Genomic DNA, 70,934 nt, shown 5'->3' with positions numbered 1-70,934 from the left:
ACCCTATAAGTGCCAATGTCGTATATATCAGACATGGCCTATGAAGGAGGGCGAAGCCCTCCTATAATGGCCAGTTTGAGTTAGAAATCATCATTTTTGGTCTAACTTGTAGCTTTGATGACGTCAGCAGAAATTAGTAAAAAATTAAAAATCTTATTTTTTGCTGACGTAATCAGAATTTCGAAAAAAGATTTCTTTTAAATTATTGACTTTATTGTTAGTATACATCTTTGGTGAAAGCTTGAAGACAATTGGATAAACAATCCTTGAGAAATTCAATCTTTAGTTTTGATAACGTCATCGATTTTGACGTAATAATCAGCGAAATAGAGCCGCACCAATGGCGTTTAAAAGAAAGAGGAGACTCCAACGCTATCCAACGAGCTATGAACAAGCTTCTAACTCCTTCTAGATCCGGAGATATAAGCCTTTAAAGTTTGAACTATCGATTTTCTTTAAAAATCTTACAAAAAAATGACCGTAGTACTTAAAAGGTTTCATTTTATATTGTTGTCAATTTTTTTTAATTTTTTCTTCACTTCTTTTCCAAGGTTTAGAAAAAGTCATTTCCGTGAACTTTTACATGACGTTCTCTTTTTAAGTCGAGCTACGGTGGGAAAAACAGTAGGGTGTGCTTTGTCCAAGACGGAAGACGTCATCCTCTTCAAGACAAGTCCGGAGAAATATGCGTACGGTGCTCTATTCACCTTACCGATCGGGAAACGTCGCCCGGTTCGGAATATTGTTGATCGGACCATACTGCTTTCTAAACGTCAAAACAAAGATGGCGGAAAAAATAGACAACAACTGTTGCTCTTTCGCTATTTTTTTTTTGGTTTTTATGCTTTCCTGAGTTGAATTGGATCATGATTTTTGTACGATTGTCACAAGGAATGGTCGATGATGAACTTTTCTTATTATTCCTTTCTGGATTTGATGTTTCGTTTACATTCCTCGGGTAAATTAATGTGTGTACAAATTTTCGTTAATTTTTCATCATCACCCCTCCTATCATAATAAATTATACCTTTAAAGAAGTGCGTTACGATGTAAAACATGAAAAGCGGTGTTACTTAAATTTAGGTTTTGCCAATTTTGCGAAAAACCGCAAAAACCAAAAAATGCTGACGTCAGCAAAACTTGTTTTTTAAATAACTCCAGTTTGGCTAATGGTAGAAACATGAAATTTGGACCAAAGTTGGACCCGAGGCTGTTGGTTTAGAATGAGAGATGCAATCTCTTGGTATTAGAAAAACAGGACATTTTGTCAACTTTCACAACAAATAAACTTCAATTTTGCCTGTATATTGACCTAAATTGTAACAAGGCAAGTGACTGTGAATAAATCTGACCATGTTATACCTGAGAAATTACATACTTGCGACATCAAAAAAGGTTGAACTCACTTTTTATGGTGGTAGTCTATGCATCCAGCAATGCAATGGTGAGATGGTTTGTGATGAGCTATATAATTTGAGCTTTGAGATAAAAATTTAAACATGGAGCAAAATTGACTGGTTAATGATTGAATTTTCCTTGGTGTTTTTATCTGTTTATCTACAACAATGAATTAACTGATTAGCGATAGTTCGTGAAAACTCTTTGTGGGGAAAATTCAGTTTCGGCATGAACTTTACAGAGAACTGTAATTTCAAACTTTTTAAGCTAATAACCGGAACAAAGGCCAATGAAGATGGCGCTCCAGAAAAAAGTTACATGGGGGATGGAGGACATTTTGTCGGGGGTAGCAAAAAATCATCAAAATTGCCTTGTCCGGGGGTAAATTTGCTTCCGGGGGTACTTGGGGGTTGGGTCCAGAACGTGGGGGTAAAACTATTTCCGGGGGCCAAAAGTCACCCTGTTCGGGGGGTAAATCACTAAAAATTGTTATATCCTCCGCCCCCCATGTACAATTTTTTTCCGGAAGAGCCCAATGTTACTGTAACTCATAAAATGTTTATTGTATTGAATATGGATGTAAACAATTGGAAATCACCTCACATATACAGTTAAAATTTGTCTTGAACTCTTGGAGATTTTCTTCCTCGTGGATTTAAAACGTGGAAAACTTTGGTTGTGGAGATTTTTTTCCCTGTGCGTTTTAAACATGGAAACTTTTGATGTGAATTTGGAGATTTTCTTATTTGCGTTTAAAACGTGGAAACTTTTGTTATAAATTTGGAGATTTCTTACACGTACATGTAAACGATGGAAAACTTTTGTCAGGCGAGACCAATTTGATTGGTTGTTTTAAGGGCCCGACCAACCCTGAAATTCCAAACATCGAAATAAAAATAAAATTGATTTTGGTAGTACATTTTTATTTTCATAGCTATACTGACTGCCAATTTTTCAAAATTTTGGTAGTTTTTCCAAGGTTTTGAGAATTTTATGTTAAATTTTTCATTTTATCTGTGAGTTCAACTTTTTGTGTCTTTTTAGTTTCTATTTCGTATTTTTGTCAAGATGTAGTAGTTTTTGCTGCCTTTTTAGGAAATTTGATAGGTGAAATTCTACTTTTATTTTTATTTCTTCGCCGACCAACTGACCCTCTTTTTTGTGTAGCTTGGCCCGTAAAACAACAAATTTTGGCCTGCCTTATGAATATATTTTCTTCGATGTGCGTTTAAAATGTGGAAAACTTTTGTCGTGAACTTGACATTTTCTTCCATACATGCTTTTAAAAAATGAAGAAAACTCTGGTGTCAATTGACAATTTTTTCAAGTGATTTCCTGGCATGACAGCTTTTTTTCTTTTTGACATTTTTTTGGAAATTATGATTGTTTACAAGTGTGTGACATTGTTTGCTTCAATCATAAAATGGCTTCTGTTAGGGGATTTCTTTCGGTATATACTAAAAGACGGATTGACGGATCAACGGATCGTCGGATTACTAAAAGACGGATCGCCGTATTTTGAATTACTAAACAAGGATCGTCATATTTCGGATTACTAAAACACGGATCGTCGTATTTCGGTTTACTAAAACACGGATCGTCGTATTTCGGATTACTAAAACACGGATCGTCGTATTTCAGATTACTAAAACACGGATCGTCGTATTTCGGATTACTAAAACACGGATCGTCCTCGTGTGAACACATTTCTTTTCTTGTTACCTTTTTATTCTTTGACATAATGCAATAAAGTCCAATAAAAAAAGAAGACTTTTTTTAATCATATGGTAGTTACAGCTTTAATTACATTCGATAATTTGGGGGTTGAATTATATCCATAATGCACAAATTTGATATTCTCAAAGGTAAAAAGAGTATAAAATTTCTTGCTTGACTTTGTTGTTACTTGATTCCTTTGAATGTTATCTAATAAAGGACGAAATAAAATAAAACATATAGTTATATCCCGGGGGGGGGCACCCACAGATATCTGTAAAGCCCGAAGGGCTAGATAGGCAACTTTAAGCTTTCTCCAGCAAAAAAAAGTCAATCAAAAATTTGACTTTTTAAATTTCGTGCCGATGGATAGGATCTAGCATTTTAATTGTTTTCGGAACGCGAGATCAAAAAAAGTAGGCGGCAAACCGGTGAAATTGCATATTTTAGTCACATGACTTTGGTAGGAAATCCTTCCAAACCTAGGCTTCACTTTTCGATAAAAGCCGCAAATCTAGCCCTTCGGGCTTTACAGATCTGTGGGGGCACCCAGGCAAAACGACCGACGGGTATGTGCGGACCCTAAGGGTGTGTTTTATCGAAATAACCAAAAATGCACTGTAGGAGGGTGTGTTTTTTTCTCAATGCACTTACAAATTTCAAGTTCTAATGCTCGTTCAGATTGAATTCTACTGTTTCTACTTCAAAATCGTCAAAGTACATTTCAATTGTTGACTTTTTTTGCCTGTGGCGCAAATCTTTCTTTTCGGAAAGTTCAAAAGGTTATTTTTCTGTTAATATGCCAATCAAGAGAGTCATTTTGAGTCAATTTAGAAGGGTTTTAGCTACTCTAAGAAGTTATATTTTCTAAAATTTTCCTAGTCGGACCCAACCATGGTGGGTTCTCCTGATTAATTCAAATGATATTGCACACTATTTCTATTTCAGACTATACTTTAGGCGTAGAAACTTTCGCGAGCAGAAACTTTCGCGATTTTCGCGAATTTTGGCCCTTTTCGCGAAAGTAAATGTCTTTAAAAATTCTAGGAAGGGCCATTCGCGAAAGTTTATGCTTGCGAAAAACACTTGACAAAATAGAAAATCTGCTAAACTTCAAACTTTGAATAAAATGTAACTTTTATGGCACTTTTTAGCCTGCTAAAATACTAATAAGTCAAAAGACAAATATTTCAAGCCAATCCAAGAAGTATTTGAACCTCTAAGCCATTTTTTCATGTGAAAATTCTCAATTTTACGTCTTGATTCGCGAAATTTATGCTAGCGAAAAATATTTTTCCGTTAAATTCGCGAAAGTAAATGTCGTGAATTTCGCGATTTTTCGTCCTCGCGAAAGTTTCTGCTCGCGAAAGTTTGTACGCCTAAAGTAGCTTTCTATTTTAAAAATACGACGATCCGTGTTTTGGTAATTTAAAATACGGCGATCCGTCTTTAGTAATCCGTCGATCCGTTGATCCGTCGATCCGTCGATCCGTCTTTTAGTACATGCCATTTCTTTCCTAGATTGACATTCTTTCAGATTATGAAAATGTTTTCCAGTATATATATAATAAACCAGCTGCGCTGGAAGGTCAGCCCAATAAGCTTAAAACGATAGAAGGAAGTACAATCAAGAAACCTAATTCGTTCTTAAAGTCAAAGAGGTTGAAAAGCTCATTTTGGCTGAAACTTCAGACGAAAAAATGTTTAACACAAAGTTGGATTTGTCCAAAGTGGACATGGGATAGATGATGTTGGAATTTCACCTGGGGGGTACTAGGTTTACGAGGTGACGATTGTCCGAGCCGAAAATCGACCCTTTGAGAGACAAAATTTTGATGATTTTAGGACCCTTTGAGAGACTTTCCTAAAATTTTGGTAGATTTTTTCCAAATTTCGGTTTAATTTTCACCAAATTTTGATCAAAATTTCTGGAAATCGTGTCCTTTTAAGAGAAAAATTTTCGATTTTCGTGAATTTGGGACCATTTAGAGACTAACTTATGAATTTGTAGCCCTCTGAGAGACTTTTGAGGCCTGAAAAAAGGCACCGCGGATGCTGGAAAAAAAATCGCGGAACCGATTTGAAGGGTCACCGGGGCTGACCAAATAATAATAAATAAAATATATTATAATATATAAAATATAAGCATAGGTTTGGCTACATGAAGAAATAATGTGAAGATTTTCTCTTTTTCTAAAAAGAACAATGTAAAGAATATATCTAAATAAATAAAAATGATGGGTTAGTTTTAAAAATGACAATATAAACAATCCATCCAAATAAAAATGATGGGCTAAGCGGTTTTTCTATATGCAATAAATCTACATAAGTACAAATCACAACAATGACTCCTTTATAACTACTTTAAACTGCATTCCATTAAACGAACCCTCCCCAATTTCTTGCTGGTTATCCCGTAAAATATATATAGGGAAAAGATTCCAGAAAAGTATCAAGAATCTTAATGCGGAAATGGGAATCTTATACAAAACAACGGTACTTGAGTTTTTAATGATTCAAAATGAAAACCCTGATTAGCAAAAGGTGTATCAAGATCGGTGAAGTTCGATATTGAAGCTTGTATAAAAACTGTCATCAAACTTATATAATCAAACTAATCAAAAAATTTTCTTACCAAATCAGGCATGGTAATCGAACAGCTACCGTTTGATTGCGTTGGATAGTTTGATTACAAAAAATGATTGCTGAATTTCAATTGACTTGATTTCTAGGCTAGGAAATATATGCAAATACTTGCTAAAACTAACCTGGTAACAGCTGTTCATAATTTTCTTACGCGCACGGTAAACCTCTAAAGGCGATTGAAAATTATACATCTGAGGAAATTAGTCCTCCCGCGGAAAATTTTACAACAAGAATCTTGTTGTGCGCCAGAAAGTCAAAAACTGATACGGCGCCCTATTCATAAACACAATCACGCAACTTTTTTGTCATCCCCAGTCCTTTTAGACGAACGAGGTCCTTACGATTTCGAGATTGCATATTCGTCAGATTGTATGTTTTCACCTATCCCTTTAGAGCTTCAGCGTGGTGGGCAGAAAACAATCACAATCTGATCTCAGGTTAGCTAAAACTGACTGTTTGTCACAACTGGTTAACATTTAACACATAACTATCTGGTGAAAAAAGGAAAAAAAAGATCGTAAAAGATCATACCTGTGCTGTTTGTAGTTTTGGTGAAGAAGAGTTGCTATATGAGTTGTTGTGGAAAATTAACTCTTTTTGTACTATTTACTGAGCATTATCAATTTATTGGTGCATTCACTAACTACACAAACATAAAATACTTAGTAGTAAACGAATAATAAACCTCTTTAAATACTCTACACAAGACCAGAAAGCATGATAAAAATTTATAAAAACAGCAGCAAGTTTCAAAAGCATGTGCAATCAAGCAGCCATTAAAAATGGGAATCCTTAAAAATGCTCACGATGAATGTTTACAAAGGCTTGGTTACACTTCTTACACTAGCGTATTTTAATTATTAAGAAAAGCGCTGTTTTTTATCTTTGTGAGTGAGTCCACCTTTAGAATATTGGCCGTAGTACGCCCGCAGCCAAACACCCACGCCATAATCCCCCAATGTACGGACTACTATAAATACGGGCTAGCTGTGTACGAAAAAAAAAGACGGCGAAAATTGTTACCATCTGCACAACCTCGTGAAGCTATGAAGCCACCTATGCTCGCTGTGCTCGCTCGGTGGCAAAGATTTTTTTCTTTTTTTTTTTTGTATTCTGTTGGAAATTATGAATTTTTTTCCGTTTTGAAAGTTTTTTACTTTTTGGCAATGCCATGTATTTCAAAAAATATGACTACAAAAGTTGCTTAGATTTTTACCTTTTTACCAATATTTTATATACGAAAGTATATGCAAAACATTTAATCTCCTTTTGAAAATATAAAATTTCCTTTGATTTTCTTACTGTAAATTGTCATTGTTTCATTTCAGATATTTGCCCTTTTCAGCTAATATTTCTGGCAATAAGTGCTTAAAATAATAATGGTATAATTATGCTCGGGCTTTTGATCTGTTCAACAACACTCTACTCGATGGGTGAGACGCCGGGTGACGGCTAGTATAATTACTAAAATCTAACTAAAGTCCACCTAACAAATATTAAAGGTTGTATAGCCAATTTGGTTACAGCATTGTTATTCTCAGTCGGGTTCAGCTTGGATATACTCCGTGATCCGTAGGTCATCTTTAAGAATAATGGCAATTACATAAATGGAATTTTGAAATTCTTAGGGACTTGTGATGCTTGATGTTATCTGAGATAAAGCACTTTAATCTTTTGAGGACATCAATAATTATTTCATCATTTGTAAAGGAAATGATTTTCCACTTGTTTTTTAATTTTTAGAATTAAATTTGTCAACTTTTATCACGTGCGAGTTTTATTTTTCACAGTAAAGTAATAAAAACTGATCTAGACGACAAATGACACAATCAGAAATTTCCAAATTGATTCTATAATTCTCATACACAAAAGAACATCAGCGTGGCAGATTCTACCCCCTCCCTGGGGCTAAAAGCCCAAATAAAAAACATTAAATATCTGTTCTTAACAAGGAGAGTTTTCTCAAAACAAATCAGCCTGGGCTGATGCATGTAAACAAGAAGCCCGTTGGGCGTGAAGGCCCAGCGAAAAGTAACGTGTTGAAAACGAGCGTGCAAAACAGCAAATGCATGACCCCGTTGACATGGATCAAAGTGAAGACAGGAAAAAAAAATTCAAAATCACCGCGGTACTTCTCATTGGTTAGACGCTTGAAATTTTATTGAATGGTCTCCTACCAACCGGGCCTATACAGGCGCAGGTTCAACTTTCCAATAAAATTCTAGCCTTTGTATCCAGACTCAAAATTTCAGAAAAAAAAATCTTATCTGGTGTAACTAAAAATGTCGGGTACAGTTTGTTTGATACTGCCTGTGAGTGAACCCTTGTTGACAGACTATCAAAACCCAGGGCAGACACACATAATTAACTTACCATATAACCTCTTTTACAAACTCAAAAAACTTTCAAAACTACTTTAAACTACATCAAAACATCAGCCACATCAGGCCACATTTTAAAAAGACTCTTTTCCATTTTGTTTAGAAATGAACCTGTGTTTTCATTTTCATTTGTTCATCTTTTTTCACAAGGTCAGCTTTTTCCATAAATTATGCGCGCCCATAGAAAAATATAAAAAATCCCCCGAATATTCTGCTTAGTGAGTGGGCGCTTTTTTAACGAATTAGGTGCACTCACACATATGCAGGGAGAAATATCCCTGCAGGCATGTTAGTTGGACCAGACCGTAAACAAGAAAAATGATCTTTAAAGAACTAGACGGTAAAATAGTTTTTACGGTCTGCATATACAAGCTAATAAAATTCATGTGGTTAATGTGAGTTAACAGTTAGTGCGAATCCAGAAATGACCATTTTCACTGTTCATGCCTTGCAACCATGATCAATCTAGTTTGAATTTGCCCATGAGCTGCATTTTAGTGCCATTAACAGATTCCAGAATCAGTTTATATACTTTGAATAATTACCATCAATTGCTCCAACTTGGGACTATCTGAAAAAACATGGGACGGCAATTCGGCCACCATTTCACCGAACTTCCAAAGTCATTTGATTTGAGTTAAGGAAAGGCGTATTTAAAAATGCACGATTTCTATTTCGATTTTACAGTATGTGAAAATACAGACCAGATATGCAACAGTCCCATGTTTCGACCAATCGTCCCAAGTTAGAGACGGTTGACGGTATGTGAGTCCAGTTTGAAAAATCAAGCCACCGCCTGTTTAATGTGACAGATCCAGAATTGACCATTTTATTTAATGTGTAGAATCATGAAAAAAGTCCCAATCTTGTTAAAGTTTACACATGAGCTGCATTTTAGTCTCCGCTAACAAATTCCAATAATCAGATTTGAAATAATTCTGTGTCGAGTTTGAAAAATCAAGCCACCGCACCAATCGTCAAACGAGACAGATTCAGAAATAACCATTTTCACGCGTAGCCTCATGGAAAAAGTACCAATCTTGTTCCAATTTACATATGAGCTCCATTTTAGTGTCCATTACCAAATTCCAGAATCAGTTTACTTTTAATAATCATGTGTCGAGTTTGAAAATTATACCACGTCCCACCAACCACTGTGCACTGACCGTTGTTAGCGACAGATCCAGAAGTGACTGTTTTCTTGTGTAGCATCAAGGAAAAAGTTCCAATCTTATTCAAATTTACACATGAGCTGCATTTCAGTTTATTTATTTCTATGTCAGAAGTCATTATTTCCTAAAAATAAAGTCTTTTCGAAAGCAATATAAACTAAAAATAAAAGTGATTTTTAAGGTAGAATTTTCACTCATAAAACTTTATGAAAACTTGAGCAAAGACTATAAGATATGGCAGAATGTTGAAAAAGGTTTATAAAAGGAAATCATTACAAAATATCTTTGGTTTGAAAGTCTCTTGACCACTAAAGCAAAGAAAATGTTCAAGAAAGTATGAATACACTATGAATCAACCTCCTCGCTTCGACCGCCATCTTGTTTTGTTTTGAAATTTGTTTTTGAAGGAGCGCGAAATGAGAAAATATATCTTTTATAGCCAGTATCCGACTTTAGCAACCTTTTCCCTCTCCAAACGGCAAAATTAAAAAGTGTGTTACTATAGTTTCAAGCGCCGTTTCTACCAAAACGGACGGACGGAAAGTTGCAAATGAAAGGCCCTATCGCTAGCGATGGGCCAAAAAAGTTGGGTTTGAAAGTTCTATTTTACTAAAATTAGTAAAAAATTCTGGAATTAAACTTTGTCTTAAAATATTTGAACTAGGAACTTCATTTCTGATATGGAGGTTCTTTGAAGCCTAATTGCACAATCATGGACAAAATATTTGAGACAGAGGGGATTTCCCTGCGAAATTTTAAACAGCACAAATAATTTTTAAACGCGTTAAACTACAGTTAAAAAGTAGAGTTTTAGCTCTGAATTTTAACATTAGACTTAAGACTTGCCACCTTAGGATCTCAGGATTTAAGCATTTTTTACTTCAACGCCCGGGAGGGGGAGGCACTCGGTTAAAAAAAAACGACCGTACGTTCGGCCCGAAATAGAACATTTGAAATCGGGTCCTAAGAGTAAAGAGAAAGTTTAGCCAATTTGAGCAAATTTGGCGAAAGATTGACCCTTACGGTGCATTTTCTTGAAAACGTTTTACCATTTCAAGTTAAAATATGGTCAGATAATTCAAATTTTACACCTTTAGAGTGCATTTTTTCTCATTTTTGGTCATTTCGATATTTACAGTGCACTTTGGGAAGCTTGAAAAAAGGACTATTAAGGGCCGCACGTACATTTATCTTGAGTACACCCCTCCCCGTCGACCGGCCATCTTGTAACCGGTCTATAATTATATAACGACAGACTGTAACTTGCGATGCGATAATTTGCGATAATTTTATGTGAAATATAATCATACAGTTGAAAAAGTTCCTTTGTACCAAAATAAGAATTTCGAGCATTAAAGGATGAAAAGCTATTTTTCTTCTTGGATTTCAATTTGGAAAATCACTATTCGCAAAACTTATAGCAAAAAAAAAAATTAGTGAATTAGTTCAAATTTTATTCAAATTTTTACCTTTTTTGCCTTCGCTGTAATTATATTGAGACAGACTTGACAATCATTCAAGTCAATGATTACGAATTTTTTCTCCTTAAAACACCCCCTTCTCATAGACCCGGTAAGATTTTTTCAGCCATCGGGGATAAAATTAACGGACTGAAACCCAATGGGGATTGATATTTCTATTTTTTCTATGGCTTGGGATTTCAATTATTTTGTTTTCATGTCAAGAAATTCAGTGGGGATGGGAAAATTAGCATAATATTTTGCAGTGAGGATTGGTTTATTTGATTATTTTCAGTGGGGACAAAAAAATGAAGGATAATTTTCCACCGAGGACAATATTTTCGCCAATTTTTCCAGTGGGAATGGGTCGTAGTAAGTCTGTGAGAGGGGGGTGTATTTGAAAGTAATGGATTGGTTGAAGATTGATAAAATATTGAAAGCTATTTTAGACGACGGGTCATTTTATCATATTATCAAAGATAATATTTCGAGAAAAAGTCGTCGATTGAAGTTATTTTCGTCGTCCAATAAGTTTTTATACCAGGTTGATTAAAAACAGCAAGGTTATGGCGGATTAAACAAACCCCTTGCATAAATTTAATCAGTAAGTCTATTGTAATCAACCATTTGATGACATAAACCAGGCATAATAGTGTTGTCAAATTTAAGCCATGTGCGTCGGTCAATCAATCGTCTATTCTCAACGCATGTTCTATTGTAAGTGTTTCCTTTCCATCATTAGTGTTTCGTTCATTGCATTGTATTTTTCTTCAACCAAGCCTGAAGGGTTCCATAATTTTGAGAAAGCCAATAAATGTTTCCCTTGATCTTTTCAATGCCTTGGAGACGTGCATTAGCACCGGTTCCGGCATCCGGATATCTTCTCCACATTTCCTCCGCCTAATGGTAAGAAAGTGAAAATCCTTAAACATTCTTGTTTCGAATTTATGTTCTAAATACGGCACGAAAATCCAAAATCACCCCAAACGATATACGAGCCATTTAAATGCGTTAACACCTTTGAACAGCATCTTTGAAACATTTTTCAAGTCAAATGTATTGTTTTTTCATGCAATATACAAAATTGAACATCTTTTCAACGGAACAAGGTAGAACTTCTAAAATTCAGATTTGGGTAAGCACCAAAATTTAATATCTTTATAGAAAACTACTAACGTCATCAAGGAACACATGAAAGCATGAAAACACCTTCGCATGATAATACATACACAAAGTAATTTTACCAAGTTTCGAGATATTTTGGTCCAAATATTCTTATACTTTATAATAAACTTACCATTTCCAGATCATATTGAGTGGTGAATTGACTGGTTAGTCTCGAAGTTATGTACGCGACGTGAAAATTGTTTTCTTTAGCTCTATGAAAATATAAAAACACAAATAGTTATTCCAATTCAATTTTCATGTGAAATGTCAAAATGCTTAGGGACACGAGAAGTTTTTTTTCAATGCAACATGCTCCATCCCACCAACACTAAAAAAAAAGTGCATGTCCCATGGTTTTTTTTGTTTTGTTTCATGAGACAAAAAGTGAGGCAAATGCCCAAAAGACACGCTAATTTTGTCCATGGGACAATGGAGCAAAATTGATTCGAATCAATTAAATAAATGACAGAGGTTATACTAACATTTCCATGATTTTGTTCCAGTTTTCATTAGCAAAGTTCCATGCCAGATATTTTCCAATAGGATTCGAACTTGCTATTCGACCGATGACGTAAACGGTATCTTGAGTTTTTACTACGTCTGGATCGATTGAATATCGGAGCCATCTGTAAGAACAATTAAGAAATGTAATGTTTTGAAATGAGAGTCTCTTTCACGTTTTCGACATTTTCTCTGCACACCCATGTTAAAATATCTAGTTGAAGACTGTTGAAGAGAATAATCTGATGGATTGAGCATTCAAAAAATAAAAGCGAAGAAAAAAATAAACAATACTCTTATGGACCTACCTGGCTGATCGACATAAAACATTAACTCAAAATAAAAAAGCAATCAAGAAAAACTAATGAGAAAATCCCGAAAAAACACTTTTCCCAGGCCAGAACTTTCTTAACTAAAAACTCGTTACGTTACTATTTTGGTTCATTGAGCAACAAATCATGAAAATCAGGAAAAAGAAATAACAAAATCTCGAGTAAATCACGAAAAAGAAAGCTTTTTTCAGGACATTTCTGGGTCAAGAGACCTGAAACATTTTCAAAAATCGGGCTTTGCACATTTTGGGTAATACAACTTTGCATGTTTGTGCAGAAAATCTAAAAGATTATGAGCCAAGAAAGGGCTCTCTCTGCGAAACTAATAAAATGACAATTAAGAAATATGGTTTACAGTATATGGCCCCCAAAACGGAAACGGCCCAAAAACGGAGGACATCATTAAAATGAGGATTCTTACTTGTAGATTTATCAGAATTAAACGATTTTTGTTAATTTCGCCTTAGCGAAAGTATTACAATCAGCATTCTGCGGCGGCGGCGTTGCGGAAAAAAAATTAGAAAACGAAAGTACTCGATACGGTGGACAAACTCACTAAATTTAATTTACAAATTACACACTCGTATATCCACGGATGATTTTCGCGGGTTTTCTTTGGATTACGTCATATATCTTTGTGTCTTTAGTCTTTTTCTTTATTTTCTTATAATGCATATACTTTATAAGAATCAAATCAATAACTCTTGATATAGACGGTGATATACCTTTCGGTAATTAGTTCTTACAAAGTAAACAAGGGATGGCGCACAATATGAGCATATTTATTTTTGTTATAAGCGTATACTTTATAAGAATCAAATCAATAATTCTTGATAGACGGTGATATACCTTTCGGTAATTAGTTCTTACAAAGTAAACAAGGGATGGCGCACAATATGAGCATATTTATTTTTTCTTTATCGATTTGGAGTCTCGTTGTTCTTGTAAAATTGTTTCATCAAGGCTCAATATAAAGTGGATTTCAGATCAGCTTCCATCTCTACTTCTCGTCAAGTCGTCTTATTTATTTTGAAAGAATGATGGTTATACTTAAAAATGAACATGTTTTTGATGGTTTGAGACAGATTCAAAATAACATATTTGCGTCTGAAGGAAATATTTCAACACCAAAATTAGATAAAAATTGCATATAACTCACTCTAGCTACTTGGTCAATATCCAGTATTTTGGATATTGAAAATAAGTTATTAAAATGGGGTATAGGAAACTTTCTACACCTTAATGCCGTTCAGAAAATGCAGATACATCTATGACTTTAGACGATGGGTAAAAGATATAGCATCTTAAAGGTCAACCAGTATTTTGAATCAATCAGTAATTTTAGAATCAGCATTGATAAAACCGAAAATTCTAAAAATGAGAAACAGTCAAAAATCTTGGAATTCCATTCCTATCAGCTTGAAATAATAGTTTATAACAAAAAATTAATATTACATATAAATTTTTTTCGCTGAATCAGCAAAAACGGCAAATTCTGTCATTTTTTTTTGCAAAATGTAGGAGAAAAATAACTTTAAAGCTTAATATTTTCAGTTTCAGTTAAGCTGTTTTCTAAAATTTTCACAGCATATTCCATACATGAATGGAACTATATTGAAAAGAATTAAGACGTTGTTAAATCAAAATTGTTATTTTGAAAATTTCTAAATTTTCAGTTTAGACTTTGCATCATCGAAAATCTTGAAATATTTTATAAAAATCATAAATTTTACATGCACCGGGTCGTAAATTTAATGGAAAACACAAATATGTTCATAGTTTCTCCCTCTTTTACCACTGCGCTTAATAATTTGATTTTAACTACACCTGCGCTTTGGGGGCCCAAAACCTGCGTTTTGACAACCAGGGGTAGAATGTAAAAATTTTATCAAACTAATTTATGTCCAAAACCCTCTAAATCACATTTCCAAACTATGGTCAAAATTTTGTATTCATATCTTAAAGATATCTCGAGAAATCGCTAAAATTACAAACCTCCGCTTTAGGGGCCCTTAGAAAAAGGCTACCTATCTTTAAGCGATTGAAAATTACTGTTGAAATTGAAAATTTTGTAAAAGAACTTCCGGGAAATAAAGAAGAGATGTTAAAATTTTTCATGCAGCAAAAGTTTTTGTAAAACCTATTTTCCTCTAGATTTGAGAGAAGTTTTAAATTTCATCGACGTTTTGGGGGCCACATACTGTAGTGGTGTTTAGAAAACCGAAAGAAAAGAGGGCGGTAAATCTCATTTTTATGAATACCTATTCAAAATCCATGGTTGTCGCGTTGCACTCAAAGCACTTTGAAGTTTTGACCTCGTTGAAGGGTTAGTTTCGTTTCGGAATTGGTCGTAGACGTATTGCCATTCTTTGTCACCCCCGTAAGCCACACCGTAAGTAAGAACTGTGCTTCGGAGATTTGTCGGGATTCTAAAGGTGCAAAAGTAATTAACAGAATTTCTTCACATATATAGGGATGTAGAAGTTGGTTGTACCGTCAACTGCTCCAACTTGGGACGAGTTTACGCAACACGGGATATCTGGCCTGTATTTTCACTTACTGTTAAATCTCTCTGACAACAAATTTGTTTTGATAACTCCACCAAGTTTATCAATCATACTTTCTGTCATAACATGTCACGATAACTTTCAATGATAGCGCGCCCTTTTTAACTTTTGTTTTCATTCAAAAAATGACTGGACGCGGAATGGAGAATTAGAGAACGCCTGCCGTCTAACCGCCTACCGCCCAGTTGGATTAACGGATAGCAAGTGTGTAACTTGCCGCACGAGTGACGTCAACCACTCTATCGTTTTGTCACTAATTTGGTCTCCTTCGTTCCGGACACTCGCGCGTGTTCCACTACGGATTTTTTTTCATATTTCGATTTAAAAGCCTACTCGATGCGAAATAGAAATCATGTATTTTTTAACACGCGGTCCATTAAACTCAAATCAAATGACTTTGGAGCAGTTGACGGTGTGTACTGTACTAGATATGCGAAAAAAAAACATTTAAACTTTTTAAACGACTTCTAATTCTTGCTTTTTATTTTTGATTTTAGACGTGAAGATAACCAAATGGGCTGTTCCATACAGGAGGTGTACGAACCTTTTCAAGTCAAAACAAATTTCTTGGAATGGTATGGATACCCCCTGGAAAATAGCAAAATTTGCTAATTATCAACTAATACTAATATCAGTCGTTTACCCCCTGGCAGTTTAAGAATAGCTTTTTACCCCCTGGAAACATGAAGCACCTTAGACCTCCTGGAAATGCTTCTCACTCTACCTCCTGGAAATGTTCGTCCACCCCCCCCCCCTCTGTATGGTTATAAGATGGAATGACCCAATTCATCGAAGTATGTATATTTTCAAAATAAGAAATTATACCATTGTTGGATCCTTTTATCTCAAACAAGTGATACTTTTATGGACCTACCTGGTTATGCATTAAACACATATATATATAATTGATATCTACGTGAGCATGACCGTTAAACAATCATTAAGAAGACAAATAGTGACGATCTATTAAAATTAGTTGTTTGTTTCTTATAAAAAAACATCTATCTCATCAAAAAACTGAGTAATTTGGCTAAGAACATTGATGTATGCTTATTAATAGTGAATCTTATAGATAAAGATGCGTTTTTTGAGCTGAAAAATTATTTTTTTACAGATATCTGCTTGAGTCATCTTTTACCTATTTTCATGCAAAAAAGCAGAAAAAACAATATATGATCCAATATTTCACAAATTCCCAAAAACCCTTTTTTTTTGCCGTTTTTTGGCCCAAATTTGCCCAAAAACATTTTTTTTCAAAAATCGGGCTCCGTCACATTCGAGGGTTTATAGTTATGCATCTTTGTGCAAAAAATCATAAAGAATGAAAGAGCCAATCTCAAGAAAAGCTAATACCTAAGTAATTGATAATGTGCTTATAAAAAAATATCGAATCTGGCCAGTTTTTCTATAAAAACACGCCAAGCAACCAAAATTTCATGTCTAAACACACATATTTTCAAAAGTAAGCCCTCGTGAGCATAATTTGACTAGGAACATTGATGTTTGCTTATCAATAGTGATTCTTATAGATAAACATGCGTTTTTTGAGCCAACAAATTTTTTTTGCAAAAGTCTGCTTGAGCCCTCTTTTACCTATGATGGTACCCTACTTTCATTAAAAAAATCAGATCCAAAACCCGTTTTTTAGCCGTTTTTTGGCCCAAATTTGCCGAAATTTTTTTTCTGTTGAAAATTGGGCTCTGTCACATTTTGCCCACCACCATTTTGCACCTTTGTACCAAATATCAAAAGATTCCTATGATTCAATCCTGAGAAAAGTTGGTAACAGACGAACGAACGGACGAACGGACGAACGAACACAGGTTAATTTATAGGACCTCCACCCCACCGGGGTAGGTCCAAAAAGTTTATAGGAATCATGAAATTTATTATTAGTATTAGTATTATTACTAACATCGTGTTAACTTACTTGGTTCCATTTTCCATCCACTGTTTGAACATCTCTTGAATAGCAAGGATGGCTTTTTCATCACCTGCTTTAGCTGCAGTGCTTAGGTAACCTGCATTCGACATCCTAAAATTAGAGCAAAACCATTACGCGGTTTTTTGTCAGGATCTAAACATCCTTTGAGTCATGTAAATCTTTGAAAGTCACTTATTCACATTCTTAAGTAGTGTCGAGATAATTCACGTCGCATTGATAACAGGAAGAGTAAAGTAGTGCAGAATGTGGGATGGCTTTTTTGTAATACAAATTCTTAGCAACGTAAATAGCTCTGAGATATCATCGAGCACTTTTGGATAAGTCCATTTTGCCCATTCTTGGCCATTTTTAGCCTTCTTTGAAAGACTGTAACTTTTGTTCCGAGAAAGCTTTGAAAGACCTGAAAACGTATTTGAAATCGACGAAGTTCCAAGTTTCAGAAAAGTGTAAATTCAAAAATTTCGGTACTGTAGAAAAAATATTCGTCATCTTCATCTTCCGTCTTCATTTTCGAAATTTTTGAAAGATTTTAAATCTGCTCAAAGTTATCTTTTCAATGAGGCATTACTTTTAATTATATCTTTTATGCTCCAAGAGCAATGTATCAAAATGTGCAGACTGTCTACTTTTTGGAACAGACTTTACCTTGCTTGCTAGTACATGCTTTTTATTATAAGAATACACTTTACAAGAATGTTTATGATGAAAATGGCCAAAAGATTAGGAATATCGTAAGAATATTGCCATCATGAAAACTTTCATTTTTTTTTTATGCTTTTATAATTCTCGGATCAGGTCCAGTTAGAGTGGTATAGGCCACAAGGTGAACAGCTCTTGGGTGGGGTCTGGACCACAAGATAAACAGCTCTTGGGTGGGATCTAGGTCACAAGATGAAACAGCTCTGAGGTGGGGTCTAGGCCACAAGATGAAACAGCTCTTGGGAAGGGTCTAGGTCACAAGCTGAACAGCTCTTGCGTGGGGTCTAGGTCACAAACTGAACAGCTCTTGTGTGGGGTCTCTGGGCCACAAGATGAACAGCTCTTGGGGGGGGTCTAGGCCACAAGATGAACAGCTCTTGGGTGGGGTCTGGGCCTAAAGCTGAACACCTCTTGGGTGGGGTCTGGGCCACAAGATGAACAGCTCTTGGGTGGGGTCTAGGCCCCAAGATGAACAGCTCTTTGATGAGGTCTAGGCCACAAGATGAACAGCCCTTGGGTGGGGTCTAGGCCACATGTGGAACAGCTCTCGGGTTGGGACTAGGCAACCAACTGAACAGCGAAAGGGCGAGTATTTGGCTACGAGCTGAACAACTAAGAAAGGTGGTCTGCATTTTGTTCAATTAAATGTTCGGCCGCCAACTGAACAGCGAAGAATACTGTTCAGTTCGTAGCCAGCGACCTAATCCTAATTTTCTATTTCATTAACTTCTTACTTTACATAGCTGTTTAATAGAGGCCCCCCCCAGCGGTTTGCGTGATGGCGTGATCAGGCTTTTTTTTTGGCGTGATGGCGTGATCTATGATTTCAAAATGCGTGATGGCGTGATAGGTGGTCTCTGCGTGATGCGTGATAGGGCAAAAATTTGGGCGTGATCGCGTGATTGAGTGTCTTATTTTCGTGATACGTGATGACAAGAATTCATCACACCCCTGTTTTAGATTCAACGAATATAGGAAAATACAACATACAGACTACAAAATAATAAGAATATATAAGTATAATATATAATATAAGAACTCCCTTCACCCCAGTGTTTATTTTCATCAATAATTTATCGACCGCGGAGCGGTGTATTCAGAGACGTTTTGTATGGTGAAAAATCTCGCATATTTGCGCGCGGTAATCCGTTCTCTAAAGTCACGGAAAGCTGACGAAATCAACAATCTCGTTTCTCTATCTTTGAAGTCTCTGAATAACACTCGCTCGGAAAAAGTAATTATCTTCCTTAGATTTCTGTATTTGCAAAGTATTACGGAGATAAAACAGTTTTAAAGGAAAAAGTACAATATACTCCATAGTTTTTCGACCCGACTGTTACAAACAGCATGAAAACAGTGTTTTTTAGGGCTCAAATTCGTGACATTTTCAGATCGCGAATCACTTCGATTTATATAATTCTTAAAAAACTTGGAAAACCGTCTGGTTAAAACTAACTGTAGTCAAACCAAACTTTCTATAAGATTTAAGGATTTTTCGATGTACTGTTCATAATGGTAAATGGTGTACAAATTCATAAATTTCATAAGATTTGACCGCGGTCGCCTCAGTGTGTTACACTGTGACCTAGTATCTCTTATCGATCGCCTGAGGGCGATTTTAACAGTGTAGATATACAAGTCAAATCTCGTTTTTGAAATCGAAAGTAAATGTTTGACTCGCTTACCTTTATAAACTCAATAGTTTCCTTACATTTTGTCTGAATAGGAGAGATTTTAAATTTTTTTCAGGCTATATCCCATCCCCTTCCTCAAAGTGTAACTTTTTTCTCTAGGGTCTACGCTTTACTTTTGCTTTGATCATGTGTTATGTACTGACTAATAATGGCAAAAGTTGCAGATCAAATAAAATGTATAACAGCCTTAAGTAGTCTATTGTATTCATCACTTTTGTATTGTTTATGACGTCATTCCCCTATCATTTCAATGTTCGTCTCATTTATCCATGTTCATTATGCCACATTATGCTTAGAGCTGTTAAATTGATTTACTTCGTTAAGCGAGACAATAATTTCACAGCTGTTTTAAAACGCATGCGTAAACATTTTGTTTTTTACTACAACGATTTTGATAGTGAAATAAGTGTCCTGAATTGAAATTGCATGGCCGTAGTAACAAAAAAACGATAAAGTAGGTTTTAAAGTGGTAAGGTTCACTCGACCATTTTACTCGACTTTATAATATCATTGAATTAAATATAATATATTTATAATATCATTAAAATTAAATAATTGAATTAAAATTTGAATTAAAGATGGCGGACCGCGGAGGTGGCGCGAATAGCGAAATCACTGAAAATGCCACTGAAGAAACTGAAAAATCTGAAAACATCATTGAAATCATCATCAAAGAAATCAGCGAAAACGAAGATCCATGCTCAATCTTTCAAGAGAATTTACAAACTTTGTACCGAGCTTCAAAACAAGACTTGATCAGCCTACTCAAACAATTGAATTCAAAAACTGCCCACAAGCTGAAAGAACAGCTCTTCTGTCGCTTTGTGGAAAACTTTGCAAAAGACACATTATCAGAAAATGGCTTCCATCTGCCAGAAACCGATCTCAACGCCCACATGAAATCACGTAAAAACCATACACTCCTATGTAACGACATCTTCAACTTAGGACGCTGCATCTACGAAGATATCATCACCACCAGATTCGCTTCAGAAATTTTGAAACCACAATACATCAAGTATCCAGCAATCATTGATTCCCACAGCTCACAGATCCTTGACAAGCTACAAAGTATAATTGAATCAAACGAAAACCTTCGCAAAGATAACAAAAAGTTAACAGAGTGTATAACAAAGCTCGAACAAAAATCAATCGAAACCAACAATTTAGTTAACCAACTTGAACAAGAGATTATTAGACTGTCAACAAAAATTGGAGCAAACCGGCAATCTACTCCAGTCTTCATCCCCAACAATCCACAGAACCGACAGACTTCAATTCCCAAACCAAAACTCTCCAACAAGAATGACCCTCCGATACACCAAAGACCAACACTGGATCAACCCCGCACCCCAAAAACATACTCTCAAATCCTTTTGGAACTACCAGAAGACCCTTCGATTCTTGGGTCTCCAAAGGAGCCAAAATTACCGCCACCACCACCTCCACCACGTAAAAATGTTATTATATTTGGAGGAAAAAAACCCTTATCCTCAATTCCCAACCAAACACCAGTCATTGGTAACCCTAAACCATTTTCTTTATTTATCGGAGGATTCCATCCACAACTACAAATTACAGACATTCAGGAAACAATCGAAAAGGATGTAGGAATTAAAGTAATTAAAATCGAACTCAATAAAGAAAACCAGTACAATAAGTCGGTCAAAGTGGACATCAACGTCAGAGACAAAAAGAAAGCTTTAGAGGAGAAAACCTGGTTTGAAGGTCTTATTGTTAAGCCATATCGTCACAGGAGAACACCCAGACACATGGACAACCACCCAGAACGACAATATCAGCAATCAGAGGATAATCATCATAAACGAACAAATCATTACAACCAGCAAACCAGATTGAGGCGAAACACTCACGATGTAAACCATTGGGACTCACTTAATGATGGAAGGTGGTAGAAAGGATACAACCACTACAGACAAAATTAAATTTATAGCTTTAAACTGTAGTGGATATAAAGCTAACAGTGCATACGTTGACTCTCTAACAAATACATATGATTGTCTCTTCCTGAATGAACTCTGGATAACAAAAACAGAAGAGCACCTCTTAAATCATTACAAAAACAAATTTAAAACAATATTTCAACCAGCGAAGAAAAGTAACACTGGTCGTCCGTCTGGTGGAACTGTTCTTCTACTGAGAAAACAAGCATTCCACAACACAGTCACCATCATACAAGAAGATTTCCTAACCTCTGTCAAAGCTTTCATCAACAACACGCAAATTCTTATCTCCGGAGTATATCTTCAATCAACCTCTTCGAACACAGAATATACAGATATCTACAGATCCCAATTAGCCACACTCACCGGTATTACCGAACAATTTTCAGAATCATGTGAAACAATCATCCTCGGTGACTTTCAATCATATCCAAAAGTACAAAAAACAACAAGATTTGCTCAGCAAAATAGACTCTCTAAATACCTCATTGAATTTATAGAAGATAATGAACTAAATCCAATAGACATAACTAAAGGCGAAGGTCCAACCTACACGTATCATCACATATCGCTACCAAACAGATCTTACATTGACCATATCCTAACCTCGAACGAGCTTACGTCGAATGCATATGAAACCAAAGTGTTAGAACCCTCAGCATCCAACACCAGTGATCACCTACCGGTAACCACAACTCTCAATATTCAGTGTTCAGTTCCTGCACAACAATCAACAAACCCAAACGAATCAAACCAACAATTTCAACTACCCAATTATATATGGCACAATAATCACTTCATTTCTATATACCAAAATAAAGTTACCACCGCTATTCAACAACTAGAAGCTACAAATGACGTTGAAACAGACTTAACAAACTTAAATGAACTCCTCTTACAGTGCTCCTCTGACAGCTATGCCAACCTGAAAAACAATAAGTTTCATTTCCAACCAAAGAAATGGTGGAACAAAGACCTTGCCGAGGCAAAAAACAAATTGAATCAAATGTTCAATCCATGGAGAGATCAAGGATTCCCCCGCTCGCAGGACAATGTGACATACCAGAGATACATCTTCGCCAGAAAAAGATTTCGGAATATGGTAAAGCGCGCAAAAAATCAAGCCAACGTTGACCATTTCATAAATGTAGACAATCTTAAAAACCTGGATCCAAGATCTTACTGGAAGAGCATCAAAGTAAATAAAGCTTCAACACAAAAACTATTCACTATCAACGGAAAGACCACAAGCTCAGAAATCACAACAGAATTCCACAATCACTTTGAAAATCTTTTGAACACACCACGAACTCAAAATATCGATAACACAAAATCGAGAACCAGACTCCAGGAACTACTAACTACCTTAGAAAGATCTACTTCCACTGACTTTTACATCTCGGAATGTGACGTTAAACAAGCTATACTTTCTCTATCAAAAAATAAAACTCGGGATCCTTTCAATCTTAGAGCTGAACACTACATCCATGCTTCAAATGACGTGTTTATCCAACATATTACAGAATTAATCAATAAACTCTTTCAAACTTCCACAATTCCATCGGCGCTGTGTACATCCCTAATCATCCCTCTTGTCAAAAACCACAAAAAACCTCTTTCAGATCCCAACAACTACCGTGGCATTAGCATCATCCCAATTATAACTAAGATTGCTGAACTAGTCATAATAAAGAAATGTCCAAACATAAAGAACAATAATCCATCTCAGTTCGGCTTCGTTAACGGGTCTTCAACAATCCACGCAGAAATCCTCATCCAAGATACGATCCATTATTACAATAAGAATGATTCTCCTGTGTACGTTTGTAGTCTCGATGCAGAGAAAGCTTTTGACTGTTGCAATTGGCAGGTGTTATTTGAAAAGTTATCAGTCAGAGAAGACATCCCAAATGAAATCCTCAAATTTTTGATAAAACTCTACTTGAACAGTGAATCAGCAATCATGTACAACGGTCATAAAACAAAATCTTTCAATCTCAGTCAAGGAGTTAGGCAGGGCTCACTACTCTCCCCCTACCTGTATAACTTTTACACAGAAGATCTGCTTGCAAAGATCAAAGATTTAAAAATTGGAGCAACCTTGGGAAATGGACTGAATACTTCAATAATTGCATATGCTGATGACCTAATTCTGCTCAGCCCAACGCTAAGATCCCTTCAAGTTATGATAGACAAATGCATTGAGTACGGCCAGGAACATGGGCTCAAATTCAACCATTCGAAAACACAATTCTGCATTTCAGGAAAGTGTCAACTACCTAAACCCACCTTAACTATGTACAACACACAAATCCTTCCGAAACAACAACTCGAACACTTGGGTTTTAAATGGAAAACCGAAAGAAATATCCTCAAACTTAACCATCACAAAGATGTACGTTTATCTGAACTTTGGGCCGTTACTTCCTCCTTGATCTCAGCAGGAATCAGAAACACTCACCCAAACACCATAGTACATGTCTTCAACACCGTTGTTATACCAAAGCTGCTCTACGGATTAGAAATCGTTAAACTGTCCAACTCCGACATCGCACAACTAGAAGCCCAAGCTAGGTCAAGCCTCAAAGCACTTATGGGAGTCTCCAAGCACAGTCGAAATCTTATCAGTCAGATCTACAAAATACCAGACACTTCAGCGTTAATCGAGAAACGTGCAATGCTACTACCACATCAACTACTCAAATGCAACATGTTACGAAACTATCTTCTACACCTAGCAACCCTGGATAGCGCTCAAAGATCCTACTCTTCAATCGATACAGTCTTTCAATTGTATGCTCAAAATGACTTGTCCATTGTCTCTACCCTAATAGGAAACAAACCAAATATACAGTTTATGAAGCTACCTGAAGACTCAGAAAACCTTGAAATCACCAGCTGCAAAACTCACTTAGAAAACTGGCACGTATACGAACATAGAGTTGCATTCAAGGCCCTCCTAGAGGCAAAAATTCAAAGATGAATCTAGTTTATTTTATGATATATTGGTCTACTGAATAATATAATTATACAATGTTAGGTTTTATATCACTTAAGGTCACTACATACTCCTTGTGAGCTTTCACTCCCAACTAATCCATTTGCATTTTCCATAGCTCCAGGACAGGATTCTTCAGGACCTCTATCGTCCTGTTTCTGCCTGTTTTGTCCTATGTTTACATTTTCGGGGAATCTCCTGCTGAATATTAGTATCTCAATCGGTTAGGTTCTACTTTGTTTTTGTTTATCAAGAGGGAGATTCCTACAGTCCGGACGGAACGTAATCTCGGGAGAAACAACCCTCACCTGCGGATAGGCCCCGCAACGGAGTGTTGTTTCTTCCCAGAGCCCGCTTTTCGCCCTTAGTGGTCTACTGATCACTATTCTGTTTGCACGCACTTTAAAAAAACGAAAACTTATTTTTTTTTCTAGATATATTTAGGATTTTTGTCTTCTTTTTTTTTAAATGTAAATATTTACCTTCAGAGACTTATTATATATACTGATATATACCAGATTATTGGTGGCAAAAGAGAACAAGAAAAAAATATCGTCTAGCTGCTCTAATCTTGCCATAATTTATCAGAGACATACCCGCATCGCAGGGTGTAAAGTAATAAACCTTGCCTTCTACGACTAAACAAATAAAAGGACAAAGTGAAAATTAATTTCTTAGTGAACACTACAGAAGGTTCTTTCTCCGATGATTTTGTCGGAAATAAGCGATCGCCAACAGTGTGTTTGAAACACGCTGACCTAGTTTATTTATTACAGTGACCAATTCATGTCACTGCCGCCACAACTTACCCACTGTGGGAGAGTGTCTCGAGAATTCTTCTTTTCTCGCGCTTTTTTGAACACACAAATTTTTTTTTTGAAAAAGACAAGTGTATGTGGATGTGTGTATGTTTTGAGGAAATATGGAAGCTGAAATTACTGTAGTCAGTTTTTTTTATAACAATGGCTCGTCTAAATTAGAATATGTCAAAAAGGAGACAAGCCATATGCTGGTCCCGACAACAGAGAATACCACCTTGAATCAACTGAAAAAAATTGCAATGTAAGTAAAACATAGCTTTATTTTTACTGAGCTTCTACTCTAGTTTGGTTTAGAAAAGTTGAGCCTTGCCGAGGTATCTCTTTCGTACCATCTTACTGGTAGTTAAATCATTGAAAAGTGGGTTAGGAACGCTCTTAAACTGAAAGATAACATTGGATTGAGGTAGCATCATTTTAGTAGAGCTGGTTAAAGTTAAAAGCAAAATATCACTCCAACACACGGAATGTCGGCCAATCGTACACTTTTCGTGTGCTTTTCGCAAAAAATAAGTGTTTGGTGCATGTTAAAGTCTTGAAGGAAACCTTATTAAACTTTAAAAGACATGAAATTAAAAGAGAGGTCATCTAAGATCATGTATAAAGCTCATACTTGAAAACGTTTGTGTACTTGTATATACTTGAAAACGTTTTTAAGTTAAGAAAACTAAGAAAAGCTAAGAAAACCGCTTCCGATTTATATTGACTATACCAAACTTTTTTCTGTTTTTTTTACGCGTAAAGATAGTACGAAACACATATGGAGTACGTACGTATCTGAGGTATTTTTCTGAAAGTCTCTGAATGCTTAAGCTAACTAAACTAGTACCACCAAACAATTTTTTTTGTTTATTGGGATAAAAAATGAATACGTGGGTGGATTTTCTTCATTTCCTCAATACAATGACATCTTTCATTTTTTAAATACCCTCTTTATTCGCATACCTATGACATGTTACTTTGTACTTTGTACTGGCGAAATACAACACATACACTTCTCTAATCAAATAAGACCGACACACAGCAAGATATTCTAAAATGTAAAAAGCCGCCCTTAGAATATTATCATTTCCAAATTTTCAGCGAACAAGTCGGAATAAAGAATATGTCACTCGAACTTGGGTGGTCAGACTTCGATTTTCATTTATCCAGATGTAAAAAGGACAAATCAAGCACTGTTAATTTTGCGATGGGTACAGATCTTCAAGTAAAGTTGGAACTTCCTCGGATCATAAATGGAGATGACAGGCTACATGGTAAATCTTTGACCTGATTTAATATAAAAATATATTTTCACATTTATTCCTATTTTGACTGATTGTGAAGGCTATTTTTTTTAATTAATCTTTTCTGATTCTGAAAAAGAATTAAGAAATGTTTGATCCAAGTGAGAGAAAGTAACAAGCTGCGCGAAAGATGAGCGATTTAAGGGGTGCAGGAGTCCTTTAGACTCCTGATTTAGATTTATTCAATTCTTTTACCACCCCCCTTAACCATGAAATCTTCCCCTCCAGAAGTCTTACTCTTTATTTTTAGCTAAAATATATCCTATCGAGTTGAGATTCCAGACCAACGCACCAAAGATTATTATCGAGGTCAAAGAAGGAACGAAAAATGAGCCTGAGTCAACCAACCTCAAAGAAACTGAGTCCGTTGAAGATATTGACTTGGTCTTTTTAAGAGAAGGTAGATATTATTTTTACAAAATCTCTTTCCAATCAATAATTTTTTCTGTTCTCATTCTTTATGAATCAATCCCCGTTGGAATTCTTTACATTAAATCTTTATGCCCAAAGAACGATCTATTTTGGTGTTCTATACCTTTCTTCAAAATCATTTACTACCCCTTCTAAAAGTAACCCTCCATTTTAATTCATCCAGAATTGACCAAGCTTTCTGCTAGTACACTGGAACCATCTGCTGAAGGAAGAGTCATAACTTTGAAAGGAAAGAAGAGAATTTGGCCATGGATTGTAACTTGTGGTATCTGCAACAAAGAATTAATGTTAAGGTTTGATGCGAAGTCTCAAGGAAGGATTGAATACTTCAAAAAAAGTAATTTTCTTTTCTTTAATACAGTACGTCCCTCAAAAGTTAGTACTCTCTGTTTTGAAAGCATCATATAGCCTATGGCAGGAAAACAGATTTTAACTTTTTAATGATCACTTATAAAAATAAGCCCATTTCCTTATTCTCGATTTTCCTTCGCATTTGGAATCTTTCAATGAATTTATATATTTTTGTAAAACCTGATAAGTGATCTACCTCGTAGTGTAAAAGTTTTCGAATTTGGTCGGAAATTCATAAATCTATACGGCTTTATAGACGGTACTAAATCTTGAAGGACAAACTGTTTTCAGAATGAATAACCTTGATTGAACGCTCCTGAGTTGAGGCCTTGTTTCGAAAAATGCTTAAGAGTGAAACATCAGTCATCCTTGAGAAAAAATATTATGAGTTTTGGAACCTAATAGATAAATTAGACAATTCTAATTTTAAAAAATAAAGTTGTCTTTGACACCCCATTGAAATTGTCGTCAATTTTGCAAGACTATAGTTTATTTCTACGTTTGTAGTTCTCGTAATTCCTAGATTTTTTGAACAGGAATTGAAAGAATTCTTTAGGAATTGCCCAATGGCTACTGAACTGCAGCTTTTCTAATTGAAGATTTTGATTACTTTCTATTTTTTATTCATAGAACATTATGACGATTGTCTGAAACGCAAAAACTCAAAACAAGTAGAAAGAAAACGTTACTCGTCGGTGAAGGATTTGTTTTTGAAAAGTCGAGCAAAGAAGCCAAGAATCGATTCAGACATTGAAGGAAGCAGCGATGACGATGTTCAAATAATTACAAAGTAAATGAAAGATATTTTCTGAATAGTTTTTTAAATATACATAGTCATAGATCATAGATATTTCGAAAGATTTTCTAAAGAGGCTTTGAAAACGCAAAATTTCATTTCTCTGATTCCAAAAAATTCCCATAATACAAGTGATACTTCAAAAAGATTCAGCATTGAATTTAGCGATCGGGATTTTTTCACTTTTCAGATTTTTCCTCTAACTCTCTTTTGATAAAAGCCTCTGAACTAAATTGAATGAGTTTAACCCACAATTTATAGTAGGCTGCGGCAATTAAAAATAAATTTCAAGGCTCGTGCAAGTAAAATCACGATCGATGTCACTTTATTTAATACCACTCACAATTTTGGTACCTGGGATGATAAAGAAGATCCCTCTTGTGTTCTATATGAAGTATCTGTGCATTACCTCATCAAAATCCTTACGTCAGTAATGCTTTATCTATAGGTCGTACGACTCTGATTTGGAAAATTCAGACTCTTCCGTCTACGAGACTGATGATGAACCATTATCATGCCTTGAGCAGTCTAATACTTTCAGTGATTGCGAACAAGTTATTGATTCTGACGTAGAAATGGTTGATGATATGAACGAATTTGATAAAGATTCAAGATTTCTATCCTTATCAGATGTTGAAGCAGATCCAGTTTGTAGACGGCTCGACAGTTTAATCAGAACTGGACATATTCAAAAGGATCGTATTTTCTACAAGTTCTTAGATGACATGACACAAATACATCACGATTCCAAGCACCCTTATAACAAAGATGTCATTGAGTTTTTCGCCTCAATTGTTCATCACGGTGGGGAAGCTACTTACAACATTGTTCGGGGACCAATGGGCTTTGGAAATAATGAGAATAGCGTGAAAGAGACTCGGATGAATTTTGGAGGACCTGGTATCGAGACATTGACGTAAGGCTTGTTTATCCGAATGTAGGTATCACTCTTGACAAAGTGTTGTTTGCTAGGAGGGAGATTTGCTAATTTTGAATTAGAGTAAACTAAATACAATGGGATCAGATTGCGGATGCAACTTGTGAATCATAAAATTCATATCCTAACTCGGCTTTTTTGCAACTTTGTCGAATTCATGTCAAGATATGAATATTAATCAAGTTTACTTTGTGAAAAATCTTTTCTTCTTTTAATCTTAAAACTATACAACCACACCGCCCAGCTGGCACGACAGCTTAAAAACGCCCATCTAACGTACTTTACATCCGTAGAACGTTCGATAAATGTTGAAACAATGCCCTGTGCCAGCAGGCGGAGTTGTTTCTGGGGATAAATCTTTAATTGTAATATTTATTTTGCATTTTCAGAAAACAGAAAGCTGCATACACAACCGCATCCGGCGTTATCAAGTACCTATCGCTTCTTCTTTACCGACTCTTGAAAAATGAAAGTGAAAATGCAACTTTCATGAAAAACAGCAAAGTCGAGATCTTTCCAGTTGCTTTTTCGAATGATGGAACCGCATTAAAGCCGGCAATTCAGTTTGATGAAGATAGAAACCTGAACGTGGGTCTAGAAATGAACGATCTGACATACGAATATTGTCAATCCAATCAATACATTGACAAACATATTTTAGTGGAAAGCATTGTATGCGAGGCTGTTGTGTCATCTGTTACTAGTTTAGATAACGAGATTTCTTTACCTGTTGCAGCAAAGTACAGTTCAAAAAATGGAAAATCGGGAGAAAACATCAAAAAAACATTCACAGAACAGATAAGAATGATCCAGATGTGTGAATACTGTTCCCGGATTGCCGAGGATCGTGATTTGGTTATTCCACAGGAGAAAGTCTGCTTGTGTGACAGTTACTGTGATGAATGCTATAAACACGGTGTTGTTTGTGGTGAATGTACAGATGATGGTCAGACGGATGTCAATCCATCTCTCCGTGCATGCAAGAACTGTCTGAAGATCGGGATAAAATGTGTTCGAAGAGTAGTGCTGGTTTTGACTGTTGATTGTGAGTCTGGAAATAAACTGTGTCTCAAGCAATTCCAAGAGGAGCTTGTTAGCAAAACAATCAATCCCCATCTTTCCATGCTTTCAATTATACCTGATCCCCCTCATGTACTCAAGACATGTAAGGCTAGCTTTGCAAATTGGTACCTTCAGCTCAATAATGAACGGAGATGTCTTTCATTTTTTTATACACTGAGGAACCGAGCTGATCCAGAAATTACCCGAACCGTTCAATCTTATCTTAAAGACAACGACTACGTACGCAATAGAGACCGTCAAAATCCATCGGCTGCCTTGGCACTTTGTAATCCAGAATTGTTATCCTACATAGAAAGCTTAGGTATGTCGATTGTTTTTATCTACTGCATTTTTTCGAAACTCTAAACTGAACTTTACAGTAGGAAGTTAACATCAATTACAGTCTTAATTTAAGCTATCGACTTTCTGCGAATTACATACAGTATTATCAGAACCAAACAACTGGTAATAAATACACAAATCATATGATATGCATTCACTTCAACGTCTTCTGACCACTGAGCTTTATCTAGACCCTAGAGGCAGTTTATCAACGCCAGCCAACAAAAATCTTTGATCGGAGTTTTTTTGAAAGTGGTACCCTAATGTTAGCACTACTCAATAGCGGTGTAAATGCATCGAGATCGCTAAATCTACTTTTCCTTGAATACTTGTGTTGATGTAGCGCCGTTTGACGTTAATTTTTACCACTGCAATTGCTACTTTGCGGGGTACCACTTTAAAAAAAACTCCGATCAAAGATGGCGGATATAGCTTTGTCCATGGTTTATAAAGGTCAGTGCTTCTGATCCATTAGCTGATTGGTTGGTTGCAAGTGACGTATTGATTGATTTTACGTCACTTACAACCAATCACTTTGTTGGGTCCACGATACCATGTCACAAGACATTGCAATGATACATATCATGAATAGGAAGTAAGACGTGTATTTAACAAGTAAGCATTCGTTCTTGAATACCTTCAGGCTTCGTGACTCACACCATTGTACCCGAAACAATACGCTATGCCCCAACAAATGGCAAAGGGAGCTACCCGAATCTTACGTCTGTGGCAGTGGGGACCCACGGGACATTGCTTTATCTTTGTACCAACGAGAAAGGTTCCACAATTTACAAAGCTAAATTGCACAACCCTATCAAAGATATCCTCAAGGTAGCTGATGACTGCGAAGGAGATAGAATTTGCTATCAAAACGGATTGGTTTACTGTTACGGTGGTACCACGATTTCATTCTTTCCTGTCGATAAAGCATTCGCCCCAAAATATTCCGTCAAGCAATTGAAGACCAAGAAAGCTGCAGTCGAAAAACTTGCTAAACTTAATCTTTCTCAAAATGGTACGCTGGTTCAATGCAAAGAACGACTAGCAAAACACCAGAAGAAAATTTTGAAAAAGTATCATGATCACAAAGAAAATGTTGTTATGTTTTATGAGAGTGAAAAGCTGCTCAAATGTCAACCAGAAGCAATGGCTAAAGTTGGTCAGGATGGTATTTATGTTGCGTTTAGTGACAGAAAAGTGATTGCCTTTTGTCAAATCAGGCTCAATTCTGTTGGAATCGAGGCGCACTGCGACATCACAATACCGTATCAGAGCGAATGGACAAATGTCAGAGAAATCGAAGTTATGGATAAAAGTTTAATCGTCTCGCATATTGGAATCAAGGGGGTCTCGTTGATCGATCGTGAAACAAGCGTTATTCAACTGATTTTAGATGACCAAAGTCCTAAATGCATTGTGTCTTACCAAGATGGCTTTTTGTTCCCATCAAAGAATAGTGTGTATTTATGGAGAGACAATGACCTTGACATCTTTGCAGGGAAACAAGGTGAAAAAGGGAGCAGGGACGGAACAACATCCTACTGTCGATTTTACCAAGTTACTGGAATTGCAGTTGAATTCAACAATGTGATCTATTGTGCAGATGCAGATGTTGGCTCGATCAAGATGATCTCCACCATGAAGGAAACTGGGAAATTCTTAAGAGGGTTAAAATGTGTCGCTGATGCATTTTCCATTCATGAAAAACACCAAAACTACACACTTAGGTCTTTGGGACAAGCAGTTTCTTTAGTGTCGAGCTTCAACAAAGTGATTTCAGCAAATATTGATTCAATTAGGTATGCGATCAACCATCAGAAAAGTTTGAATGGACCAGAGGGAAGTGTTTCAGCTGCCACCACCGAATCGATAAAGATCCTACTTTGGGGACTCGAAAACCTAAAGGAAAACATCGATACTTATGGTTATGAGAAAACAAATCTTTTGAGTTGTATGACCCTCGCAGTGGAGAACCTGCATTCCGCTGTAAATAAAAAGCACGGAACACAAACCATGACACAATACGCACAATCGTTTGGCTCTTCAATCAAAGAATCGGTCAAAGCCATTGCAAATTGGAGTGCGCATTACTTTACCAGTAGAGAGAGATGGTATCCTGTCCCTGAAACTGCAGTTCGTTTGGAGGACTTAAAATTTCCAAAGCGACAGCAGAAGAAGAAAGCTAGTCTAAGCCCTGAACAGAAAAGAGAAATGCGAGAGTGGGCTTCCATCAATGGAGCTGTTGTTCGACAACGAAGCTGCAGACAAGAAACTACTATGGCCCGAGCAGGAACTCTCCCCCAAAATGCTTATTATGAGGAACTCAGACCTATCGAAACAAACAAGAAACCAAATAATCAATCTGAACCGAGCAATGACGACGGCCAAAATTATGAACACATCATCGGAGACGAACACATTGACGGTGGTGACGAAAAAAACGACGGCACTGGAAATAATGATGAAGTTCTTGAATACGAAAGTTGCCCCGAGGAAGAAGTGAACATTGATGGTGCAACAACTTTTCTACTCGGACGATCTTCCAGATATGGGAGAAGCATTACCTTTAACAGAAAATATATTTCCTGAAATTTGTAAAATATTATAGTTACAACAGTTATGTTATGTCCTTGTCACTATCACTTTATATTTTAGTATTACCTATAATTGTGCGTAGTACTTGGCTCTTGAGTTCTTGTTGCTGATATAATTTATGGTAGTAAAGTTTTAAAATCGTTTCAAAATTCAATCTAGTCCTAAGAGAACCTCATTTCATTTACAGCAACTGTTTTAACCTCGAAATAGTCACACAATGTTTATGTTGTCATACGCAAACAGAAATCTTTCGGCGTGATGCGTGATAAGGGAATTTTTTCGGCGTGATGGCGTGATGAGAGAATTTTTTCAGCGTGATGGCGTGATTAGAATTATTTTTTGGCGTGATGGCGTGATCAGGGACTCCGCTGGGGGGGGCCTCTTTAATACATCGTATTAATTCTTTTGTTTTTCATGCATAAGAAGGTCTATCTTCTATTTTTACATTACTTTTCGATGATTAAAGACTAAATATGACTGGTAAAATTTAACCTTAAGAATATGCTAAGAATATTATATGATGATTTCGACCAAAAACTTAAGAATATCCATGATGAAATGGATTCACACCATTCTTATAAAAAAAGCATGTATTTCACTACATCATTGTCAAATTTTCTAGATATTTCCCTGATGGTGGGGATTATTATTTCTCATGTTATAATTGTATATATCTGAAGAAGCTATAAAAGTTGAACATCACGGAACGCATGTAACCTTTTTTTTGCCGCTATTGGAGAAAGAGTGCCCATTAGAATACTCTAGCATATTCTAGCTACAGTTGAAAAGAAAAAAATTGAGATTCTTTGCATACTTACAGATTTGGAAATCTTTTCATTTTATTAGCAATGAACATCTGAAAATTCAAAAGAGAAGACTTATCAATGGAGGTCTTTATTGAAGGAAGTGTTTTCATTGGCCTTTTTTACACCCCTGTCTCTGTGCCCCAGTGGGTGTTGATTACCCAGTGGTGTGAGAATCAAAAAACCTGAAATTCATTGGGGTGAAAAATATTCTTTCAAATATTGAGTGGGGTGGCGAAAATTTACTTGACATTCACTGGGGTGAGAAATTATTTTTTGCAGGAGCTAAATTTTGGTTAGCCTGTGTGTTAGACTGTAGACCGCTTAATTTTATCGTGTTTTAACGATAGAAGGTGCTGGCTAACTTTTGGTTTAGTGCTAGTAAAAATCTGCTTCTTACATGCTACTAAATATAACTAGAAATATCATCTTGATCAGGTGGATCTACTCTTACACTGTAACAGGAAATGTAATGAGGTCTGGTGGAAGGGGGCTATAGAGGAACTCTGGAACCTAGTAATGTTTAGTCAACATGATTTAAGTATAGGTCTTTCTTTCAGTATTTACGCAAGTGAGAAAGCCTCTCGAAAATCTTTCAGGCTATAACCTAGCTTTAAAGAAAGAAAGGTACAAGTACAACTGTGGTTTGCGCTGACAGAGAAATTTTTGATTTTCAACCTCTCTCGTTTGGCATTTTCTACGCTTTAAAATGACTATGACATATAAGTCGAACATTTGATGGCGAGCGAGCGAAGTGAGCAGATTTTTTTGGCTTTTTCGGATATTTCACCTTTAAAGAAGGGGAAGGAGAAAATTCTAGTGGAGTGATTTTTTGAAAGAAAAGTTCTACTGGGGTACGTTAAAATAAGGGCATTTCGAGTGGGGTATGTGTAAACTTTTTATCATTTTCAATGGGGTGTTCTTTTTACTACAACATTCCAGTGGGGTGAGTGATTTGTCCAGTGGGGCTGAAAAATGAGCCATTTTTGGAAAAAAATTTCACTGGGGTAGCCAGTGGGGTGGATCCCACTGGGTCACAGAGGCATGGGTGTTTTTCTGCTTTTTTACCAGTGCTTTTCGTCCTACGTTTTATGAGATCAATTGAATTGACGTGGTAACCAGTTATTCTATTATAAATCAAACAATGAAAAAGAAATGCTCCCTTTCAAATGGTAAAATAAAAATAATTAGTGACGTCATCGCTGACAGGCTACACCTAAATCGTTGTCTGAAATTTTTCATAATTACCCTTAACATGGTGTATGCATCTGTAGAGCTGAGAATATTATCGAGGAAGGCCAGATTATCCAATGTCGTTGACCACACTAGACTATCGGTGTCCTTCTCGGTGAAAGTTAGCATATCCAATGCAATGGCATAGCTTGTTTGCCCAGCTCTATAAATTGGCAAAGATACTTTAATAGGATAAATTTCTGCGGGGATTAAATTTCGCGGATTTCGCAGATTTGGGTGTCATCCGCGAAAATTAAGTCCAAACGGAAGTTTGGAAAGGTTTTTTCGGTGAGATTTTACTAAACAAAAAACTTCAACAACCAGTATGTGTAATTTTTTTTATTGTCATTTCTATTTGTCATTTGCTTTCCAAATAACCATTTTCTACCCTTTTTTTAAGAATGAAAGCGATTTTTTTTTCAAAAATCAACTTTGTGAAAATTGCAAAATATTGCTTCAGATAATTTTCTTGAAACATATTAAAATTGTATGATTTTCCTTCCCTACAAGAAATTCTATCGGTCAATTTCCCTTGAAAAGTACAAGAATTGCTTTAGGTTATTTCCCTGGTCAAATATAAGAAATATGGTTTATATAAATTTCCTTGGAAAATGCAACAAATTGTTCACGGAAATTTTCCTTGGGAAATACAGGAAAATGTTTTGATTAATAGTTCATTCGATATAAAATAAAATATGATTTTTCATTTTCCTTGGAAATGTGGAGGGCTTTACATAAGAGAGGATATCCTGGGGTTTAGGAAATAGACTGATCAAAACAAAATAAAGTTTCTTATTTTTCATGAATTTCATGCTGAAATGTTCTCAGAATTAGCCTCCGTCTCAGAACGCGGTCAGAAAATTTTGCGGATAATTTCACAGCGAAAATGCATCCAGTGAAATGTGAGTAATGTATCATGATTCAAGTCGACTGACATAATTATACACATAATACATGTTACAAGTTCTGCCTACGGATTCTCAAGCTCAGCTATTATAAAACTATTACATGTTAGTAGCCGACCCGACTGACCAATGTTATGTAGCAGGCTGAAACATGAGTTTCTACTGGAAAGATGCAGTTTGTTTTCAAGTTAAATCTTCAAAATAAAGCAAACTGTGTGGGTTTCTTTACTTCCAAACAACCTACCAATAGTTTTGGAACACTCCATAATAAAGGAAGATGGCTCTTCTTGTGGATTGGCTTTCTGATACCCCATATAAACACGATGTGACATGAAAGTGAAGAGACATGATTTGTTGGTTTTTGTTTGATTTGTTGACTCATATATCTCATGGCAAATGGGATAGCAAATGACTTTTCATGTATTGCTTGGCTCTACATATGATAGCTCTATCTTTGAACACCTCCCAGAATGTTGAAAAAAGCAGCATTTTACGAGATAAGTTTCAATTATAATTTTCATGGAAATTTTTAATCGCCAGATTTGGCTTAGCGTCAGTTTTGTTTGGTTGATGTTTGGTATTGTGATCATTAAAAGCAATGAAATGCCACACAGTCACTCTACACATGATGCCTCCAGCCATGATTGGTATCAGAATGTTGGAAAAAAACATTTTACGAGAAATTGTTGATAGAAATTATATTGACTTATTTTTACAATTTTGGCGGTATGGGTTTAGTTGGTTGATAATGTTTACGCTGTGGGATGGTTTTCAAAAAACTGTTATATTGATTGTTGTTTGTTGGAATTGATTACCAAAAAAAAGAGAACCTTTTTTGATAAATACTTTATTTTTTTCATGAATCGAAAAAACCGTGTGGATAGTATGTCTTGTAGTAACACCAATGCAGTGTCTGTTTTCAAATTTTGAAAGCTTTATACCTACTGAATCTGTGAATTGAAGCTCTGACTAGCTCTAAGTTTAAAACTTTGAGCCATGTTTTTTTCTTTGTTGCTATTAAAGATAGATTTTTAAATTGTCGTAATGTAAATTTATGGTAAAGTTTTAGTTTTTGAGTTTAGTTCATCAGTAGTACATACAGTAGTATTTTTTCAGTAATCCTTTCTTCTAAATATAGTAACATTTAACCAGACTCGCTGCCCTCATTATATTCAAATTTGTATTTTTTTAGGACTGATAAGTACATATTTTTAAACACCAAAACAAAGCAAACAACATAACAGTTCTTTCTGGACAAATATATATGTATACTTTATTGTGTGCTTTGAGTTCTATTTTAATCAACCCTCTCAACTGCTGACCTTTCAACTATGATTTAGGATAGACCTTTTTTCAAAGAGGCCACCCTATTGAATAATTATGTAGTCCAGCAGAAAAACAATGATAAAACCATGCAAAATTATTACAATATGCATGATACAGTAATTATGCATGGCTCTATTATTGTTTTTATGGCTGGACTACATAATTATTCAACAGGACGTCATCTTTGAAAAAAGGTCTATTATAGAATGGGCTTCCATAGTACCATTTTCTCTAAGTATTTTGTGCAAATTTTCAACAAAGAAGTAGACTTCTTGACTGTCCTTGTCCCTTATGTTAAAGTTGTTCTGATGGAGGACATTGCTATTTTTGGTAGCCTTCACATATCAATAAGGAGCTTTGGTGTAAATGTTTTTTCTGATGAAATCATACTAATCTGAAACTATTAGGCCTTTATGAACTTTCTAGAACAATAATCTTGCTCTAATCTTGAGAAACACTGGAAAAATAGGTTAGCATTCCCTGCCATAATTTCACAGATTTCCTCTGCTTTCTGCTTGAAAACGCTGTCGCATAGCCGAAAACGAAAGTGAAACTGTGAAAACGTCCGCAAATTCGGGCCCAGTCCTCTTCCGAGACGGAGGCTAATGATTTCAACATGCTTACATTATTCCCGCATAAACAATAGAGAGGTGACGTAAAAACTTGGTGGCCACTCACTAAAAATAACTAGGTCACAGTGTGGATCTAAACCACACTGAAACGACCGCCTTCCATCACGCATCACGCTCGCGAAAGAGCGCGCGCACATTATTAACGCCTACATGTCATCTCCAGTACATTTTAGATTATTCATTGAAAACAGATTACAATATAGTCATTTTTCATGTCTCGATTATTCAATTCCGAATCAAAGACATTCAGGGAAAAAAAGAGAAACACCTGGGCAATCTAGTTAAAAAAACCGAAAGTAAATGGCAGACAAAGTAACGAGCCAAGGCAAAACGAGATTAGCGTACCACTATGAAAGAAACCGCCTCCGGCGGTCGAATATGACAATTTTCCTATCGAAAGGTGGACCGAGTTTAAAAAACACCTTCAAATCAGCCAGTAGAGGAATTAAGCTTTGGTTCGAGTGTCCAAATATGTTGCATCTAGGCTAAGAAAAATAAGAAAGCAAAAGCATAGTGTCGAAAGAGGATTTTGACTTCTAAAAAACCTCTCGATCAATTTCTTTGGAAAAATTGGAAATACAATAGACAAGTAATACACAAATAATGTCTCTCTACAAAAACCTAAAACCATCAATTCAACCATTATTGACGACCATACACTACAGACATAAATGGAGCAAACACTTTCACATATGCACATATATCCAAAAGAAAAGAAGAAAAAAAATAAATCCGGGGTCTTGTACTAATATTTTAAGCTCAATATGCCAGAGCCTTGAATATAGTAAAACCTCTAATTAACGGACACTCTAAAAGGCGGACACCTCTGATTAGCGGACAATTTCATTTTTCCCGGCCGTTTCCTAGTCAAATCCTCATAAAAAAGTTTCTAAAGGGCGGACACTCAATTAGCGGACCCTCTGATTAGCGGACAAATTTTTTCACACGAAATGGCCAAAACCCCTGTTTTAGCTCTCCAATTAGCGGACATTGAAAATCAAACGGGTCACAGACGTCCAAAATTGAAAAAAGAAATTTAGATATTTTTATTTCAAGCACTTATTAGTCTTATTATTCAAATAATTTCTACAAATTCCCAGTTTTCCTTTGACCCGCTCAACGAATTTAGGTGGGCCAAAGAAATCATAAATCACTGGTACTTCAAGTCCGTACCCACCACCTCGATTTAACCTCTTGCCAGTCACTCGAGCTCTTCTATGGCCTAGTGTCTGCAGATAAGTACTTTAGACCCTATAGGTCATATGCTTTTTTATGCTAAATTTTCTAAAAAGTCAAAATTTATGTTGAGTGTGACACCTGAATAACGCAAGTGTTATTTTTTTGCTTTTGATAAAGAAATATTTTCATTGTCTTGGGAAAACGAGAAGTTTTCGACCAAAGCCTACATAATTTTATCGAGTTTGCTTGCAACTACAAGCTAATAGTATACACTTTTAAATACCATTTGGTGAGAACTTTTGCTATAAAAAGAGATAATAAACTCACGAGTTCCCGTTTCTGAAGCAAAACACCCTACTCCTAAAGCAGCTTGCACGACTTCTAAGACAGCAAGAGAAATTGACACTTTCCCGCTGAAATATTGATAAAAAGCAACACGCTGTACTCCTAAAGCAGCTTGCACGACTTCTAAGACAGCAAGAGAAATTGACACTTTCCCGCTGAAATATTGAGAAAAAGCAACACGCTGTACTCATAAAGCAGCTTGCACGACTTCTAAGACAGCAAGAGAAATTGACACTTTCCCGCTGAAATATTGAGAAAAAGCAACACGCTGTACTCCTAAAGCAGCTTGCACGACTTCTAAGACAGCAAGAGAAATTGACACTTTCCCGCTGAAATATTGATAAAAAGCAACACTCTGTACTCCTAAAGCAGCTTGCAAGACTTCTAAGACAGCAAGAGAAATTGACACTTTCCCGCTGAAATATTGAGAAAAAGCAACACGCTGTACTCCTAAAGCATCGTGTACTAATCCTGAGGCAGCAAAAGTCACTTCTATAAAGCCACGGGCTCCTGAAAGAGTAAGCTCTACTGCTAAAGCAGCACAGGCTATTCCTAGAATAACACGGTGTGTGTCTGAAACAGCCTTATCGCTGGTACGACTTTGAGAGTCACTTTATCCAAAGAATTCACTGAGTGCCAAACTTATCATTCTTCATAGACAGGTCAGTAACGGGTTTTTTCGTACTTTTGAAGGAAAATGATCCCGCTATTCTTTGTACTTTTGAAGGAGTATGACACTGGTCTTTATTTATTTTTGAAGGAAATTAGGATTGATATTCTTTGTACCTTTGAAGGAAAATGAGACTGGTATGGTATTCTTTGTACTTTTCAAGGAAAATGAGAACTAGTATTCTTTGTACTTTTAAAGGAAGATGAAATAGATATTCCTCGTACTTTTGAAGGACGTTGAAACTGTAATCTTTGCGCTATTGAAGAAAAATGAGACTGATAATCTTTGTACTTTCGAAGGAAAATGAGAACTAGTATTTTGCAGTTTAAAAGGAAGTTGAAAGGAGCGCTGTAAACCTTGCTGGAAGGTAGTTACGAAAATAAGACGGAGTTAGGTTGTTTATAATTATACAGAACAATATTATTCTTCTATCGGCCAAATAAAAGCCAACAACCTTGCTAATGTGAATGCATCGTCTATAAAACCAGCTCGATCGATGGGTTCGAAAATCTAAAGAAGCAAAAACAAAGGTTTCAAGTTTCTCTGTTCTAGCCCTTATTATGTGCTCTCCCAGGTAGGGTCACAAAAAAACAGATCATTCCAAAAACTCAAGAGAAAGTTGAAAGATTCGAAATTAAGGCTTACTTCTTGACAAAATTTGGCAAAAAAGTTATTCCCACGTGGATGCGATTCGAATTCTACGGCATATAATCCACCCCCCCCCCCCCCCCGTAGCCGAGGGGCTAAAAAACTGTAGTTTTCAATCACCACAGGTGAAAGTTGCTGTGAATGCCAAACGAAATCGACCTACAGAATAATTCTCGTTCAGTTGTTGTTGAATTTTTTTCCAGCCATTCTCATCATAATTAACACGATAAAATCCACGATGATTAAAATTTCCCACTATCCATTGCGCGTTCGAAGTGATGCTTTCTAGAATAGAACACTAACCTTTGCATATCCCTGGACCAAGTTTCTCAATCCTGGCAAAGCAAAATCTTTGATCGGAGTTTTTTGGAAAGTGGTACCCTAATGGCGGCACTACTCGATAACGGTGTAAATGCATCGAGAGCGCTAGGTCTACTTTCCATTGAATATTTTTGATGAGAATGTAGCGCTGTTAGATGTTAATTTTTAAGCAATGGCTTCATCTCGGGTACCAATTCCAAAAGAACTTTTCAAGATAATAAGCGTTCAAACTTTTGAAAATCAATCACTCACAGGAGGTAATTTTTTACACCGTACTAAAAGAAGATTCGAATTCTACTACATTAGAGAACCAACAAATTATTTAAACAAGTACATAGCGATGCAAAAACTCTACTAGATAGAAATAGAGCCGAATAAGGAGAGGAGAGTCCTTAATAAATAGTTGTGTTAAAAATTGGTGTATATAGAATAAATTAGAAGAGCAACGGGATTTTCAGATTTTCCAAAGATTTTTCAAGATACAGTAAACAAACTAAATCATTCAAATTCCAGTTATTCGAAACGATTTGTAATCCCCTTGGGGCCAATAATAAGCCAAATAACCCTTATAGGGAGATCGTCGAGTGAGAACATTGATTTTCTGCTATTAAAACATTTTCTTTTACAAAATTACACTCTTCAAGCAAGTTCAATATTATCCTTCGATTCGTATAATTGAAGCAAACAGGGGATCCTTAATCCCTCATCATCTCCAAATAAGTCTAAGTTCACAAAGTAAAAATACTTAGTGTTTTTACGCTAAAATGAATACCTCAATCACTTCAGATGAGTCTATCCCATTATACTATCCCCCTTAGAGCTTCTAATAACCGAGAGTCTGCTGGAAATACTTACCTTTTTCATCGGAAATAATTTTGGTTAGTCTACCAGTAAGATTGTTACTCAGTGCATACATAAAAGGGATTTTCCATTGATAGCTGAAACAAAAAGAATTTTGAACCCTTAGTAGGATCATTTGTCATATAAGCAACCTAAGAAAGTTTTACATGAGTATACATATGTGCATTAAAAAATCATACTGCCTTGATGTGTACTTATGTTACATGTCTTAAGATTGTTAGTCTATGACAGAGAAAGCATCAAGTGTTCTACGTACTTAAAGGGTGACTTTCTAGTCACGTTTGCTTGAGGATCGACCAAGAAATGCTTTTGCGTCAAATCAAAACCGTCAGTTGTTTTTGTAATTGTGATGACAGGGAAGCCCATTTGTCGTGTCCAGGTCTCCATGATGGATGTGATATTTCTTCCTGTTACCTAAGGTGAGACAAAAAATATATTTTTGCCTCCAGGAATTCATAGCCATTTCCCAGACTTTATTTCCAGAGGGGAAAAGATTAAGTAATTTACTTATCATAAAATAAAACGATTACACCTAAATGTCTCGTGTTCTAGCCCAATTTCCAAAACTTTTGAATTGACTATGGGTTTTCCTGGTGCTTCTGGGACCCAATAAAAAACTCTGTGCCAAATTTCAGCCACATGTTATATTTTTCAAGGCGCTAACTCTTGGAGACTATTAGATTTAACCGTATGTATTAACTATGTTACCTGGTCAAAAGCTTTCCATAAATCTCCGACAGTTGCACCTTTATATTGGTTGGTTGTTAAATATTCCTAAAGGGAGTAAAATGAAGCGATAACAGATGCCATGAAGGAAAGCCAGCAAAACAGAGCAAAGTATTAGAAAAATTAAGCATAGTTTTACCTTCAATCCAGCTTTGAACAAGTCTACCCCAAGATAGTAATCCAACATTTGAAAAAGTGCAGCCCCCTGAAAACGTAAAACATTCAAATGATAAAGGGATATTTGATATATTGATCAACTTGATCTTATATCCTATCCTTCAAACCTTCAACTTTCAAAATTCAGAGCCTAGAGGGTATATAAGTAAATGTTTGACCACAGTCAAAGACTCGAGTAAAAGATTGTGTAAGATTTATACCTTGTTGTATGTGATGGAATCGAAAATTTCTTTGATTTGTCGTGGATGAGTAACATCCTGCGATATGGGGTGTGAAGAAGCATAGGAATCTAACGTCATTCCTGTACTCCAGTCACCTACCAGATAGTTGTTTTTCTGAAATAAAATTTCGAAGTTTCATTTTCGAAAAATCTAAATCAGATAAAGATTAACACCTAGAAATGCTAGAGATTGTAATGCTCTTATTTTCAATGATATCTCAAAACACAATAAGCCAACTATTTTGAGGAACACTTTACTCCGGGGGTGGGGGTGTAGCGTCTCTAAGCGTGGCAGAAACGTCAAAAATGGACAAAATTGAAATCGAAATTTAGTCTCTCTAAGGTTCGATTTTCGAGCTTTGCCTCGGATATACCCGTCCTCTCGCAAACTTAGTAACCCCTCCTCCCCCAACTTTACGGAAATTCAAGGAAATAAATAACTTGTTACTATGGGCCCGTTTGTTTAAAAGTCGATTAGATTAAATCCCGTTTACTGCTAAAATTGCGATTACATTTCGATTCGTTAATCCCGGGGATTAACTTCCGTTGAGTTGTTCGAACGTTAGATTAACTAATCGTGTTTTTTTGGCATATTTACGGCATTTTGGCCGGAAATCTTTTTCTCAAAAATCAGGCTCCATCAAATTTTAGGTATTGCCATTTTGCATCAGTGTGCAAAATTTCATAAAAAATATAATATACATCTCGGGAAATTCAAGAGAAACCATTTTTCCGGCGATTCTCGGCTGTTCCGGTGATTTAGAAGTTAGAAATTTCTGGCTTTAAACTCTTGGTTCTGGCCGGAAAAAAACTGGCCAAAGACAACCGGTATTTTCGGTCAGAGCTGGTAACAGACGGCCGGACGAACGGACAACGGTAGGTCCAAAAATCAATTTAAAAAATAACACACGGCCGCTCTAGTTTACTTTAAGTGGCCATGACCAACATAGTTATTTGAAACAGACTGAATCATCCTGTAAAATATTCAATTGAAAATAATACCACTATCTGAATGACTTACGACATTCCATTCGGGGTGAACATGATGGATGGCATAGTTTTCCATGTAGCTGGCCAACCCTTCTTGAACCCATAAATCGTTCCACCATTTGCACGTCACCAAATTACCGAACCACTATAAAGTGAAGACGCAATCAAGCATAAACGTGTATGTAAAAGCCATAATGTCATTGGGCTTTTCCAGAAAAAAACCGTGCACCCCCTGTTGAGGAGGTCCAACCTTTTGTGACCTACCCCCTTGGAATTCCAGGCAATTTTAGGATCATACCCCTCTGTAATTCCGAATTTTTACAAATTTTCAATCATTACCCCCTTGGAATTCCGCTTATTTTTGACGGATTTTAGTCTTCCCTTATGGAATTCCACTGTATTTCAAATCTTACCCCCTTGGAACGGAAATGGACCTCCTCAACAGGGGGTGCACGATTTTTTTCTGGAAAAGCCAATTAGATGTTGCAGTTTTAGAGAGTGGTATTTGTTGAAGGGACTTTATCAAAATTTTGAAATTTCTGTTTTCAGCTCTACCTTTGTTTTCAAAAAGAGCAAAAATAGTACTGCAATGCTTTTGCCAACAGTACCGATTCTCTTAAGATGCACTAAACTTTGGGAGCTAGCTTACTCGAATCTTGTATAACCTTTAAAAAAAGAAATAATGAAATATAAAGATGCAGTTATCAAATGATGAAGTAAAAAGGCACTAAGTATATGAGGACAGTGATATTTTAGAGATATTGGAGAGGAAAGAACTGAGGTTACCAGATGTGCGCATTCATGGGCGATAATGCCGGCCGAAGATCGTTTGTTTCCTTCCGATGAAACACCAGGCGTGTACAAGAGACGTGACTCTCTGTATGTGATGATGCCCCAATGCTCTGTCGCACCTGACCCGTAATCAGGTATCGCAAACATGTCTATAAGTATATGAAGAAACGTCGTCAAACCTTTTACAAGCTTATTTTTGTCAAATTTTGGCTTTCTTCCACCAACATTTCGGTCAACTTTTTTTTTCTCTCTCTTTTGAACCATGAAGAACAACTTGTTTTCTCAACTTTAAACAAGATGATACAATACCCCTACCCATGATATCGATATTCTGGTCTCTTTGGTCTCCAAGGGTCACAACCAGTCTCCATAGTCTCTTAATATAAGTTATAGCACGTAATAGCTAATACGCTATTATAAGGTATTTCTATTACAATATCCCTACCCATAATATCAATGTTCTGGTCTCCTTGGTCTCTAAGGATGTTGTAGATTTGGTAGAGATTAACCATATTTATTCGTTATATTTTTGGCATAAAGCGTTTGGCATAGTTTCGTATAACGATGGTAAAAAGATTTGTAATCACTTTTTTGCCTTATGGGTTATCAAGGGACTAGCAGTGATAACACGACATACCTAATTTTGGCATTGGATAATCAACGCCCAGAAAATCTTCCATAAAAGCCATCATCTTGATGCTAACATTGTAGGCATACTCCGTTGAACTAACCAGTTTTGGCTGACTCCAAATTGTGATCTGAATACAAAAAAAAAAGGAAATAACAATGCAATCGACAAAATATGGTATTCACCTTACTCTTTACTTCTTACTTCTTTACTGCTTCTTCTTCAGCTCGTGTTCACAGGTGCCAACATTGAGTGGTTAGGGCGAAGGGAAACCATATCCTTCTTTTTCTTTTTCTTCAAGACCTCTTCGTAGAACTCGTCTGCTGACTGACCATCAAGCACATGGACTTCTAGTGTTTTGATTTGTCGGCCTCTCTTTTTGTTAGTGTTGTCGTTAAAAAGCAGTCTTTTGACGATGCTGGTGTTCTTTTGTCCTGCAATATGGCCAAGTTTTTCTACTGTCGTTTGACGTATTGAAGGATATCTTCAGTCTCACAGACGCGTAAAACATCTTCACTTGACATCACCAAGTGGAAAGTTTGTTCATTGTTTTCATCGATCCTTCTTTCATAGCCGCATCTTACCATCTTACGAAGCATATTAATGTAGGTGGATCGGAATCGCTGTTGTTATTATTGTTGTTGAGTTATATTCCACGTTTAACAGGATTATGTCAACCGACTGCGCATCATTACTGTATTTATGAGATATACCCTTTTTTTAAGAATATCTTTCGATTGTGTAGTTTTTTACTCGTTTAATTGTACTTGTTTTGAGCAACAACAATTCTTAAGGTCAATCTCTACATTGTTGAAGTTTGATTGAAGTGCATTTTCGATGAATTAAGCATTAAGCGTGACGATAGATTGGGGATACTCATCTTGGTTTTGGGACTTGAAATTTATTATCATCGTTTGGGTTTTCTTGGCGTTTATTTGGAGATGAAAACGAACAAATTTTTCATTGAGGATTTGCGATCCTTTTTCTTAGTCTGAAATACTTTTGAATGCAAGTTATAAGTAGTCGGCGTAACCAGCCCAGTCAACAGTATGTTCACCGTAATAGCTTCAACTCTTTCATCTCTAGTTGTAGAGATGGCACGAATTTTGTATTTCAGTTTAAGAAATTTAACATTGTTCTCTTCAAGGTTTTACATAAACACACGCATAGCATAATCCATGTACAGGTTGTAAAGTGGTGGAGATTCTGGTCCCCCTTGTTGAACGCCAAGCTCGTAAAAATCATCTGGAGTCGGTGCTAATGATGTTAATGTTTTATGATACAATGATTCGAGTAGATTTATTATGGTAGGCTTAGTCTAGCAAGCTAGACGACTAATTCAGACATAGTAGAAATAAAGCAAAAAGTAATGGAGGGAACAAACTTTAGTCGCCTAGAAACCAAGCCAAAAGTTGTATATTGATATTGGTTTGCTATTGTTGATGAAAAAGAAATCTATGGGACTTGTTCGGAAAAAATGCTTTGTTTTGATTTCGTAAATCGATTTGATAAAAGGAGAAATCAGAACACACAACCGTCGTGTTCAGACCTGAAAGTTTAAGTTTGGTTTAAGTAGTACTTTGTTGATATGGGAATTCAATTATAATCACTTTTCTTTTGTCATCATCGATTGGTGATCTCGAGGAATCTCCTTTCCTAACTTGAAATCATGTCATCTTCTCTCTTGAGATACTTTGAAACAAAAAAGATTTCAGGGAATCCCTCTGCAAAAAAACTAATTCGTGTTCGTTGAAGCCATTACTGCTAGAGATGCTCCGAGCGTCTCTAAGTCATAAATTTCACGTTCTTTATTCTTCATTTACAAAAGGAGCATGCTTTTCACTTGCGAATTCTGATTTCGTCTATTCAGAAAACTGTAACAAAATCGTAAAAGCTTTTTTTTTAAACCAGAGGGTGATTCCTTTTTAAACTTTGGTTTAACTAATGAGAAGCGTGCCGTTAAATACAAAAGGAATATAAAAGAAACATGTAGACCTAATTGCTTTAAACCTTGGTCTGAACACGACCAACAATTTTTCTCTCGAAAAATTATTCTCGATTTTTATAAAACTAACTCGAAACAAAAGAAAAGTGTTAATATTGCAATTAAAATTTTTTCCCGCTCAAAAGTAATTGTCTTGAAAAAAAAATGCGTATGGATTTGGGTGTTAAAAAGTTTGTTTTGTTTTGAGAGTTGTTATTGCTAGATCAAGAAGTAATGTAAAAACCCTTTGTTTTCTCTCTACGCAAGTTTCTGCGTAGCAAGCCATGATTCTATAAGACAAGAACACCGGATTCTTCCAGTCGTTTTTACAAACTAAATTCCTTAACAGTAATCGTATTATCATATAACGATTATACTACTGTATTACACGCATTAGTAGGGTAGGCTCGACTTGCTCGGGATATCTCTGGTAGATGGATTCGAAGAGCCAATTTCGCACAACGTGGTCGAACACGGAGCTCAAATGAACGAATAGGAGATAGAGTTACTTTTGTGTTCTGTCCGAAGTCTTTTTGTCACATATATGCCGTCTGCGGTTTCTCTGCCCCGTCTAAATCCTTACTGCTGGTCGAGATGTTGTTTGTAATACCAGTCTTTAAGTCTATTCAAGATTATTATCATCGTCATAATTTTACAAAGACTTGATCCTACTTGTAAACCTCTGTACGATGTATTTTGCACTTCCTTTAGCTACTCTTTTCCATAAGGCTGCTCCTTTCCATAAGTTTTGAATGACCCCAGATGGTATAGATTTCTTCGTCCATATTTGAAGAAGTAGATACTCGAGCTCTGACAGTAGCATGTTTGATTCGACTGCATGCTTGATGAATTCTGCAGGAAAATCGTTTTAGGATTTACCATCCTTTAAGGATTTGAGGGTAGATACAATTTCCTTCTTTTTTGCAGGGTCAAAATTGATGAACTGGCAGGTAATTTGTTGCAATACAGCAATATAATAATAATTTGGTATATCAATGAGTTCAATCTCCATTTCGAATTGTATCCGATCGGTAACAGAGCAAAGAATTCAGTTCTTTATCGTTTTTCTAGAGTTCTTTTTCGCTGGTCATTTTTAATTTGGGAGGGAGTTCCTCGTTTGCAGCTTCCTCAACAATTTTTAAAAGATTCTGTGAAAACACATTTACGTCTTCATCGAACGGACGAAACCCAGCTGGCACACAAACCGAAAGTACATATAACGTTAGATAGACGTTGAAACAACGTTGTGTGCCAGCTGGGAAGCGTTCGTTAACATCGTTCGACTCTCACTCGGTGCTATGATTCACTTGGCAAGTGAATGTACCTTCGCACGGATCGACCCGTGCCTTGTGAGTGGGACTGGGTACCATCACTCTGATGAAAGAGTATGGGGAGCATGCTAGGCATTGCATGTGGTGTGGTGATGATACTCATAGGCTCAACACCTGCGAAGACGTGTGTCCTCCCGTGTAGTTCGAGTATCGTCGTCTATACACCAATAACTCTGTGGTGTCTTAAGCGCAGGGTTAGCAGTGTCTGGTAAGTGTGGCAATTCCCCTGTCCTAGAATAGGTATCTATCCAGGGATAGGGCCCATTCCGGATAATTAGGAGGGTTTCACTTCTCGCCCCTTTCTCTTCGGTTCGTTTGGTATTTTGGTATATCTTCTTCGAGCAATTCTAGTTGTGTACACAATAATGATCACTTTGAGTAGTCGGTGGACTGTGTCAAAACCTATACATCGGTAAACTCTACAGTTTGTCATATACTTTTTGACGTAAGATTCAGTAAGAATATAATCAAGGACATTGCGGGTTTTCCGTCATTACTGTACCATGTAGAACGATGTATCATACGGTTGCTTGAAGAAAGTGTTCGAATACAGAGTTTGCTAGGGGGGCAGTACTAAAATCTGGGACATCATGATGTTTAGTGACGTGGTGGTGGTGGTATACCGAAAAAAATTAAAAATCCTTTTAGTACCATGGAGTACTAAAATACCAAAAAGGTGGTATCCAGACTAAGATTTGAGAATTATTTAGAAAAATGGTACTAAAATTAGTGACTTTCAATTTTTTAAATCTTTTTCAGAATTTTTCGTGATTTTTTTTCATAATTTTTGAAATTTTTCAAAAGAAATTTTAAATTTTCCTAAATGAGAAAATTTCCCAAGTTCAATTATTTTTGCATCCAATCAATCAAATGTCTAAGTTTGCTAAATTCGTAAAGCAGCATTGTTTAAAAGTATCAATACTCGCAAAAAAACAAACACTGCATAAAACCATCTTCTTTCCATTTTTTGGAAGCCCGAAAAAAAAATATTTTCGGACATCAAATAAAAAAATTATACATTTCCAAATCCTTTTTCCGAAAAATTATCTATTCCAAATTTTGAAACAAGAAAGAATTAGTTTTCGTGATATCAAAAATTGAGAAATGTTTGTTTTTCGATTCGATGGAAAAGTAATTATTTTCGGACAATTACTATAATTGAAAGGATATGTTTTTTCTTTTTGACAGCTTTGGATTTCCAAAAAGAGCCACTTTTCTGAAGGTGGGGATGTGGAAATTATGAATTTTTTTAATAAATAAATGCCCGACCAGAGTAGTATACATCCAATACATAAACAGCCGGTGAAGCAACACCGAAACATACTTTGAAACATACTTTTATTGTCAAACGTTAAAGATATCTTTTTGGGGTTTTCTAAAGGGGATCTGACTGTGCAGACAAGCTGTAATATTCCGTAAACAATGTTTTTAATAAAGTTTTAATTAATGCTTTCAGGTTTCTCTAAAATCAATTTCTGCTCTAATTTGTTGTCCTAAAATTTACCATGAAATCACAAATTGCGAGCAAGTTAAAATATGTTCATTCAAAAGGGCATCGAATAGGGCTAGAGCTTTAGCAAAAGTGAAACTTTTTAGAAGTACGAGCGTGGCAAGCTCAGAGGTTATTATTTTTTTCTAGTGGGACTGATTTAAAGCCTTTTTTGGCAATTATTTCTCCACTGGGGTGACCAGCGGATGGGAGCCAAATTGGGTACAGAGGCAGGGTGTCCAGTGAGTAGGGGACTCAGCACAAGAATTATGAGTACATATATATTAACTTCACCATATATATTAATATGAATTTATTTAATATTGACTTTAATTTTAAAGAAGAAAATCATCCAAGTAGAATATTAAATCGAATTTAATCTATCGTCTAATTTCATTAAAACGGCAGTAATGTCGGTTGATGAAAACTTCGTATTTAAAATACGTCAGAAAATTAGTTGTTTTTTTTACACTTTCCTGTTCTGATAGTATTTCTTTTCGGAAGGTTTGATGAAATTTTTCTTTTTATATAAATTTACCAGCAAAATATTTTTTCTTTTCGTGAATTTTCGTCGTCTAGCAGAAGTATTTTTCGTACACCAAATAAATAGTTTAGTCATTCCATCAAAAAAGATCAAAAAATCAATTCTTCCTGTACAATATCGAATTTAGAAAGCTTTCCTATGCAAGAGCTTCGATGAAAACCTATTCCTTTAACAAATATTTTATCAGAAAATTAGTTCTTTTCGTACACTTTCTTGTTCTGATAGTTCTTCTTTTCGGAAGGTTTGATGAAATTTTTCTTTTTATATAAATTTACCAGCAGAATATCTTTTCTTTCCGTGAATTTCCAACGTCTGATAGTAGTTCTTTTCGGAAAATCATAAAATAATTTAGTCTTTCCATTAAAGTGTATCAGAAAATTAATCCTTACCCTGCAATTTCGAGACCGAAAAGATATCCTTTTCGTAAATTGAAAAGAAACAGGTATTCTTTCCAGTACTTTTCGAGACAGAAAATGATAACTTTTCGGTTACAGAAAAGAATGGAAATATATTCTTTTCGGAAAGCTTCAAAAGGATACTTTTCGTCCTTATCATGCACTCGAAAAGAAATCCTTTACGTTGCACGTAAATACGAAGAAAGAAATCTTTTTCACCGTCTATCGGACAGTCGGAAAGATCATTTTTCATGCAGTGAAATATGTTGCAAAATTCAGCACTTTTGAGAAAAATGGTCCCAAGATTTATTCTGAACAGACCAAAATTGGGTGGTCTCATTGTCTAAAAGTCCCTAAAATTTTTATTACATGGGTACTAAAATACCACTTCTCTAATATGTGGTGATGGTATGCAAAAAAATAGTACTCATATATGTCTGAGATTTTAGTACCGACCCCCTCTTGGTTATCAATACGAATCTTTTATGAAAAATGGTAGTTGTAGCGTTGAAGTCCCCGACAACGATAAGCTTCTGCTTTTTGGGGTCTTTACGATTGCAATTTCCTTTCGGACCTAGATCGAAGGATGATGGTGATTACGATTGCCTTGTTTAGATTTGAGTAGAACATGACTATTTGTTGATCGGTTCCGTCTGCTTCTGTTAGTGCGTAGCCGTTTGCAACTCGTAAATATTGAACTCGTTAACCTTTAGATCGTTGCCATTACGCAGGGGTCTGAGAAGTCGGGAGTAGAAATGTCAATATCTTTGTGTATCCGGACAAGAATACCGACATCTGCTTGACGTTTCTTCTTGTTTCCTTGCCAGTGAAATTCAAATTCTTCACCGGAGTCTAAACGAGTTATTTTCGCACCAACGTCTCACCACTGTACTTCTTGGAAGCAGCAGAATGCAAGTTGACATTTGGCGAGTTTTTTTTTCGTTTTCGGGGGCATTGAAGGTAAAGAGTAAGAAAGATTTGATAGTACTTTCTCGTTCACAAATTCAAATCTGTTGATAGTTGTACTGCGCTATTATGAACGAAATACGTTTTGGTCACTCTTGGCATCCAGCCACCATGCCATTCAAATATTTTGAAATATACTTCAAGAAAACTTTACTGAATTTTTTGAATAGGTATTAAATTTAAAATTAGTAATAATAATAGAGGTCAAAGGGACAAACCGTCATGTTGTTATTGCCAGTTATTCCTTCATACTTTGATTGGAATTGCGACACGATAAAGCAAATTAGATAGGGCGACATCTTGACTGTTTTATTGAACCTTGTTGTCGTTATTCCATTGGAAGTTTCTATCACTTGGCCAGGTTCGTTTGAGCGTGCATGATATTCTGAAGGGTGCTTCATTGTAATAGAAAAAGTCGCTTTTAGATCAGGTTCATCCAAACAAGGAAAAGCCCTTCTTGCATCGGTTGGTTGAAATTTTGTCGTCAATAATGTCCTGAAATTCAAAGCGTTTTGTCATGGAACACCACAGGTTGTGACGAACAAATTTCAAAAACTTACTGTCGTAATGGGTAATTCCATTTTATATCCATATAGGGGGTTGGACGAACATTTCCAGTTGGTAATCCGAGCAGAATTTCCAGGGGGTCTAAAAAGTGTTTTTTCATTGTCCCAGGGGGTAAAATATTATTCTAAAATTTCCCGGGGATAACAGACCGATTTCAGTTCGACCACCGTCACTTTAAGGTATCAAAAGAAATTTTCCAAAGGATTTTTGAAAATTTGCCATTTTCCAGGGGGTATCCACACATTTCAAAAATATTTTTTTTGACTTGAAAAGGTTCCTCCACCCTCTTGTATGGAAATTTAATGGGATGGCCCGATATACCTTCATATTAGAAAAGTCATAAAAATTAACGAAATAGTCAAAAAGTAGCACTGTGCAGTCATTCCACTGTTCTTTCCTGACAGCCATCAGCACAATTACAAATAAAATACGGACCAAATAAAAGATATACAAGCATAGTCAAATTTGAAGAGAATAATACTTACTTATTTTGTCCATTTTCTTTGTACTGGCTTTTGTAATATCCAGTCAAAGTACTTGATATGTTGGATTTGAAGTTGAGAGTAAAGGAATAATTGCCAACTGAGAGGTCTTCTTCAAATTTCGTGACATAATACTCGTTTTCAGGGTATGCGAAATGGCTCTCCATCTGCGCTACTTCACTCTTACCTAAAACATTTCAGTAGATTGTCTAGCAATAAATAAAATCCCAGCCAACTTATAAGTAAATGTGGCATCCCCGGATTAGAAGGAGACGAGAGATTTTAATGAAAAGAAAATAATGGTAAATTGTTGGACACTTAGAATATAAAAAACAACTTGAATGCACATATGGAAAAATATATTTATTCTTACCATCAATGGATTGTAGATTGACTTTAGTGATCAATTTCTCCTTGATATGCACAAGGATAACATCAATAGGCTTTGAAACTGACAGGAGAATTTCCACCTGACCATCATACTTCAGGTTTTTGACATCACTAAGTATCTCCAAATTGTAATGATATGGTCGTATATGTTCGGGCAGTCGTACATTACACCACTGTTTGCCGGAACACGCAGGTTTCCCGCTTGGTACGACAGTTGTTGAGCGAGGATTCAAGGTCGTTTTTGCTGCATCACCGTTCCCTAAGAAAGTGCTGACGATGATAAGAAGGATTACGTAGGTACAGGTTGAAGTCAAACCCATACCAATCAATTCGAGCATGTCATTATTTAGCGCTCACACTCGTCCAAAGAATAAAAACCAAAGAGAAATGACGAAAAAACATTCTATAAAAAGAGACCACTACTGTAATGTTAAAAGGCCAGTCGTGTTCTGTATTTTGTCTTTCATTACGATATCGATAGTTTAAAATAAAAGTGTATAGAATTTTTCAAGTTCGAGTTTTTTATGTCATGGCGACCAACACTCTTGTTCCAGAAAACACGTGGTTATTCTCTGTTTCCATTACTTGTTAAATACAATTTCGACACATGTATGTAAGGGACAGCTTAAGGTAAAGTTAATACTTAATAGTTTATAATTACCTCCAAGCTTTGCATATTTTTCTTCTACTTCTTCTCGTGCACTCTTTGCTGCCAAAAACCCAGTCAGTAAGCCGACAATCAGCAACAACAACACAAACACGACAAGAACAATCCGAAATCTCGTCCATGAAATACCATTAGAATGTTGCTTTTCTTCGAGACTAAAAGTCTCTGTCGAACTTGTGTTCACCATTTGTTAACCTAATCAAAACGAGAGGATAATCTAGTAGATAATTTGTAGTGAAACCGTGATAAAATGACAGAGAATTAGCGCCATTTTACAAGAGATATATGTCGGTGTTTTTTTAGAATGTACCTGAGGGACTTCTCAGAGATCTTTAATAAATCATCTTTCGCGATATGTTTTTTGATGTTAGGAATTTTTGGACCTTATTTTCAGAAATGACGTATTTTTCCAAGAGGATTCCAATGATATAGGTTTTGGAGTAATTTGGGATGAAATATTCCAGAAAATCAAGATTTTCTCATTTTTACTATAGCAGTTTTTTAAAACGGCTTTATCATCTAAACTCTTTGGAAATCTATTGTTGATACCATAAATTTTCAAATTTAAATTTAAGGAGTAGAAAAGGATGAAGAATTCCAGAATTTTCGATTTCGGGTGACATAAAAAGTGGAATATTTTATCCTATGTCACTCTTTCGGTGAATTTATTGCTATTTTCTAAAAGATACACTCTTTACTATTACACTCATTTAATTTTCACCTTTAAAATAATATCCATTATTTTTAAAGCATTCTTTTTGATAACCCGTTTTTTATCAATATTTTTGGAATATATCATCCTTTTCTACTCCTTTCATCATTTTGCTTACATTTTCTAATAATTTATATGGTACACTATTTGAGAATATAATTTCAAGACGGAATCTTTCATAGATAAGGAGTAATTAACTGTGGAATTTTTCATCCTTCTGCACATAAGAAAGCTCTCATCCTATATTACTCCTAATTTTGTCCTTAGATTATAGCTGTTCAACTCATCCAATTAAAGCTGGACTAAAAAAATCGGAATATTTCATATTTTCTCCTTTTCTCAAAATAAATTGAAATACTCATGTAAAAGTTTTCATTAAAAAAGATTGCCTTGAACAGGAGATAACCAAAAAATACAATTTGGTACATTCTAAAAAAAACACCGACATATGTATGTTGTTTTCGGTGTTATAGGTATGCAAATTGCAGCAAAGTCTATTACCAAAAAAAGTAGTGCTGTTCTGCCGGGAAACTTGTTCTTCGTAGCTTATGATGCAAAGAGAAAACTCAAAATGTTTCATATGGTACAAAAAATTGTAAAAGATAACACACATCCAATTGCACAGAAATTTTAAACCAAATTTTGACAGTGATGCTTCTAAAGTATAAATCGCCACTTCATTTTAGTAGATGTTCCCTACTGACACAAGATCAACCACTCAATTAAACTGAAAGGATGTTTATATTCAAAACAACCTTTTAATAGAACGACGCCGATTGCATGATTTTCTTTGCAAATTTTATTTTTAGCCATGACATGGCGAGATACTTTGACATTTGGTGTAGAATAGAAAGTAGAAATAAAAACGATGTTTTTTTTGAGAGCAAAAGTATTTTCAACCAGCCATGTTGCGAATACATCATTGAAAGTGTGTTCTAGTTTCATCTTAGTCCTGGCACAAAAATTCATGTATATTTTTCAGAAGAGTCTAGGACACAGCGGTCATCTTAATTCATTGATTTTGAATTTTTGAAAATTTCAGTTATTCATCATAATTTTTGATTGACCTAATTGTATTTAGAATTCAAAAACCGAATTCAAGCTAGGTTTATACCTCTAAACAATAACAATTTTACTTTTCCCTGGACAACACATTGCAATTTCCTATTTTTCATACTAGAAGGATATACCTTGTCCGCCCTTTACCGGTCCTTTTAATTTCAACCTCCAAGTAAGGTTTACCTTTCTTTTTCACCCTTATACAAATCCAGATCTTCCCAATGATAGATTGCCAACGCCAATGCAATAAGGGCACAAAAGCTAGATAAAGTAGTTGGATAGAAGTAAAGTAAGCTATAGCTATATTAGTTTTAAACCTTAAGAAAATGTAATTATCTTTTTTCTAAAAACACATTTTTTTACCATACTTAGTCCTTTTTAAGATGATTGATAGATTCGAGACTTTCTTCTAATGGAATTCAATATATGTGTCAATTTCTATCAAGTTTAATAATTGTTTTGTCTCACCTATCGAATTATTTTCTTCTTGAAATAAAATCAATTGTATCATTCAAAATTATTTACTCCAAATGTACCATTCCAACAGCAATCTCGTAAACAAAGAAGGTATTACCTTCAAAAGCTTCAAAACCACAAAATTTTAATTTTACGTATTGAGTGAAATAAAAACAGTACAAAGGCATCAAATTACGTTTTTTTGTCACAGACAAATAAAACCTCAGTGCTAACTTTTAAACACACAACATTAAAATGGTGGTTAAATTGCCTTAAAAAATAACTTCAGTGTGTCTCAGAATGTGGATTTTTGATTTAACCTTTGCTTTTAGTTGACAAAGAAGTGTCGAGTTACAGATAATTAGGTACATTTTTGTCTTTGTATAATCCCGTAACAAAGGAATTTCAGTAAAATATAACGTACCTCATTTTCTCTTTAACAAAGGTTGACCCAACCCAAATTTTATTCAAGTTTCTGGTTGTCTTTTTTGGCGTACCTTGACGAAACCGAGCGCCGAGTCAACCATAAAATAACAGTTGTCCATCGATTGATAAATCACTTCGTATGTTCTATAAAAAAATAAATTGTCAACGATACGACAGCTTGTCAACAGAAGAGAACTTTCGTATCAAACCTTTAGATAGTTAATATTAAACCCCATGAAAAAGAAGCTGATTTTCCTGATAAGAAATCGCATTTCGGCGGACTACAAGGACTTCACGGGTGAAATAAAAACTTCACCAAATCGAAAATCTTTTCCAGAAAGTTTTTTGAAATGCAAAAGCTGGATAATCTTTCTTTGAAAATTTGGAACCTTGACTTAATTTTTTTTCTGTGCACATAGAATGAAAAGTCTACAGCCCCCGGCAATCTTCAGGAGGGGGCTAACGAAAATAGTCCCCAGCTGAATTTTAAGAATGTAGCCCCCACCTCGATGAAACAAAAAATGAAAAAAAATACTTGAAAGTTTTTAAAAATAAAAAAAGGCAAGGTCACTTAAAAAAACTTTAAAGTCAACCTCGTCTTTATGTATCCCAGGCTGTATTTACGTTACTGATTGACCCCAAAGAATACCCGAAATAATTGAAATTCCCGAAAACCGGTGTTTCCAGCATATTTTTGGAAACTTTGGCAAAAAAACAAAATGTGTCAGTTCAGTAACATCTTTATACACTGACCTTTATATATGCCTGGACCAAGTTTTTCAATCCTGGCCAAGAAAAATCTTTGATCAGAGTTTTTTTAAAGTGGTACTCTAATGGCAGCACTACTCAATAGCCGTGTAAATGCATCGAGAACGCTAGGTCCACTTGAATACTTTTAATGTTAATGATATAGCGCCGTTAGACCTTAACATTGTAATGGCTTCTTTGCAATGGTACCCTTTCAAAAAAAACTTCGATCAAAGATGGCGGATATAGCTTTGTCCAGGGATATATAAAGGTCAGTGCTTTATATACTAAAAGAATTTCATGTTTTGTGTCAGTCACGCTAAAATAGTACACTAGCTACGTTTATCCGGGGATTGATTTGAGTATGAAAGAAGTAGTCATGCAGTCTTGGTACAAAAACCTTATTTTCTGTCGAAAAAGCAGTTGATGATACGTCGTGGTTTAAACTGTATGTTTAAAATTTTCTTTTTCATACATGGCTGAGATAGAAAATTAGCACTACCTTTCCAATAAAACCTCCGTCTAAAAAGAGATTTGACGTTCGAATCGAAGAAACCCCGTGACTTTCTAACGAAAATTATTCTGATGTCAATTATTCAAAATATCGTGTGATGTCGTTGCAAATTCTCGAATTTAAGAAGGCGTGGCACCTTCTACGAAATATAAGTTTTTAAAGCCAATGCACAGATAAAAAAAGAGGTCTTTCACGCAAAAAGTGGATATAAGTTGTTGTCCCTTATACCTATGATTGTTTTAAAGCCTCCTCCTTAAAGCCAAGCGCGTTCAATTTGCTGGTCATTGTTTCCGTGCCTCATCTGAGATTATTTCCTCCCTTTTGCTTTGGAAACCTAAACGTGTGGCTCAGAGATCGAGAAAACTTACCTTTCCGGATGTGGTGAGCAGGGATACAGGCCTTGATCTTAGCGACCTGGGCACTGCTACGCACGACCGCGACTCCTGGCGCCAGCGAGTGGAATCCATTGTCTCGACTGCGGTCGAGCAATGATGATGATGATGATTGTTTTGAAATATCTAAGTATTGATTATTTGCTTTCGCACGTCAACCTCGAATTTGTAAAAAGAGCAAGATATTTTAGTTCTTTTCATTCTTTTCCATTTTCATACACTGACGATTTAGTTGCTGTTCTTCAATTTTCCGTTATGCTTTTCGATAAGTTCCCATTTTAGATTAATTGAAATCTCCTTCAAACTTCTGAAAGAAACTATCATATATAAATGACGGTTTCTATTTGCTAAGCTCCTCTTTTTTATGAAGATTTAAAGTCCCTTGATGGTTTTCATCCTCCCATTTGAAGCATAAAAAGCGTATTTACGAGAACTTTTTCCATTACTCGATGTACTCCCATTGTTATTGAAAATAATTCAGATTCCCGTTGTAAAGAGAGAATTAGAAAGTATCTACTATACCATCCGTATCATCAATAAGCTAGACTGGCGTTTGCGACGATGGATACCGTCAAGTTTTACCTATATTGTTTTTTTTATTTGCATGAGTGTTGAAAATTTGAAGTAAAGACAAACACAGTCTAAGGATTAAAAAACAAGTTCCTGCAATTAAAATCGTCTGTTTCGACAAAATTTCAGACAGTTTTGGTTAAAAATCAACATTTTACAGCACTTACAATCATTTTTTAGGGTAGGTCACTTATATAAGTCGAATGTAAAATATCTTTACAGGAAATGATGGTATTCCAACTGAAATATTCTAATAATACTATCTACATCGTTAAAGTTTTCTTTTCGAAAAAAATCAGCGAAGTTTTTCAAATTAGCGAGATACCATAGAGATCTTTCTATTTTTTCCGTGTATAATGTACCCTCGTTTAAGAATTCGAATTTCCAAACAAAACACACGAATTTCGAATAAAAACATTCAAATTTTGGCATACTGGAGAAGTGGGACGTGGGACGGTGGGACGCTCAGGTGGGACGCTCGAGTGGGACGCTAAGGTGGGACGCTAAGGTGGGACGGTAGTGGGACGCTCAGGTGGGACGGTAGTGGGACGCTCAGGTGGGACGGTAGTGGGACGCTAAGGTGGGACGGTAGGGGAGTGGGACGCTAAGGTGGGACGCTAAGGTGGGACGGTAGTGGGACGCTCAAGTGGGACGGTAGTGGGACGCTCTTTTATATGTATTTTGTCTTTTTCTTTTTATAATACAGTGAAGAGGGACAGGTCAAGTACTTATAAACAATACACAGATCGATCGAAATGTTTTTGACTTTTTTCATAGTGAATGGATTATAAAATAATAACATAATCAATTTGATCGAAGCTACAAAGACACAAAAAGCTAGTCAGTCAGATAAATCAATTTCTGGCTCCTCCTCTTGGCTCTTTTTGTGTAATTCAATTGTGTAATTTACAGAGCAATTTCAACAATTCTAACGCTCTTTTTAGCCTAGAGGCTAAATGTCTAAATCTGCGAGAACTGATTTTAAAGGGATAATCCAATACTACGCAAATCAAAATATTATGGTCACGTGTCTGGAATTTGATTGGTCGAGAGTATCATATAAAAAATGAACATTCCAATCACAGGGATTTCCCCAGAGACAAGATGTTTACTTTTCGAATTCAAAATTCGAATGAAAGGAAAACATTCGAATCGACAACAAAGGGTTACACCATCAGCATGAATAATAAAAGTATCCACATTAGGGTAAAATTTTTCACCGGGGACGGTTTTATGACCAAATTTTCCAGTGGGAAGGGTCTCTCTAGTGGGGCTGTGAGAGGGGGTGTTCCTAAGGTCTTAAGTCTAGCTTGAAAACTTTAAGTTAAAACTCTACCCGTCCAACCTAATTCAGAGCACTTCCAAATTGTTTGTTGTTATAAGATTATTGGGTTAAAGGGTTATAGAATTATAAAAGGCCTAATTTGTCATTTGTCTTTTACTTTGATGTTCAATAAATAATGAATACTGATAGATGTGGTTTCCTTACCTTTTAAAATTAGCAAAGTCCTAGTGAAGGTCATTTTTTTTCGAAATACGTTATCGCAGACTTACAGTAGTGTTCTATAAATTATTAGCCAAACCAAAAGAAAAGGAGCCAGAAATTGATTTCACATTTTTCATTAAATAATTATAAAGACAAAAAGACAATATTCTAATAAAAGAGCGTCCCACTTGAACGTCCCACTACCGTCCCACTCATGCTGAGGGGAAAGCCCTTTATTACAATTAGAATGTTTTCTTTTCATTCGAATTCAAAATCGTGTTTCTGGGGAAACCCCTCTGATTCGAATGATTACTTTGTTATTCTCAATAAATATAAACTCTTCGAAATATAGTCAGGCTGCTGCTGGACCACTTTTGTAAAAACCTTAGTGTGAAGAATCTAAAACCTATTGAAACCTGTTATATATGATTAAAGGGGGTAAAAAAGTTTTACTGGCCATTAGGTTCCCAGATTTAGCCTAGACAAAGTTGCAAAGGATTGAAAGTGTTGGAAAATAATAAAATTGTTCTATAAATTAGACAATATGAGCCTGAAGATAAGGAGCCAGAAATTGATTACACATTTTCCGGTGTTTATTTCTGACTCGCACGCATATTGCTTGGTAGCTTTTCGATCAAACATCCAATTTGAATATTATTGGTCAGCCTAAGCTGAGCATTCAAATAGGTAAAATTTTCTTCGTCCAGTTCCATAAGACAGCAAAAAAAAAATCTGATTTTCCGATCTTACTATGATTTCTAAACTTTCTTCCGATCGGGTGAACTTTTTGCGTACTTTTAGCGTGCGTTGTTTTTACAGATCAGTGGTGTTTCAAGATGGCGGCTCAAGCGATAAGTCAGATGTGATAAGTCAGTGTTGTACCAAAGTATTTCCAGTGTAAATCTGTTGCAAGCTTCAATTTCTGTCATTTATTTTTTTAACTCGGCAAATCAAAGACATGATTTTCATCAAGGGGATTCTTTTGCTACATCTTTTGAAGGTTTAAAGCCGTTTGCTCAAGTTTTTGTTTATGTTGAATTTTCTGATACTTTTTATTGCTGCTTTTTATTAGTTTTTGCAATAAAAACATATTTTTCTTGTTTGCCTCTAGGTGGGATTAATGGTGTTATAATGTTATTGGAATTTGATAAAGTTTACAAAAGTACAGCTACTGTCTAAATTTGATAAAGACTGGATGCAATCGTGCTTTTTTGGACTTGTTGGTTTGGACGTGTTTGATAAGGCGAATCGCAAAAAATTGTTTGGTTCCCGTCATTTCTACTTTAAAAAGTGGGGGTCATTCGGTCGGTCGGTCGGTCGAAAATATTTTTCTTTTAAGAAGCAGCTACATCTTGTTGAAAGGGAATCCGTGTGGACTGATCCGAATTAAGAAATTGAGAAACCGTGGATAAACTGGTTTTCGGTTTACTCTCCATTAGCATGCGGCTCGCTACTTCGATTTGAAAACTTGTAAACACAGAGCGTGCAGAGGTCGACAGTGGAAATCTAGCAAAGAAACGGAAAAGCTTTCCGACTCTCCAAATCTACCTGCTGACCGTAAATCAGGGTCGGTCAGATGACGGGAACCAAATGATGACATCACATCTCCTATTATTGGACTTGCAAAATTATGACAAATGGTCTTTGGAATTTGATCAATTATATTAATATTAATATACACAGTTCTTGTTGAAATTGATCAAACTATTTTTCACGCAGTTCCGGACGCAGATTGTGTTTTTCTAACCTTTTCTAATCTGGCGCACGTTTTGACTGAATGATGGAATGGAATGAACGGCGATAATTAATTGCTACTCCGCTGCCCTGTTGAATTTATTTATTATGGTCGTGTGTTTATTCCACCAAGGCGGTAAAGCGATCTCCCAAATTCATAGACCAATCAAAAGGGAGTTTAAAGCAAAATTGGGGAAAAATGAGCTTCCCTGCATAGTTATGAATTTTAAGTTTTGCTTTCGATTATCATTTGCCACCAGCAAAGTCTTCAAGATGGTTGTGTGCATGTTGTGTAACTTGACGGTATAAAACTACAAAATTTATACGCAGACTGGATGCAAATTATGTTTTTCTGGCCTTGCCAAATTTTGGCTTTGACTGAATAGCAGTCAGTTTTTACGTACCTCATTGGCCTTGCAGACAACAGACAAATGGTTTTTGTAATTTGACCAACTCTACCAAAATACAGTTCCTGTTGAAATGTTATAAATATGAACTACGTTTTGCAAAGTTTTTGATGCAAATTGTGTTTTTCTGGAGTTTGCGCTTTGTGACTTAAAGTTTGTAGCTTGTTAGTTTAAAGTGTTATTGGAGTTTTATCAAGTAAAACAAAAAATTCGAGTCTTTATTTTGGTTCTGACGTTTTGGCAATTTTCTTATTCATTATTTCTAGATAAGATGTGGATATTGTCTACATCTCCAACAGAAAAAAATGTATCATAACTGACTGGAATGAAATTAACAAAAAGTTTAATTACACTATGTTTCTCTTTCATTTTATAGTAATGAACTACAGCTTAATTGTTTGATGTCATAGAAACAGTGCTACAATGCTAAAGAGAAGTATACTGTGATCTTCTCGTGGGGGGGGGGGGGTTGGAGGAGCTCTCAGGCTTGTTTTAAATAATTTTAAATCAAGTTATCAAATGTTTCACATTTTGTACATTATTCAACATTTTTAGTCTACTCTGTTTCAGTACATCTGTTAAGGTATGTGTTCACCTTTCTTGACACATTCTCTTTAATTGATCATATCTTTAGAACAACAAATTTTTATACATCAAAAGTATACATTTTCTGAAAGCGAATAATATTCTCTTTCTAATGGTAAAAGTTTCAGCTGAATTTAAAAAACTGGGCAGGATATATTTAAAATCTTAAGAATTTCAACCTTACCTACTTCAAAGAAGTTAAATTCACCCATAGCTTTTGAATTTTGAAAAAATAATTTCGATACTATGTTCCCGATAGATTGAACTAAAAAGGATTTTTAGGATCTTAGGATTTTTTTTGGAATTGACTTTAACTCTTTAAATCCTAAATTCTGTAAAAGTATCGATGAAAAAGTAAATTTAAATGTGATTTTTTCAGTTATCTGTAAATTGAGGAAAAACAACTCTGTTAGAAATAACAAACTTTTTAAGTTTGATCTTTTGGGAATCTCATAAAAAAAGAATGAAGTCGATATCTAAATGCTATGGGTGACTTTAACTTCGTTAAAAGTAGTATGGTGTGGTAAAATTTCGTTTTTTTCTACATCAATTTGAAATTTTTAACGAGATGATTGCTGTTTATTTGAGTAATCAGTGAAATGTGTCAAAAATATTACTATTCAATAGAGGTGAGACTAAACATCAGCTGAATTCTCTCTTTTGTCTTTGTTGCTTCCGAAAGAGACAATTATTTGAGTAAATAATCCATCATAAGACGAACTTTGTTTTGAAATTTAAATGGTTATAACTCTGGATCAAAAAAAGATTTTAAGATCACGATTTTACCAAAATGAAATCCAGTAACTTTTCTTCCACTTTGACTGAAAAAAAAATTTTTGTCAAAAAATCGGAAAAAAGGTGTACACATACCTTAACCCACTTATTAAAGCTATCTAGCTAAGCTCTATCGGCTGACCTTCCAGCCTCGGCTGGTTTATTATTATTCGTTTATCATCCACTATATGATAAAAAAAATCAATATATATATTTTGGCAGAAATCCTGTGTAGGTTGAAAACTGAAGAACAGATCATGTATATGTGTTTTGTGAAAGTATTCATTTACTCATATTGAGTTCTTTTTTACTCGTACATAATTATCAGAGAAGCAAAAATACAAAAGCCTTACGAGAGAGCGTCCCACTACCGTCCCACCTTAGCGTCCCACTACAGTCCCACCTGAGCGTCCCACTACCGTCCCACCTTAGCGTCCCACTACCGTCCCACTACCGTCCCACCTTAGCGTCCCACCTGAGCGTCCCACTCGAGCGTCCCACCTGAGCGTCCCACCGTCCCACGTCCCACTTCTCCAGTATGCCTCAAATTTTGTATATTTTCAAATGAATTGAATTCACATTCGAAAACGTGAAATTAAAAACTTTTCAACTTTTCAAACTTGGATTCACACAAAAAAAATTTAATAGTTTATATAGTTTATAAAAATTTAAGTTAAATTTTTCTAAAAAATCCAAGATAGCTAACTCACGGCTAGTTCGGAACGCAGGTTCAGGTTCAGGTTTAAGGTTTAAGGTTTCAGGTTACAGGTTAAAACGGAATAATTGCCAGACCAGATATATATGTAGCATGTTTATTATATTATGTTCTTTTCTGTTTCTTTTAGTTACCACTTCTTTTACTAAAAAGTACTAATAAGTAAATAGAAAAACACTATTGTTTATGTGGTAACTTATTCACTAATCTTTAATGGAGTGATTTTTTTATCTGTCATTCCTGGTAACGTCTGGTGAGTACACTTGTTAAAGGTAGNAGCTTTTGAGGGAAAAGAGAAACGTTTTCGTAGATGTTTTCATGTTAGCAGTGTTATGAGAGAAACTTTAAAAATGGCCGGAGGGTCCCTTTAAAGAATCAGGCTCAAGTTTTTATAATGGCAATAATATTTATTTTAAATTTTATATGACGCCTTATGCCAATAATACTTATATAAATAGATGGATAGATGTCATGTTAACTTGACGTGTTTTAGGCCCCTTGTTATGATCAGGAATTCCTTACTTGTCCTTGTGATCATACGATCTCCCCATCCCATAAAGGCATGAAAGCTAAATATTAGGTTAAGTTAAAGAAAAAATGTTGTTTATACCTGAGCGGACAAAAAAATCCCAAATATTCTTTCGTCAGAAAAGAATCATGCCATCATGGAGCCAACTTTCAAGCCACACTTCTCGTACTCCTCATTGATTTGCAAACAACAACAAAAAAAAAAGTTAAAAAATGGTGAGAACTTCTCGATTCTGCAACACTTTGCCTTCGTATCTGGTTATCCTTCTTCCAGTTCTACACAACAGTCCTTCTTCTTTTTCATCGGAGGGAAAACCACGCGGCAGAAAAAAATTTTGGCGCGCGATGGCGGAAGGGTGAATAAAATGGCGTTTACCGCCCATATAAAACACGCCCGACGACCGCCCGGCCGCCCAACCGCCAAAAAAGCCGATCACATCTTGGAGGTTTGTATCTTATGTTTTCCTTAAAGAAGACTGAAATTTTTAGCAGATCGGAGTTGTTTTCACAATCCACAATGAAAAGTAACTGCAGTTCCAGCTTGTGTTTTAATACTTTCAGATCGAAAGACAGTGAAAGACTCTAATGGTAACCCTATTAAATTCCATCGTTTGCCAAAGGATCCTGAATTGTGAAAACAGTACAAAAAAATTTTCAAAACAGAAGGATTTAATTGGAAATTTGGTGTCATATGTTCTGAACATTGGAGTTTGTTTCAAATCATCTTCTAATGATTTACCAGATGTTATAGTTCCTGAATCCCAGTACAAACTGATCAAGAAAATTAAATATGAACGAGTAAAGAAGCGTTGGGAAGCGTTCTATCAGTTTCAAGAACAATGCTATGGAGAAAATGAGCAAGCAGTACATAATCGAAACCCCAACAACAACCAGGAGGTTGACCATCAGGAGATTTCTTTTGATAGTTGCTCACTTAGCTTTGTTTTGGTTTTGGTCTTGGCTTTGTTGAACACTTTACTGACAGCTCGATGTTTAATAAGGATACACAAAGGGTACAAACACATCAAAGGTCATGCTTCAAGGATGAGGTTGCAGAAGACATTTATGTGCTGGCTTGAAAATCAATGCCAATAATGGATGTTTTTATAGAACTGAATTCTGAAGTTCATAAAAAAATTACATATACAAACAATATGAGGGTCCTCAAGATTATTGCTGTCAATCACGGTATGAATTCTCCACCCCGTCTTGTATGTGTACTGGTTGGCGTAGTTTTGAATTCAGGATGTGTATTACCGGTATATTATTTTCATTTGCGTAGTCGTAAAACTTTGCATACAATTCAATCCCACTGTGGACTGAGACAGTGAGATTGAGCCTATGGACACTGATCAAATTACAACATGGGATTTACAGTTAAATGACATTTTTTTGTATGGAACTCTTGGAATTCAAGATTGCAAAATAAATTTCAAAACAGACAAAAATTTTTTTGTATCAACAAGAATTTCTATTTGGTGGGATTGTTTGTAATATATTTGTAGGTATATATGTTGTATGTAATATCTTTAAAATGTAATTCATGGAAAATATTTTATGACTTCAAATATTTAAAAAAAACAAATTTGATAGAAGAGATCTTTCTCACTCTATACTGCCCTCTTTACACACTTTTCTTGTTATACAAAGTACAGTAATAGATAAAACTCTCAAATTTGTTTTGCTCTTTTGCTGTTTGCTTTTCATTAAATATTTATATGGTTTCTCTTTTATTTGGTCTTGTTATTATTATACAGAGGAAAGAACGATTTTTTTTTAAATTACTGAAAATTAATGGTTTTTATGAGAGAAAGAAAGGACACACTTTTCACACTAATTGCGACTAAAATTTTAATTTAAACCTGATAAAAAGGTTAAGTTTTTGCATGGTACCCTCAAAATCCTAGATCCGCATCTGATTCCTCAGCTTCTTCTTTGCTAAATCTGTTTATTTTTCTTATAGTGCTCAGATCCATAGGCCGCCTAACTGAAAACGAAAGCGAAATCTACCATTTTGAAAAATTTATCCCTACACGCCAATTCGACCGCGTCCGCGGAATGTGGCTAATGGAAGTCTATCCATCTTCGTCTATCACCTGAGCTTGAAGACACAACCCTGATCGACATTCTTCAAAACCTCTATTCAAAAACCAGTATTGATATTGAAGCGACAAGAGGGCCCTGAATCTCCACCGTTGTTTAACCCTATTTGGCCTAGGGGGGGTGTTTCTGTTCGGAGGTCAAATTTTTGGTAATAGCTCCTAAAATAATAGAGCTTTTGCCATGAAATTTTCTGTAAACTTTTATTTAGCTTCAAAATAAAAAAAATTTGACACCTCAAAATTTTCACACCTTGAGCATGATGACATTTCTGACAGTGGGGTGTCATCAAAATTGGCACTTTTCCAATACAAATTTATTTTTTTATGTCAAATATATCGTTTAAACCGTAATTTATTAAATATTTAGGCTAAAATAAGCCTGTTAAACTCAGACAACTTTTTCTAAAGCCTTTGTTATAATACAATAGCTATTTATAAGAACAAAGGAAACTTTCGGTTTTTGCTCACTTTGGGCATGATGAGTGACATCGTCAAAAAAAGTTTTTGTCAAAAGTTACCTTGTGTGACAAGGATCTTATGTGCCAAATTTCATCCAAAAAGACCCACTAGATCAAAAGTTAAAGGGTGGTACAGGAAAAGCCCCCCCACCCCCCCCCCCCCCTGTGCATAGCACTACTTCGTCACATATCCTTACTTCGTCTCGTATTGTTATTTTCTCTTTTACGTCATAATGTATATGCATGAATAATCGCATAAATTATTTCTGATTGATCTTGAGATTAGAGGTGGTTTCTACTTGCTTTTTTTATTGTATTGTTCTGTAACACCTTTATACCGGGTGCGCCACAAAAAAGTTTCTCTCTTTAAAACTAATTTTCTAGAAATCTAAAGATTTTAAAAGAACCATTCCTACTTTACTGGAAAGAAGAAAGATAAACTTAAATTTTGATGGGTCATTTATTAAATTCGATTCATTAGATCAAAAGTTATGCTCAATTGAATAAAAAAGTTACTTTTTGAAATTGTTAAAAAACGTTGAAAATCGACCTATCAAATTAAACAGAAGCATAATTACATGATACATCATTATCCTTCGTTTCAGTCATTAAAAATGATAATTAGCTGTCTAAATGACCTTTTGTTATGTAAAGGAAAGATAAATTTCAATAAAAGGCAGAAAATTCGTCGAAAAAAACAAAAAAATCTGGTAAAATTCATGAAAATACATAAAATATTGGTTTCGAGGTAAATCCAGCCTTACATAGACTTTATCCAATTTAAAACCGAAAATCGGAGGAAAATTTCGGTAAAAGTAAATTAAAAGTGATTTTAATGAAGATTTTAAACCCTTTTGGCCTTTCAGTCTCGAAATTTTATGTGTTTAATCACTGAAAAATGCTTTTAATCATGTAAAGGTTATTGCGATTACCAATTTTAATATAAAAATTTGATAGGTCGATTTTCAACGTTTTCGAGCACTTTCAGAAAGTAACTTTTTTATTCAATTGAGCATAACTTTTGATCTAATGAATGGAATTTAATAAATGACCCATCAAAATTTAAGTTTATCTTTCTTCTTTCCAGTAAAATAGAAATGGTTCTTTTAAAATCTTTAGATTTCTAGAAGATTAGTTTTAAAGAGAGAAACTTTTTTGTGGCGCACCCGGTAGCTGTTGAAATTAAACAAAGAAATTGTTCTTTCATGCGGTGGTGTTAATAAACAAATGAAACAAGAAATAGTCTATGGTTGATCTCTCTTTTTTTAAAGGTGTTAACAAACAAACATAATAAAGGGTGCTTTTTCACTGAGACTGTCTGGCGAAAATCGATTAGCTGAAACAAAGAAAATTGATAGGAAAACATTACTGACTCCCAAAATAGTTGTCAAAGCGTTTACGACCCTTTGAATTTGGAGTTGATTGCTGCATGGTTGACAAAATTTAATCGAAAGTAATTATAAGTCATTCGTTTTTATAAACAGCTCTCCAACAGTGGAGGCAGAATTTTCATTTTATCCAAAAACCAAACCATTTTACTGCTGATAAATGTTGATGCTCTGAATTCATGGCAATAATAATATTTTATTGCAAACCAAGCCAAGAGAGCTCTACCCCTCTCTTGGATTTTCGACGTTAAATCTGGAATGTTAATATGAAGCGATCAAAATCTGATATTAAGCATGAATCTGCATGGTATATTTTTTACAACCCTTAGAAATTTATGAAAAGGACCGTTGATGAGAACCACTTATCTATCTAGCGTAGTGAAAAAGCACCCAAAGTGAATGGATGATCGCTTTCTTGTTCCGTCTAGCAAAATGAAATACAAAAGGTTGAAATCTCAATGTCTGAACCCTTTTTTTATCAAAAACTTTATAAAGAACATACTGTATACGGCTTCTAAGAAGCGGCACAAGAAAACTAATAAATAATGGAATCGAATTTGATATTATTTTTATTTTTTTGAATAATTTTAAATAAATTAGTTTTCACAATGATCTATATGTGGAAGTTTTAAAAATCGAAAATTTTTCAGCTAGTTTCTTTCGTATCTCTAAAAGTAATGATAAAGTCTCCTTATAACAAGTCAAAATGTAGAAGAAAGAAGTTTTTTGATACATACATCAACCAGGTCACAAGTTCAGAGACACTTTCGTTTTCGACAGATCACTCTATCCTATCCTGATCACGGTTGGGATCCCTTAAAATCGGTCATACCGGTTACCGATCGCCGTAAAAATTTTAATAATATTTTTAGGGTTAAGATTCAAAAGAAAGAACACCCTAAAGCTTAAAAAAATTGAATGTTCTCAAAAAATATCAATAGAAAACGGTATATCTTATTCTGTCTCGTCGGGCGTTTTCGGTCGCAAAAGTGCAAGGTAGCAACTCCTCTGCACCTGAACTTTCAATAAAATTCTTTAAATATCGAAGAAATTTTTGGACGAATAATGGAAGTGAGGAGAGCTTTTAATGAAAGATAGGGTTTTATGTGAAAAATATCTGAATGTTTAAGGAGTAAAGAGTTGCGACCAAGTAGTGTTTGGTGTTTTTAGTCCAAACTATGAACATTTCTAAAGAAGAAGAAAATGTGACCAAGTAGTGTTTGGTGTTTTGGTCCAAACTATGAACATTTCTAATGATAAAAAAGGTGTAACCAAGTAGTGTAAGGTGTTTGAGGTCCAAATTAGGAATATTTTTAATAAGTAAAAAGTAGCGACCAAGTAGTGTTTGGTC

General features: G+C 35.5%; 1 protein-coding gene across 3 annotated transcripts; it reads right to left on the bottom strand.

Annotated features, from left to right (window-relative positions):
• Positions 1-10,665: 10,665 nt before the first annotated feature.
• Positions 10,666-56,865, bottom strand: LOC136806379 (glutamyl aminopeptidase-like). Of its 3 annotated transcripts, XM_067062941.1 has the most exons (23): positions 56,770-56,865; positions 56,485-56,562; positions 54,525-54,725; positions 53,847-54,122; positions 53,477-53,660; positions 52,643-52,919; positions 45,725-45,845; positions 45,082-45,236; positions 44,327-44,440; positions 43,286-43,420; positions 43,048-43,113; positions 42,891-42,956; positions 42,439-42,596; positions 42,177-42,259; positions 41,164-41,285; positions 40,807-40,862; positions 35,311-35,458; positions 34,078-34,115; positions 17,271-17,375; positions 15,035-15,202; positions 12,423-12,566; positions 12,071-12,152; positions 10,666-11,673 (listed from the first exon to the last, which is right to left on the bottom strand). In XM_067062941.1, the coding sequence occupies exons 3-23, from the start codon at positions 54,715-54,717 to the stop codon at positions 11,524-11,526; spliced, it is 2,841 nt and encodes a 946-aa protein (XP_066919042.1). In that variant the 5' UTR covers positions 54,718-54,725; positions 56,485-56,562; positions 56,770-56,865; the 3' UTR covers positions 10,666-11,523. The 3 variants fall into 3 exon arrangements, with proteins under 3 accessions (XP_066919042.1, XP_066919044.1, XP_066919043.1); XM_067062943.1 differs by lacking the exon at positions 56,485-56,562 and having other exon boundaries at positions 56,770-56,856; XM_067062942.1 differs by lacking the exons at positions 56,485-56,562; positions 56,770-56,865 and adding an exon at positions 55,744-55,921.
• Between the last annotated feature and the right edge of the window lie 14,069 nt (positions 56,866-70,934).

Source organism: Clytia hemisphaerica, unplaced genomic scaffold, assembly GCF_902728285.1.
Source record: "Clytia hemisphaerica strain Z4C2 unplaced genomic scaffold, Clytia hemisphaerica genome assembly, whole genome shotgun sequence".
Classification (NCBI taxonomy): Eukaryota; Metazoa; Cnidaria; class Hydrozoa; order Leptothecata; family Clytiidae; genus Clytia; species Clytia hemisphaerica.
Note: the sequence above shows the minus strand (reverse complement) of the source record. Positions and strands in the feature narration are given on the sequence as shown.

What these genes read in the sequence shown, in the direction of transcription:
- LOC136806379 (XM_067062941.1), bottom strand. Translation starts at nt 54,717, where the DNA reads ATGGTGAACACAAGTTCGACAGAGACTTTTAGTCTCGAAGAAAAGCAA. An exon ending in CCCATGAATGCGCACATCTG is followed by an intron (nt 44,441 to 45,081) that starts GTAACCTCAGTT and finishes TTCACTTTATAG; the next exon opens with TGGTTCGGTAATTTGGTGAC. An exon ending in GATGCATTCACATTAGCAAG is followed by an intron (nt 35,459 to 40,806) that starts GTTGTTGGCTTT and finishes GCCAATTTATAG; the next exon opens with AGCTGGGCAAACAAGCTATG.